We start from the raw sequence: 71,207 nt of genomic DNA, 5'->3' as shown, positions 1-71,207 counted from the left end.
GGGACAAGCGTGGCTTCGGCCGGTCACCCTTAGAAGGACTCTTTCCAAGGAGCTCCCAGCCCGACCACATGTGCCACTCGTTGGGGTCTCTGCGCTCACCCAGCGCGAATCTGAGTCTCCAGCAAAGCTGAGCCGCTCCCTCTAAAACAAAGGCCACGACACAGACAGCCAGAGCCTCATCTGCGTGGCCACCAGCAGCGCACGCAAGAGCGAGAGAGCGCTTCCCCCAGTTCAGAAGGCGCTCCACGCACTGCAGGCCCTTTTCCTCCAGAGCTGACAGTGACCCTAAGATGCCACCTGGCTCCTGCTCGGTGGCCTTCCAGGTCTCCCCAAGGCTGTGCTGTGAGGCACGTGGCCCTTCCACAGGAGAGAACGTGAAGCCACACTTGAGCGAGGCGATGCCAAAGGCCACGGAAGGCTGGGCCTGTATGGACTCAGGTCTGCGGGGTCCTAGCTCAGAGCTGCCCCCAGACAGTGCTGCTCACCACACGCACCGCCCCCCTGCCACTCCAGTGGAACAGGGGTGAGGGGAGGTGCGCTGGGCAGCTCTGCCCTGCACACGGCCACCCCTCTGCTTGGCCACGCGCTGATCCCAGGGGCCCTGGAGGAGAGGGGCCTTCCCAGCCCAAGCCCAGCTCCCTCGAACCCTTTTCAGATCTACCACCGCACGTCCTGACAAAAATGCTTGTCTCATCATTCTTATCGCAACACAAGATAAAAGCAAGATGCAGAAACTGCCTATACGTTATGGTCACAATTAGATTAAAAAGAATTCTTGAGAAGATTGGTCAGTAACAAAATGTTAAGTCTCCGAGGCCTGGATTCTAGGCACCTCTTTTTTCTCTCTACTTTTCTGTATTTTACAAACTTTCAACAAGGAGCAGATGTTTCACCTAAGGAAATATATTTTTAAAAATCAAATTTACTTTTAGGAGGATAAAAACCACACAGAGAAAGTAAGGGTTTGTCGGCTAGCACAGGGCCTGGGTCACGCCCTGGCAAGCACCCACTTCCCAGGCGCGGTCAGAGCCCAGAACTCTCACCCGCCTGGGTCCCTGCTGAGTCACCAACAGGGTGACCTTGGGACAACTGTAAAATCAATGCACCTTCAATGTTTCCTCAAACTAGAAAACAACCTATAAACTGGAAGATGACCCAGCTGTGCTGATACAGCTTGGCGGGGGAAGCCTGCTGTCTCCTGGCCCGTGCTCTTTGATCTTTACGGGCTGTTCTGGGAACAGAAAGTCCCACTCTGCATCCCCAGGTGGAGCAGGTGAATCGGGCGCTAGATGTGGGCAGCGTACCTGACACGTTTTCTGGAAGGCTTCCAGGGCGTTCATCCAGCCGGCCACTGGCCCCTTATCATCGGTGGCTCCTCTCCCGTACAGTTTGCCTGGAACAGCAACCAGCAAGTTCATCAGGTGATGGTCGCAGCGCACAGAAAGGAGCACCTCTCAGTGAACATCTGACGACATTCCAGCGCGACCCCACGCAGCCGTCCTAAGCCTCTTCCTCGTGTCAGAAGCCCCGTTTCCATTCTATCAGAAGCCCCGAGTCTCCACCCAACACGACTGTTAGGATCTTCCAGAGAACTCGCCGGATCTAAGAGCAGCGCGGGAGTGCAGCCAAGGTCCCCGCCGCCTCAGGGCGCGGGCTGCAAACCCAGCTCCGCGGGACCACTGCCACTTGGCTAGGGTGTTAAAATCCAGTCCACAGCCAGCCGGCAGCAGCGGGTGAGGGAAACCTGGCTGGATGCAGGTGCACCGACCAAGGAGAACCACAGTCTCACCCACACCACAGCCCAGTTTGATGAAGAACAGAACTGACGTTCGTCACGTACCTCTCTAGGTTATCACTAAAGGACAGGATGTTGCCCCTCCCCAGTGTAACCAGTCACCTCCCCTCTGCACAGCCACCTCTGGGACCCCCGTACAAAGGCAGGTGTCTGGGCTAGGCGTTGGCCACCTTGAAGGACACGAGGGAAACAAGCCCAGACCCCCCTCCCAGACCAGACACAGCGTAAGGCCCGAGGGAGGCCAGAACCCCGGGCGCCGCGTGCTCAGGGGGCCCCTCCCGGCCTCAGTCTGTCCCGGTCGGTCGGTCCTCTGTTCTCCTCACCCTTAGCCTGTTTTCAACGTTCGGCAGGTCAACCTGACCTGCCCCAAAGCGGGCGTGTGGGGCTTAAAGCCATCACTGCCTTGGGGATTTCTTTTTTAAACTAAATCTGCTTTTCACAAAAGCTAAAGAGCTCTTCTAAGACGCATCCTCATCCCTGTGGCAAACACTGACCAAGCGACCCCAGGGAGCGGGGCTGTGAGGGCCGAGGCGGACAGAGGCCGAGAGCGCCCACCCCCGGCCCGGCACGCCAGCAGCCGTGTGGGGGCAGCTTCTCCGGGCTACGGGGCGCTCCAGGTTCTTCCATCCTGCGTGTCTGTATGTCTGTCTAGGGGTGGGCTGTCAGGGAGGGGCTGAGCAGTAGGAGACCAGGGCTGGCACAGGAGGAGGCGCAATGAGGGGAGAGAAGATGGGGCCCACTGGGTCCCCCAAGAGGCACCGCTGTGGGGCAGGGCGGGAGGTGGTGCAGGACCCGCCTCCACAGGCCAGGGGAGGGCCTTGCAAGGGGAAGAGAAGGGGCGGGACGAGGATGACCTCCGTGGGGGGGGGGGGTCCTGGTGCAGAGGGGAGGGGAGGAGGGGCGCCGCTGGGAGAGAGGAGAGGGGACGAGAGGAAGGGCGGGGGCCCAGGCCCTGGACTGAGGACACGTTAGCAAGCGCACCCTGAGGACCGCTGTGCACAGCAATGACGTGACTGTCCCTGAGCTGGGGAAGCTCCAACAGAAACTCAGCGTGTCCCGCAAGAAAGGCTTTTTTTCTTTTTAAAGACGGTCTGGACTCGGCCCAAGGGGACGAGGCACAAACGAAGGGGCTGCTCCATGTGGCGAAAGGCTGCATCCAGTGCGGAAACGTGAGGTTCAGTGACGAAGGCAGGAGGAGCCTTTACCCGGGGCAGGTTGGGGGGCAGCGAGAAGAGGGGCCAGTGCGGGGGGCCGTGAAGAGGTGCGCGAGGTGCCCCCGGGGCCCAGCCCAGGAGCCCTCGATGGCGTCGCTGAGCCGTCACTGCCATCCTCACCAGGGCAGCAGGCATTGGGGAAAGGCCGACGCTTCCCTAAAACCTGACGGAGCTGCTAAAATGTGCCACGGAAGCAGCTGCGAATCGGATCAGGTTTGGATCCCAGGTTTTGGGAGGCTGCACCGCCTCAATTCAGATCGGGCTTCCTGGGAAAGTGTCAGCAGCAGGAGAGGGAAGCCCAGCAGGCCCAAGGCCCCGGAGACCTGGTTCCACAAAGAAAGGAAGGCTTCTGGAGGTTTCAAGGATGGATGCACACGCATGAGGCTTCCAGAACCCAATTTCTAGATCGTGTACAAACAGCCAGCTCTGGAAAGACAACCCAGAGGCCACGGGTGTACCTCCTAAGCAAATGCCACAAGTCCTCTTCCTCGGGGAAGCGTCCCTACCGTCTCGCTCCACCAAGGTGAAGGGCTCGCTGTCCCAGCCGTCCTCCAGGGCTGCCGGCTGCACGTCCAGATGTCCATAAATGCACACCGTTTTCTTCTGCGGGTCGGAGCCCAGTGTGCCGAGTAAGATGGGCGGAAGTGGTATCTCCGAGCCATCAGGGAGCTGGGGGAGAAGAGGAGGCCGTGGAGGACAGGCTTTGTGTGAAGAGGGTGGTGTTGACAGCAGATGTTATCAACGTGCCCTGGACAATCTTATGTGTTCTCATCAACCACTTCTATTGCAGAGCTCAAGACCATACTGTTCAACCGAGTCATTAATTAACAAGAATACACTTTCCCATAATCCGGAGCACAGAGACTGGACTACGGCCACACCACCCCAAACGCGCCCCATCTCATCAGAGCACAGAGAGTGAATTACGTTTACCAACTGCAGGTGGCTTGGTCAATTTTTAAGGTTGATTTTCAAAAAAAACTTTTATGTAACAAAACATATTACAAAGGCTGAGTTTGGGATGCAGCTTAGTTCATTATTTTCTAAAATAATGTATAAAAACTACTGTAATCTTAAAGCAGAAGATACACTTTGAAGTTTTTTATGTAAATTACAATCACGCACAGAAAGGGCCATAGACCAGGGTATGAGGAACTGCAATTTGCAGGAGGCCACACTGCATCAAGCCGCAGTAGCTGGGACTCCTTCTGAGCCTTCTCCCAAAGGCCGCAGCCTCCCAGTCCCCTAGGAACGGGGTACAGATATTAATCACAGGATTCCCTCCTCATCTAGGGTAGAAATGCAGGTGTACGAAGGCAAGTCAGCGCCAAGCCCCACATCAAACTCCAGTCCCTTCCAACATTCACATCAGCTGGGCGTCTGCACCTTTCCTGGTAAACCACGGCCCACTAAAGGCCCTGCAAAATATCCGGCACCCCATCCTCCCCACCCTTCCTGCAGTCCAAGAGGACAACCCGAGGTCCTTACGAAGTGCCCCAACGGCAGGGAGGGTGAAAGGAGCACGTCCTGAGTTTCAACTGCAAGAGCGAGGATGAGTCACAGAGGAGCCATCACACACCTGGGTGTCAGGCTAGTTATTAGAAAACGCTCTGAAAACATACGTAACTAAACAGAACACACAAACCTAACTGGTAATGAAACTATGGTAACGACTTACAATTAAGAGGTAAAATGAGCAGCAGCTAAAACCGACAAGCAAATCAGTACAAAGCTGGTGATGGGCCAGTATAAGTGTCCTTCTCCAAACTCCCAGGGGCAGTAAGCACCTCTACGTGTCCGCGCACGCATCAGGGAACGTTCCAGGCCGCCGAGTGCTCTCAGGATATAGGATCTGTCTTTCCAGTACACTCGACTCATAAATGCCAACTTAAGTAACTGCTGCTGACCCTGCAGCTGCCCATGCGCAATCCTGGACTCCACCTCGCCACGCACGCACGCGAGCTGCCCTGGGGCTGTGTCCTCGCGAGGACGGCCTGTAGCTGCCAGGGCAAAGAACCGTGCTCGAAACCAAATGCCCTGACCTGGTCACACAAGACACGGAGCGCTGCGGTCCCAGCTGGCCCTTAGCTCGCCTCATAGGAAAGTGATTTTTAAACAACAGGCTTTCTCTAAATAAATCTCTGCTCCAGGCAGCTCCTCCGAAACACTTCAGCATTTTCTAAGAAGCCACTTGGGCCCATAGATATTCATGCCGCAAATTGCAAATCTCCCTCTGGGCTTCCCCACTTACTCAGATGTCACAGGACAAGGCCTGGGCGAGGGACACAGTGATGTGTTTACAGGGAGAACGTGCTGTCCTCTCCCAGCACCTGTCTGGGCACAAGTCTGTGACACGGGGTCCTCGTGTCTCCCTCCTTTCCACCCATTCTAACAGCCACCACACGAGTCCAGCTCCCGACCCCTGACCCACTGCACCGGCGCCGGGGGCTCTTCCGTCACTGCTCTGCTCACGAGCCATGACTGTCCCATTTGCTGAGCTCCTCTGTCTGGCGCTTGGGCCCTCAGGGACGGGGCCCGCCACCGCCCGGGGCAGCGCTGGGCTGCAGGCAGGCCGGACGTGACGGCTCCTGCTCCCAAGAGCTCCAAATCAGCCCTCCCACCATCACACCGGCCCCTGAGCCTTGCCCAACAGGGACCGGGCTCCCAACATCATCTCTCCTCCGTGAGCCTGAAGGTACCCCAGCTTCTGCGCGTACAAGTGCTGACAGCCACCCCACACCTGCCCCAAGTCACCACCACCTCCAGAAAAGGGCAACACCGCTGCCAGATGAACTGATGGGCAGAGGGGACCACATGCGCTATGGCTGCACCCCACGAGGACTCGGCAGAGCTTCTCTAACAGTGATGAAAGCTGCCAGCTCCTTCCCTGATAAAAGTAGGCATCATGGAACTCAAATAGTGTGGCAGTCATTTAGTCTTTCATGGAAGGTCCTTTCTGAAGAACCGCACTGTTACATCCGTGTTAAACAGAATAGATCCATACATTTTAACAAAACAACTCTTAAAAATTATTTGCCACCTAGATTTTTTTTAATGTATTAGGAAAAAAGGAAGAGGAAGCAAGTCAAGTATGCTCCTAACAGAAACTAACTCAAAGAAACCTGGTTTAGCCTCTCATGAGTGGGCAAAGTGCCATGAAGCTCTAAGGTGTCTTACGTAATCTTCAGTTAACTATTAAGTCTGTGGTCAGAAGAAATCTCACACAAACAACACTGGACTGGGAAGCGGAAGGCCCAGATTTTAACCTCCTTTGCCATGGGCCTTTTATTGGTTCCCAGGGCGACAGAGCCCACCTGGGCCTCTGGGTCCTTCCATTTATGAAAAGAGCTGAGTGTCCATATCTGAAATCCTAGGATATGGTTTCAACGGACACATAAATCATCAGGCAAGAGAACCAAGATAAACCAAACCCAGTTATCACTGCAACACAAAAGAGCGTTGCGAACTTTGAAAATGCATGCCATGAAACATGTAATTAACACGGGACTGAAATCATCTGAAAGGAAAATAGTGGAATAATGTACCATAAAATGAGACTGTTCATTCAAGTTAGAATCTGTCAGAATCCTGCATTAAAATGCAACTGAGCCCCAAGTCCCACACATAAAGTAGCCCTTTTCCAGGAACCAAGTCATGAAAAGTGCTGTTTCTACCAACTGGGGACACAGTGGGTGTGAGTGGGAGTCTCCATTAGTTTTGCATCTGATTGGCAAAGCGCAACTTCCTGGTCTGAAGGCTGACTGACCTCTCAGAATGGCCATTATGTTAACTTCTGCTTAGATAACACTCAACAGTTCTCCTCCCTGGAGAACAGTGATGAGTATCACCAATCTCTCTCTAATCCAGCTCAAGAAATCACAGTTTAGCATCCAAATCAGGCCTTCTTTGTTTGTTTGAAAGACCAGCAGGTTATCTGAAGCAAAGACATGTAAGAACTAGCCTAGTCCTATCAACTCCTCAGTAAACCTGCTCACTGTGGCTCTGCAGCGCGGAGATTGCCGGCCGCCTACCTTCTGGTTTCCAATGTCCACCAGCTCCACGGAGCCCCCCAGCTTCTTGATGTCGGCAGCGGCGACCTCCATCATCCTCCTGATCTCACCTCTCTTCTCCGGCCACGCAGACACGCTCTGGATGGCCACCCATTCTGCAAGTTTCTGTTTGTGGATAATAAGCAGATGGGATTCTGAAAAGCTGCTCCTTGAGGAAGGAAAGTACTCACAAGTGTGCCACTGTCAGGCCCACAGAGGTCACTTGCTACCTACGGCCACTCCATTTGGAACATGCTGCCCAGACACAGAAGAAGAGCTCCATGGCATCTGCTTTTTGCTTAAGATGTAAAGGGACTGTCTGTACTGACCCTACACCAAGAGCTATACAGCATGACAGGAAAATCGTTAACCATTAGGAGTGACGTGAGTGTAACATGTACAAAGTTCCACAAACACGTTTATATCTGCATCTGACAAAATTACAACTGAAAGATACAGAAAATACCCAATATTTTCAGAGTCCAAGTTGGCTTATTTATCATCCTGACGATGGCCAAGTTCTCTAAAATATAAGTTTTGGAATGACAACTCTAAAGATTTCACCTGAAATATGTCTACCAAGGGCGATTTTAACGTATGATTCTTTAAGTTAACATCAAGAAACAGATTAATGCATAACATTACCAAATCATTTAAAACATGCTAAATGTAAAATAGTGCTTTATATCTATCACAAGAATAAACAAAAATCTTCAATTAGCTTTGCCATTTCTAGAAACATGTATTAAGAGTTTCTGTCAAAAGCCAACTTATATACTGTAATGAGAAAGCAGAGGAAAAGACCTCTAGGCAATACACATTTTTCAGTTACTTTTTATTTTTTTTTTTTAGTTACTTTTTTTTGTGGTGAGAACACTTAACATCTACTCAAGTACACGATACAGTATTGCTGACTATAACCACCATGCAGTACGCTGGATCCCCAGAACTTACCCATCTTGTAACTGAGGTTTGTACCCTTTGGCCAACACCTCCCCAGTTCCCCACCCCCCGACAACCACCGTTCGACTCTCCACTTCTCTGAGCGCAACTTTTTCAGATTCCACATGTGAGATCACACTAGCGTTGGTCTTTCTCCATCTAGACAGTATTTTTAACACTTGATTAGAACAGCATAATTCATGTTAGCTTCTTGAAAGTTTCTCTGGGTGCCATGGAATTAAACTGAACCTGAATGCTCACTAGAATAAACATTCCCTTACCTTAATGTAGCGATCCTGATTCTCATCAACGTACTTAAACAGGGCAGTGAGGGCCGACATCTTTCAACCAGACCGCAGACCTTGGAGATTCTTGGAAGGAAGAAGAATCTGTCAGTGCTGCCTCGAGACAGGGTCCAATTGATCAACAGGCCTGGAGGCACTTGTGCAGGATCATAAATTGTACTCCACCCCCCGACCAGCACTGGATGCAGTTGTCACGAGGACTCCAGCAAGTGACCTCGGCAGATACAGTGGTTCTGGAAAGCAGTCAGAGGCTCAGGCTGATCTCCATTCTTTTTTCAGAAGGAAAAGGTACACAGAATTGTGTGTCCAAATGGAAGGTAATCGAAGGAAGGGCCTCAGTTGAAGACAATCTGATATAAATTAAAAGCAGGTACTCCCCAGGAGCACTGACATACCGGCATTTTAAAATGTTTCTTAAAATTTAATTTTACTCTCTTAAAGTCCACAACTTCCCCTTACTATTACCACAGAGGAAATAATCACTCCAAGGCTCCCAGCAAAAATGTCACATCTTGTCTCTCTGCCACAAACCAACAACACAGCAAACAAAGCCCGAGGAGAGGATCGTAATTCAGTTTAAGGAAACTGACAACCTGGGCCCAGAAACAGCCAAGACAACGTATGAAACTCCACTAGGGCCCGATTAAGATTAAAGAAACTTCCAGCCTCCCAGGTGCATTTTCTAACATCCAGTTTCTGCTCTGTGCGACCCAACACGTCCTGCTCCACCTTACAAATACAGGGGAAAAGAAATCATGTGACCCATCATCTGTTTCGGTTGTTTGGCCGTGTCTCGAGGCATGCAGGATCCTATTGATAGTTCCTCAACTAGGGACTGAACCCGTGCCCACTGCAGTGGAAGCTCGGAGTCCCAACCACTGGACCGCCAGGGAAGTCCTGACTCATCTTTAAAACCTGGAATCAACATGAAGCACGGAAAATCCCGGAATGGGCGCCTTCAAAATTGGTTCTCCCCCCTTCCTCCACTGACAACTCAGGTTCCATCACGTGGCAAGACTCAAACCTCAGCAGTGACAGGAGGAAAGTGCTCAGGGACAGGGAGCAAACTCAGCACCGCAGTGACAGGAAGTATTTCAGAACTGCAGCTGCAGAGTCACAAGACCCTACTACATCTCTGTAGTTACGGAGCAGGACGCCAGAAAAGCGCCTGCGTGTGGATACACTGGAGTTAAAGAGCATCTTTTTCTTGGTATAGGATTCTGAAGTGACTTCTAAAGACAGGAGAGACTTTATCCACTGAGACATGAAGCCTGGCAACAGATCGAGGAAGTGCAGTGTGAGTTCAGTAAGGTCAATCCTCTTCCCACACCCATAAAAGAGCATACCAACCTTCCAGCCAACTCAGAGGGTTTCAGCTGAGGCTCTTACCTCAAAGACAGGGATCCCTGAAGGCAGAGGCACAGCATACAAGTCAAAGTTTTCAATCACAAAAGAAACCCTATTTAGCAGGACAATATGCTACATCAGGTACTTTTCATTTGAGTTTCTGGTCATTAAATGCCACAAATCCCACACTCACTGTGATATATTCTCATTAATATTATGTTCTTTGAGGCCCAATTAACCAATGGCCTTCCAGCAAAAGTCAAAGATTCAACTATCTAAGCTGCACCTTTTATCAAAGGAGAGTAAACAGAGACCGAGACCAACTGTTCAGCTCCGCAGGCCACCTCACCAAGGCCGGAGAAAAAGCACCTGCTCCTCTGAACTGCTAACCCAGTAAGAGAGGTCAGGCCAGGTCCATTTCTCCTTCCCACTCACAGTTCTGGTTATTCCCGTTTCACCACCACTTCTTCTTTTTTTTTTTTTTTTTTGCTGTACACGTGCCTCTCACTGCTGTGGCCTCTCCCGTTGCGGAGCACAGGCTCCGGACGCGCAGGCTCAGCGGCCATGGCTCACGGGCCCAGCCACTCCGCGGCATGTGGGATCCTCCCGGACCGGGGCACAAACCCGCGTCCCCTGCATCGGCAGGCGGACTCTCAACCACTGCGTCACCAGGGAAGCCCACCACCACTTCTTTTATATGCCCTGGTGAACTCCATTTATTAGGGTGAAAGCACTGAGCTGGAGTGAGCAAAAGCAAACATTTACCCTCTCGAAAGAAATGCCAGCCTCACTCTCCTCTTGGAATCTAAGGTTCTGGGGAGTAACATAACTTCAACAGTGAAACTAGTGTGAGAGGAAGAAGTGATACGGTAGCACCTGGAACCACCCAGCAATGCCTATGAATGATTCTCCCAGTTCTGAGTGCCCCCATCCTGTCCCGCCCTGATTCAAGGCACATGGTACCCTAAACAAACGCCTGAATCATGGCTTCAAATCTGTGTAAAACCACTGAAACAGCTGTGGAGACGTCTGGTTTGCCCAATCTAGACCTTCAATCCAAACGTACAGTTCTACAGAATTACTTCTCGCCACCTCTCCCTGCAAACTCCAGGGACGACAAAGGCATGAATAAAACCTGCACCAGATCCCTGAGCCAGCACGAGGATCCCGTGTCGGCGGCGCGGGCGGCTCGCAGGCCCTGCCCGCGAGGCCCAGGGTCTCAAGGGCTCGGTGCAGGCCGAACCGGGACCAGGCATCACTCCACTTGACAGGTGAGAAAACGGAGGCTGCCTGAGAGCTGCCAGCTGCAAACTCCCAGCCTTAAATGTGGGCGGGGTCTAGAGACCCCTGACCCCGGGCCTCTGACCCCCCGGGCGCTGGCCGTCCCGCGACACCAAACTCAGGCTTCCGCCAAGGGCTCTGCTGAAAAAGACAGGCTTTAGTTTTCTGCGGTCCTCGCCGAGGGAGGGTCGAAAGACCGGCACGCGCGCGTCCTCCCCGCCGCCCCAGAGCCCGGACCCCCGAGCGGGCCTTTTGACCCGACACCCTCTTCTCCCGTCAGGCCGGCCACACGCGGAGCGGGCCTGTGTCCTCGGCCCCACAGCTGCGCCCAGCCTCCCCTGCTCCCCCGGAGGCGGCCCGGGGCCCCACGCTCCCGGCCTCCGCCCCGCAGCCGCCGCCCTCAGGAGCCTCCCCGCCTAGCGGTCCATAACAGCACCTCACAAGCCCGCCGCTGCCGCCTCGCCGCTTCCGTACCACGTGCCCCGGTCACGCCCCCGGCGCGGGCCCGCCCCGCCCACCAATCCCCGCCCACCAATCCCCGCCCTTGTCCGGAGAGCTGGCGTCGCCCCGCCCCCGCCGCCGTGCCGTCCACCAATCGCGGGCCTTTCTGGAGACGGCACCGCCCCGCCCCCACGGTCGCCCCGCCCCTCCACTGAGAGGTACGCGCGCGGGGGCGCGCGGGGGCGCGCGGACTGAGACCCAGGGAGGCGGGGTCCGAAGCACCTGCCTGGGCGGCGACATCCTTCCGTCCATCGCCTAGTGCTTTCACAGTGAGGTCCGAGAAGAGGTCTAGTGCAAGGTGGTCCGAAGTGGGGGCGCCCACACACACCCCGAACCCTCCCGCCGAAAGCTCCCGTCCCCGCAGGCTCCTGAGGGGCGCGCGTTGCAATCTCACATACCTTTGGCACTTCGCTCGCCAAGCCTTCACCAGTACCATTGCTGAGAGGGGGAAATATTTTAGTATTTCGTCTTCCAATAATCCTAGGAATTAATGAAGAAAGTAGACCCACCATTTACTTATTCAGCATCTACTACTTCTCTTTTTAACCCTTACAAGGATCCTTGGGGGTACGATTATCTCCGTTAGAGTATTCCCCCAAAATTTGGCAAAACTTTTACCCCTCCCACATTCTTTGTTGTTTTAATAACAAGTTTAATAGTTGCAAGGGATGTAGTTTCCCACACCCTGTAAATATTTTGAAAGAAACTATTTTGAAATAAATTTTTACATGGTTTGTTTTTCCTTTGAAATTCTATTTCCATCCATATCCCTCACAGAATTTTGTCAAATTATAACACGTTTATACTTGAGAGTCTTTTATTGATGATACTATCATACTTCTCTGCAACAGAATATGTATAAAAATTTAAATTAGTATTTACTATAGCTAGAAAGTTCTAAGTGTTAAATCTTTCCTCTGGGCTAAATTCTCATTACAATTATTAGTAGTACATGATTGATTTAAAAAACCACCTACATATATTATACGCTTTGGTAAAGAATTTTTAGCTATTTAAAGTAATTTATTGGAAATATATCCTTTACTCATATCTATTAGGCTTTAAAAAAATTAGTTCAGTTATCTATAAATGAGATTATTGCTCGAATGAGACAGGATTCGGTGAAAAACACAGCCAAAAACAGTGATTTAGAATAAAATCCATAATACATTACTCATATATTAAAATTTTATGGGCATGTGGTAGAAATAAATAAGAGCAAAGAGGAAGCTTGGGTCCAAGTAAAAAGTGAATGTGCATTTACAGTAGCTAATAATCATTTGACAAAAGTTAATGAAAATGTTTCTCCTGCAAATCTGAATAAAAGTTAAGAAAATGCACAATTTAATCTTGATACAAAACTCTTTTACTTGGAAATATAACGTTAATTGTCAGAAGGTGGAACTTTCTATCTCCTACCCCCTGAAATAAAGCAAAACATGCAACAGACAGGTGGTCTTGAGTGAGGAGGCGTTCTCCCATAACATACTTTCAAACTGTATTTCAAATTGTCCCTTTGTTTGGAGCATTTTGGCTTTTAAAGAGGTAATAAATGTACAGCACTTAGAACGATGCCCGGGGTTGAGTGTCTGGGTCTGCTCAGGCTGCTATAACAGAATATCAAAGACTGGATAGCTTATAGATAACAGAAATATATTTCGAACAGTTCTGGAGGCTGGAAGTCTAAGATCAAAGCGCTACCAGGTTCAGTGTCTGGTGAGAGCCCGCTTCCTGGTTCATGGACACTGTCTTTTCCATGCAAGCTCACATGGCAGAAAGCTCTCTGGGGTCTCTTTTCTAAGGACGCTAATCCCATTAATGAAGGTTCTGCCCTCATGACCTTATCACCTCCCGAAAGGTCTAATACCAAATACCTCCAAATACCATCCCCTTGGGGATTAGGTCTCAACATATGAATTTCGGGAGGACACAAACCTGCAGTCTGTGTAGCTCTGTCTTGTAAAGGAATGCAGGAAGGCAATAAGGACAGCAGGTGGCTCCACTGCCAGCAGGTTCTCAGGTTTATCTGCTGTAGGAGAGAGAAAACATGGAATTGGGGCAGCTGGAAATTGGTGCCCTTAAAACTTTCTGAACCCTTCTTCAAAAGTCTTCTTGTGCCCATGGGTATTTCAGTCTGAAGATCACTGCCTTACCCAGCGATTAAGTAAATGAGCTAATATTTAAACCTAAGGGTACACAGCTGGAAATCTCCAGCAGGTGGCGATGCAATCCAGTCCTTGGGTAAAGGATGCTTTGCAGATTGCTCGGTATTGACAAATCCGATCTTAGTTTAAAGAGCTAAGTAAATAGGTTTCACTTCTTTGCTGGATTTTTTTGGGGAACAAGGACACTATGAGAGAAGACAAAGAAAGAGTTATGTGGTCGGGTGACCAGAGGTTGGGTGCTTCAGAAAGAGAAATGACATGACTTATTCTGAGAACGTAGGGAATACCACCATCACGGAAGTTACTATTGATTACAGATCCATTGATACATTAGATCGTCCTTCCAATCACCACGATTTTCAGTTCCCAGCACGGTCACAGAGCTTAGTCTCCAGACTCCCAGGCAGCTCTGTTTAACCAAGCTTAACTAAGCACACAGACCATGGGAGCACCCATCACCCTGGAAGTTTGAGAATTTTCCTGAGCACAGGGGCCACTTTGGAAAGCCTAATTGTTCTCAGAAACCCAGATGCAGAGTAGTGGTAGGTCACCACGTTAGATGCCTGCGACGTTGGATGGCACAAACAGAGAACAGCGGGGGAGGAGGCTAGGAGGGGACAGCAGACGCCAGCCTTGCTTCACACGCCTCAGCCCCAAAGGGGCTGCTGAACTCCAGTCCCCCCACAGTGGTCTCTGTGGGTCTCCCTCAGTGTGTCTGTCATACACTGCCCCCCATTCTTTTTTTTTATATATAAATAACTTTATTTTATTTATTTATTTTTGGCTGTGTTGGGTCTTCGTTGCTGCGTGTGGGCTTTCTTTAGTTGCAGCGAGCGGGGGCTACTCTCCGTTGCGGTGCGCAGGCTTCTCATCATCGTGGCTTCTTGTTGCAGAGCACGGGCTCTAGGCACGTGGGCTTCAGTAGTCGTGGCTCGCGGGCTCTGGAGCGCAGGCTCAGTAGCTGTGGCGCACAGGCTCAGTTGCTCCACAGCATGTAGGATCTTCCCGGCCCTGGGCTCGAACCCGTGTCCCCTGCATTGGTAGGCAGATTCTTAACCACTGCGCTAGCAGGGAAGCCCACCGCTCCTCATTCTTTATGACAGGGACCAGGCAGCCCTTGGAAACTCAAAGGCTGAGACTGAACCGTCTAGTGGTCTCACCGTCCCCATCCCAGGGAGATGGAAGGTCTGATCCAGAGCGGAAGCAGCAGCATAGATGTAGCGGCCGCAGGCTCCACGTAACCAGGATTCACGTTTCATACTTCACCCGCCTTACGCACCCCCCCACATCCCCAAGTAGAGCATCCAGGAGCCACGGTTGGTGTCCTCTATCCTCCCTATGAGCTGGGGATTAGGTCTCCGCCCAGAACCCCTCTCTCCAGAGCAAAGGCTCTCACAGGCAGGGCATGCAGCAGTCTTTGTGGGCAATAGTTTTTTACTTAACAAATACCTTCATGTCTTCCTATTCCTGACCCAGGAGGATATTTCAAAAATAAGATAGAAAATGAGTTGGGAAAGGTAGGGCAGCTTCTACTGAGGACACTCTTCCTTTGTTCTGATTCCTCACCGGTTACACATCACTCCAGGGTAAGGCCCATGCCCAGCGTGTCTTCTGAGGCCCGGGTTTAGGCCCTTAGTTCCCAGGGGAGAGAGAAGCACACAGGTGCTAAGACGGAAGGGGCTTCCTAGAGAGAGATGCCCACAGACCGTTGGGTGCCACGCACGGCCACGGCCACTGGATGGCCAACGTCCACCCTGATGACCCAGCAGTCACCCAAGGGGTCCACGGCACCCTTGCCTTTGGTTCCTGCTCCCCATGAGTCTGCTTCCACTTTCTACTCGGACACTGAGAATTCATTTCCTTTGCTTCAAGTTGACATTTCTCAAAAGAGAGCATATGACTGGTTTAGCAAGTCACCATTAGGAGTCAATTCCCCTGCCAGAAGGTCTGGCCAGGTTCTAACCAGGCCAGCAGCCTGCATGATGACAGCTGCCTCTGGGTCGGTCTCCCCAGCTGGTGCAACCCCAATCTGGCCGAGGGGGCAACGTCCCAGCTCAGCGCGGCGCTCTGTGCTGCAGGAGACCAAGACAGACGCGGTCTGCAGTTGACGGTGGACAGGGTGGCATGACTGAGGCCCCTGCCTGGCCTGGCCCGTTCCCCAGCGTACAGGACACGGAACAGGAGAGTCTTCTAGCAGGTGGGACTCTGGGGGCAGTTGGCCCTGGCTCTCTGGGGATTCGGGCAGAAGTGACAGAAGCTTCCATTCCAATTTGGGGTCAGGTCAGGACGCCATCCCAGCACTTGAAGAAACAGGACTGCTTTTATCCTCAAGACAAAAGCTACCGCCGACTCAGTACCGACTTCTTGACTTAATGGTTTCCAGGACAGCACTTTCATCCAAGAGCCTGGAGGTGCCACCCTGGGCAGAGAAATGTGAGTAGGCAGGTAAGAGACGGAAACGAGAGCTTTTAAGTCACTACTTTGAAGAAAACTCCAATTATTCTGACGACTCCCCCCTCCCCACCCCCCAAACTAAAAAACAACTACAACAGCAGCAGCTGCAGCGGAGCCTGGTCTTCACCTTTGAAATCAGCGTTTCCTGCTCTCTGGCCTGGAACAATTATGTGACACCTTAACTCTGAGTATATTTAAGAACGTCAGTTGAGTGAATTCATAAACCCCCCTGCAATTTTCTCTAATTCAGTGAAGTCTATGTTGACTATGCCAAAGATTTTCAAGTTCAAAGAGCCTGAAAGAGCTTCAAGATATAAGACTTTGCTGTTTCCCCTAATATTTATGAGCTTTTTACAAAGGTCAATGAAAGCACCGTGAAACTGGAATAAGTATCCACGTGCCACGGTTAACATTTAGACTCCATAGTTCTGGCTCTATGCCTTGTGCTGTCACGTCCAGGCATCCAGGACAGTCTGCTCTCTGTTTTACGGCAAGTGTTCTTAGTCATGTATTTTTTACTAGAGATAGAGTTCGGCTGTTGTGTATCTGAAAAGGGGCTTTGTTGTCAGGTTAGCGCTGAATTTTCTTTTTTCATGTTTGCCTTTTCAGAGATATGTTTTTGTTGATGATCTCAATTGCCACACAGATCTTCACAATGTAACACTTTTGGAAAGAGTGTTCTGAAAATCACGGTTGTGTCATATCAACAAGAAGCTGTAGGAATTGAGAACGTTGAATGTGGGTCGCAAGTCCTGAATTAGTCTAGTGCCTGACACACAGTAGGTGCTCACTAAATGTGGAGAGTGAGTGGACAAATGAATGGACGGATAAAGCTGTTCTTTCTATCATTCTTTCCTCCCCTGCCTGGGATGGTCCTCTTCAACAGGTGTATCTTATAGGTGTAGTGACCGGGAAGGAAAGTTACAATGCTTTCCCTTCCCCCAGTCTTCCTGTGTTGGATGTCTTCCGTCTACAGGCGTGACAGCATCACCTTGATTCTTACAAAAACCCTAAAATTCATGGATTCATGGAATCCATGAATTGACCTTAAAAAAAAAAGTTATGACTCTCAATATACAAAAAAGTTAACTTTGGCAGAATTTCCAAAAAGTTTCTTTTTTACTGTAGTAAGAACAATAACATGAAATCTAACCTCTGGACAGATTTGTAAGTGCACAAATAGGTACCATGTTGATCTCTTGGGCTTATTCACCTTGCATAACTGAAACCTTATACCCATTGAATTACATCTCCCCATTTCTCCCTCCCCAGCCCCTGGCAAGCACCAATCTACTCTCTGTTTGTGAGCGTGACTATTTTATCGATAGATGCCTCATAAGTGGAATCATGCAGTATTTGTCCTTCTGTGTCTGGCTTCTTTCCCTTAGTACAATGTCCTCAAGGTTCATCCTTTTGTTGTATATGATAGAACTGCCTTCTTTATTATGGCTGAATAATATTCTGCTATACGTACATACCACATTTTCTTTATCCATTCATCTGTCAATGAACATTTAGCTTATTTCAAAAATTTAAAAGTAGAACTACCATACGATCCAGCAATCCCACTTCTGGGTATTTATCCAAAAGAACTGAAATCAGGATCTTGAAGAGATATTTGCACTCACATGTTCACTGCAGCCTTATTCCAATAGCCAAGACATGGAAACAATTCAAAAAGTATTTTAATTACCATTTGGCATTTTTAAGTACAGACTTCACAAAGTCTTTCATTTTTTTAGACTTCAGAGAAGAACATTAGCTTCTTGTCCCATAAAGGGAAACAGTGGCACAGCATCTATAAGTAGGTATCTGACCAAGGAAAAAGAGAACCGAAGTCATGGTGGCCCATGATCTGAAAGGAACGCAGGGCCAGCCCACCCCACGTGCCAGCACAGGGAGTTAGTTTTGAGACCCCATGTCTCCCGGTCACAGCATACCAGGGTGCAAAGGTCTGGAAGCAGGGATGAAGAGGACTGCTTAGCAAGTTTACCTGTTAGGCTTCTGTTTACACGTCTACCTTTATTATGACACTAACTTCAATAAAAATGATTTTTCATTTTAGTCTTTTGCATCTATTCCACCCTAATAATGTGTGCCAATTTCCACACCATCATGAGAATTTCAGACTGATCTTGGAGCTTTGCCATTAATAATATTAATTGAGATTTGTCATCTTTTATAACGTGACAAATTTTCAGGACTCACCTGTGAGCTGGTGATAACTCTTCTGGGTTTATATCCTCTCTCTTGGCTGCAAGAATACTATTATTCATTTCTCAATTATATTTTTAAAATTTCCAAATAGTTAAGGGTTATATTTACTAATTAATCAAGAAGAAACTTTTTAACGTTTCAGTCTATTCCCACACTCCCCATCTTGCACTGATTATTTAGAAAGGGTCCAAATGCTGAGTCTAATTAAAAGCATACACCACTTGTTGCAACTTACTTCAGATTTAAACTAAAAATTATGAAACATAATGGAAACATGTTTGCTCACCAGAAATTATACCCATTTAGCAATAACTCACAGTAGATTTCTGCCAAAACAGTTCTCGAAATACATGTTCTATTTTGTGCTCCATGATTTGTTCCATCTTCACCTATTTCTAAGCCAGTGCAATTAGGTGATAAGCGTTTCCATTTTCCTTTTTTTTTTGATTGACCGACTCTCCAGTTATCTTTCTATTTCTTATCTGAGAAGCAAAGCATGTACTTGAGGATTTTTAAAAATTCATGATTTGTTTACATTTCACTGCCAGTTGGAGGCTATTTCCCAGTTTGTTTTTTAAGTGAGAGGAAGAAAAATACCCAATAAAACCTATCCTGAATATAAACAGTTTAAAGACCCCCAGATAAGCAGAGGGAAATTGAAGTGCTCTACTGTTCCAGCAAACATCAGGAATTCCGTGTGTTCTGAGTGATAACAATCTGTCCAAAGCTGGAGGAATAGGTGGATGGGGGGTAGGTGAGGCCTGCTAAACAATTCTCTTTATTTACTGCCCCCAAATCTGCAAACCCAGACTGAAATTTTCATTTTCTTCTTTGGGAAAAGCAACATAACCAAACGTACAGAGAAATGTCCAGTTATGCGACAAAAACGTCTGCTCACATTCAGATATTTGCCACCTTTGGTGTCCACAGGAAGGTTTCAGAAGGCTGCTTGGCCCAGAGCATCGTTTTCAGTCTCAGTTACGTCAGTACATTGCCTCTCCCGGATGCATTTGCACTTAGGTCTTACCTCTGACTGTGAAACAAAGGCCGAGTCAAAAAGCTTCAGCCATCAACACAGGTAGGGCTTTCCTCTCCTACTACTGCACATGTACTCAGCCACCCTGGGACTGTTTCTCAAAGTGACTTATTACATGCATGTTAGGTTCCCGGGGCTCCTGCAGCAAACTGGGCGGCTGACAAACAGCAGAATTGTATTGTCTCCGGGTTCTGGAGGCTAGAAGTCGGAAATCAAGGCCCAAGGCTCTGGGGAGGCTCCTTCCCTGCCCCTTCCAGCTTCTGGTGGCCCCTGGTGTTCCCAGGCTTGCAGCTGCAGCCCTCCAGTCTCTGCCTCTGTCTTGCCATGGCCTCTTCCCTGAGTGTGCATGTGTGGCCTCTCCTCTTCTCAAAAGGACACCAGTCATTGCATTTAGGGTGCCCCCCCCAATTCAGTCAGACCTCATCTTAATTAATTACACCTGCAAAAGACAGATTTCCAAATAAGGCCCTGCTCTGAGGTTCCGGGCGGACAAGAACTCGGGGGCACACTACTCAAGCCAGTGAACGTGTATTTCACAATCACGTGCGCACAGTACACACCCCGCTCCGCGGGTCCCCGTCCTCGGGGAAGCCGCAGCTGCCCTCATGCCACTCTGCTGGGTCTCTATCCACTGAGTGAGCCCAAGAGACACCCTGATAGTCAGTGTCCAGAGCAGCTTCTGACTCCTATTCGAACTCCAGAAGGAAGAAGAGAAACAGAAAGAGGAAGAAAAATAGGCGGAAAATGGGGAAAAGGAATACCTAGTGGAGAGGAGGTCCCGAGGCAAGGAGGGGACAGAGCAAGCCGGGCGGTCAGGCTCACAGCGACCACACGTGTCCCGGTGGTGAGACCTGCCCACCCCCGGGTCCTGAGCGTACCTTTGGGGCCTAGTAGTGCAGGTGGGATGATGGCAGAGGTGGAGTTGTTATTCAGCTGGGGTATTTGTTAGTAGGGCCCATGGTGCGTCACCACCCCACCCCACCCCCATGTGTGTCAGGCGCTCCTGGAAGATAACAAGGCTCTCGCCACCCGCTGTCCCTCCCCAGGGGGCTAAGGACACCACGCAGGTCATCACAACGAGGAGGCAGCCAAGGCTGGACATGTCGGCACGCGCTTGGCTGATCGGTACCAGTAGAGCCAGAACGTGATGGAATATTTGGACTAATCGGAGAAGTCATTTACCTTGAAATCAGTGACGTTCGAGATTCAGGGCTCCTCTCCCGCAGGCCCCTTCTAAATAAATAAGTATCCGGTTTTGTGTCTAATTTTTATTCACAGTTCTGTGTTCTTTTTCTTAAAGAGATCCCCTAAATTCTAAGACGTCAGGTCCCATGAACTTGAGTCCAGGCTGGGCTGACGAGGGAGGACAGAGCTGCCCAGACCTCCAGGCAAGATGTGCAAGGCCCCTCAGCCTGCATCCAGGCTGCTGCCTGGAATCCCCATTTGGACGACATGTGGGCTTCATCCCAGAGGTTTCTGCCATCTCCTCGTGATTTAAGTTGTGCTATTTTTAAAACACCCGTTTAGCTTTTCACTGTACTTAATCTTACAGAAAATAAAATGGAAGAAACCACGTGTACTGGCATTTCTGCTGTTACTGTTAGCTTGGCCTCTTCATTATCTTCGAGAACTATCTCAGCCTATGGAACATCCCCCGGGAAGATTTAGGAAACACGGTGTCTCCCTGTGGGCTCACGGCGGTTCTCGTGCAGCCGGCAGGGCTGGGAGCCAAGATTCCCAAAGCTTGCAGGCTCCCAGGTTGGGGGCTGCCCATAGGATCCAAGTTTGTTTGCCTGGCATGGTTGTGTCATCAGGAGAGGCCGTTAGGGGAGAAGTGGGGGGATTTCTCTCCACCTGGGGAGGGTGATGCGGGGGAAGATGAGCGTGGATGGTTTCTTCCCTCGGCTACACTTCCTTCAGGACCGGTTGCTGAGATTCCTAGGGAAGGCCCTCCTGCCTCAGGCGCTGTGGGTCCAGCGAGGATTCTGAGCATGTGGGGAGAGCAGGGGAGGGAGGATGCCGCGTGTGGACGGGTTCTGAGCACCTGTGGGGAGGGGCCCCAGGACCAGACCAGGTGGACCTGCTTTTCCATGGGCAGGAGCTGCTGCAGGGCTGCGGAAGGAGCCATTCTCAAGCCTGCACCCCAGGCCAGCAGATGCCTGGCTCCTGAGCCCCCCGACGGCAGCTCCCACAGGCCCCTTGTTGTCCTGGTGGTGGGGGAGGCTAGGCTGAGGGATTCGGCAGGCAGGGCCGCCCATGCGGCAACTGGTATTGGAGCTGAGGAAGAGCCAGGGTACGCGGGGACTGCCTGCAACCTGAGGACAGTGTGGGACCCTAGGTCACCCCACTGGGGACACTGAGAAGTAACGGGGGCGCCACGAGGTGGGTGTTTATGGCACCAAGCAGTCTGGGGAATTGTGCAGCTGTAACATATAGAGAGAGAGGAAGTGCATCCTTGGTCTGTCATCAGGGTCTGCTCAGACCCGGGACATAAGGCCAGCAGTAACAGGAACTTCTTTTTCAGTTTGGTGGGTTAAAGAATTTTGTCGATGCGATCCAAGATGACAAGTTTCCAACTGAAGCTTTTATTTGAATAGATGGGGTTCCATTGTTGAATGCTGCCGGGAACCCTGAACGAAGTTTTATTTCTTTTTAAAGCATTTGTTTCCCGTTGGGCAAACATGGGCAAGGTAAATGAAGTGCCGGGTTCAAAGCCATCATCTGCTCATGGATGATTTTGCAAGTTTTCAAACTGTAAACAGTTGCTGTCACTCACAATTCAAGTGCCACTATTCATTGTGGTTCAAAAAAAAAGGAATTGGAACTTGGTTTTATGGATGTGAGGAACTCATCCTTAAATTAATCCAAGATGGAATTTCTGCTAAATGTTGAAGTGCTCCAGTTTTCCCTCTACGTCTGTTGACAGTTTATAGGAGACAGTTCTCCAAGTAAAAGACGTGTGCATTAGTTTCCCGTGGCTATTGTAACCAACACAGACCTAGTGACTTAAACAACAGTAATTCATTCTCTCACAGGTCTTTAGGTCAGAAGTCTAAAATCAAGGCGTCAACAGGGCTGGCTCCTCTGGGGGCTTCAGGGGAGAATACCCATCCTTGCGTTTTCCGGCTTGCAGAGGCCACCCTTGACCTGTGGCCCCTTCCTCCTTATTCAAGTGCATCACGCCAGCACCTGGTCCATCACATCTCCTTTTCTGACTCCGACCGTCTTACCTCCTTTCACAAGGATTCTTGCGAGTGCATCGGGCCCCAGGGTAGTTCAGGATAATCTCCCCATCTTGAGATCCTTCCCTTAGTCACACCTGCAAAGTCCCCTTTTCCATGGAGAGAGTCACGTCACAGGGTCCAGAGATAAGAACGTGGACATCCTCATGTGTGTGTGGTGGGGGTTATTACTCAGCCTCCCACCACGTGTGAGGTATTAGTGGAAAAGTCTCCTGGGAGATGAACAAGCTCAGATCAAAGACCCAACTCGAGGGACCCTGGCGGTCCAGTAGTTAAGACTTTGCCTTCCGACACAGTAAGTGCAGGTTCCATTCCTGGTCGGGGAGCTAAGATCCCACATGCCTCACGGCCAAAAAAAAAACACAAAACATAAAACAGAAGCAATGTTGTAACAAATTCAATAAAGACTTAAAAATGGTCCACATCAAAAAAATCTTTAAAAAAAAAAAAAAAGACCCATCTTGAAAGTCCAACATTGCAGTGTCCAGACAACCACGCAGGGTCACGTTCCCGCCCAGGGAGTTCGGCTTAGCCACTAGCTGCTTCCTTTTTACTCTACTCACATCCGTGGAAAAACCAGAGGAAGTGGCTGGGGCAGGGGTGGTCTGTTTCCAGAGCTTCCTGTGGGCCAGATGTGGACCCTGCAGAAGGGAACCGTCTGGATTATGTGGAGAGAGAATCTACCCATGTGGAGAGAGATTGGGTAGAACATCTGGAGGAGGGGCTCCTAAAACAGGGCAGAACATGGAGTGTAAGCACCAGAGGGAGTCTTGGACCACCAAGGAAACTGTGGGTCACAGACTCCCAGCCCCAGCAGCATGTTATCTCTGAAGATAAAGCATCTCGAGGAAAGAAATCAGCATTTGAAATATGCCATCTCTCGAGGGCCCCAGTGTCAAATGACAGCCGTCCTCATCCTCTAGGGCCTCTTGCTCCCGAGGCTGCCATATACGTGTGAAAGTCGCCCTGTGGAGTTGCGTAGTGCACAGTCTGAGGCACAATTTCTCACCACAATGGAATGAAATAAGAAACCAATAAATGAAGACAATTTGGGAAAGTCACAAATATGTGGAAATGAAACAACACACTTCTTACAGGTCAAAGAAGAAATCATAAGGTGAGAGTTATAAAACACGCTGAGATGAATGAAAACAAAACTACAACATGCCAAAACTTAGGGGCTGCAACTAAAGCAGTGAAATAAAGCAGGTAAAGGAGAGAAATGTAATATAGCTGTAAACGCCTGTATTAAAGAGAACAAAGATCGCCATCAACAACCTAATCTTCTATCTTAAGAAGAAAAAGAAAAGTAAACAAAATCCACATCACGCCGAAGAAAGGAAATGATTAGAGATTCCAGCATAATAAATAAAATAAGGAACAGAATGACAACACAGAAAATCAACAGAACCCAAAGCTGGCTCTTGGGAAAGACCAGTACAATCGACAATCTCTAGCTAGACTGACCAAGATAAAAAGAGAGGTGATGTAAGCTACTAAAATCATGAATAAAAGAGGGGACACCACTACCAACTCTACAGAAATAAAAAGCACAGTAAGGGAATCCTATGAACAACTGAATAGCAACAAATTAGAAAACCTCAATTAAATGGATAAATTCCAAGATAGGCAGAAACGAGTAAAAATGACTCTAGAATAAATAGAAGATCTGGGACTTCCCTGGTGGTCCAGTGGTAAAGAATCCGCCTTACAGTGCAGGGGACTCGGGTTCGATCCCTGGTCAGGGAACTAAGATCCCACATGCAACGGGGCAACTAAGCCCACGCGCCACAACTACTGAGCTCACGTGCCTCAGCTAGAGCCTGCCACGCATCCTGGAGCCTGCGTGCCACAACTAGAGAAGAGAAAACCCGCACACCACAACTAGAGAGAAGCCCGCGTGCCGCAACGAAAGATCCCGTGTGCCTCAATGAAGATCCCGCATGTTGCAAATAAGACCTGACGCAGCCAAAAATAAATTTAAAAAAATAATAAATAATAAAAATAAATCTTAAAAAGAAAGAAATAGATCTGAATATGCCTATAACAAGTAAAGAGATTAACTTAGTAATTTTTAAACCTCCCACAAAGAAAAGCCCAAGTTGGCTTCACTGGTGATTTCAACCATATGTTAAAAGAAAAATGAAAACCAATCCTTCATAGCTCTTCCAAAAAAATAGAAGAGGGGGAAATACTTCCAATATCATTTTATGAAGCCAGTATTACCCTGACACCAAAACCAGACAAAGATCACACGAAACGAAAACTATATGCCATATACTTTATGGCATATTAACACAAGAACCCTGAAAATACTGGCCAGCCAAATCCAGCAATGTGTAAAAAGAATTATATAACATGACCAAGTGGGATTGATCCCAGCAAGGTTGTCAGTAGAGTGAACAAGATGTTTCAGAGCCTGTATGTGTATGCTGTATGTTTATATAAATATTTATATATTAATAGCCTTAAATACTTGTATCTTTTAAAGAGAAGAAAGTAAAAACTCAGTGAGCCAAGTTTCAAACTTAAGAACTTAGGAAAAGCAAACTATAGTTCAATTTTTAAAAAAGGACATTAGGAAAAGAACAAAAGAACTCCAAAAAAATCTAAGAAGGGAGATAATAAACAAAAGACCGTATATTGCCAGACAGAGAACAACGCTCTAAGAAGGCTGATCAAGCCAAATGTGGTCCTTTAAAACTTCTGGTAGATTCATTAAAGAAAAAGAAGAGTGGTTATAAATAAATAACGTTATAAATGAAAAAGAGGACGGGACCAGACAGAGGAGCTATTAGAAGGTATAATAATTTACTACATGCAGCAAGAAAAAATAGAAAGCCCCAATAATCCTGTAACTATTAAGAAAAATAGGAGTAATTAAAAATCTTCCCACAAAAGAACCATATCCAAAAACTTCTGCCAACTTTTCAAGGACCAGCTCATTCCAATCTTATGCAAACTCTCCCAGAAGAAATGCTCTCCAAATCATTCTATGAGGCCAGTATCATTCTGATACCAACGCCAGATAAAAACAGTATGTAAAAGGGAAATTAGAGCCTTATTTTACTCATGAATATAGATGAAGAGTTCTAATAAAATATTAACTGAATCTAACGGCACATTAAAAAAGATAACATGCTATGATCAAGTTGGATTCACAGGAATTCAGAGGTTCTTTAATATTTTCATGTCTATATATTTGATTTACTACATTAAGAGATCAGATGATCATATATGGTTATATATAACCATATATGAACATCTCAATAGATGCAGAGAAAAGCATATGATAAAATTCAACATCCATTCATGAAGGTACCTTAACTTGATAAAGAATATCTGTAAAACACTTGCAACATAAGTCGTCATAAATGGGAAACAGAATTATTTCTTTTAAAGCTAGAAACAACACTCTGGAAACAACAGGATCTGTGGGCTGAAAATACAGAATCTGTATGCTGCAAACTAAAAATGAGGAAAGAACTCCAAGAATGCCAAATCAATGGTGAAATATATTGTGTGCATGGATTGGAAGACTCATAATAGTAAAGGTGTCGAATCTTCTCAAAACAGTCTCCAGATTTAATGCAATTCAGAGCAAGAGCCCAGCAGGATTATTTTGCAGATAAAGACAACCTAATTTTAAAATTCACATGGAAAGGCAAAAGAATTAGAATAGTCAAGTCAACTTTGAAAAAGAGGCAGAAAGTTGGAGGAATCACACTTGTCCCTACTTTATGACTTACTATAGAGACAACAGTAATCACAACAGTGTATATTGGCAAAGGGATAAGCACATAGATCAGTGGAAGAGAACAGAGTCTAGACTTAGACCCACATAAATATGGCCAAGTGAATTTCTGACAATGGCAAAGAAGTAGTTCAGTGGAACCAGGACAGACTTTTTCAAAAATGGTGTTAGAACAATGGGACTCCCATACGCAGAAAAGGGACCCCGACATCCTTTGGCTTTATTCAAAAATTAACTCAAAGACTGCAATCAGCTGTTAGGAGAATGAAAAGACAAGCTCCTCACTGGGAGAATATACTTACACACCATGTAGCCATTAAAGGACATTTATCCAGAATACATAAAGAACCCTCAACTTCAACAGTCAGAAAACTCAGTTAAAAATTGGGAAAAGGCTTGAGCAGACACTTTACTAAGGAGGATCTACAGACAGCAAATAAGCCATAAAAAGATGTTCGACACCATTAGATGCTAGGAACATGCAGACTAACGCCACAGTGTGTTCTCTGCAAGCCTTACAGGCCCCTTCGCAACAATGGCGTCTCAGAGTGTAAATTCCAAGAGGCCAGGGGACTTGTTCCCTGTTACAGTGGCTGGAATAAAAGAATACTTACAATAGCAAGTCCTGGTGAGGATGCAGAGCCCCTGGAGCTCTCAGCACTGCTGGTAGCGATGTGAAGTGGCAGAGCTGCTCTGGAAGACAATTTGACAGCTTCTTGTAAAGTTAAGCAATCTCATTCCTAGGTATGAGATTCCTAGAGAAATAAAAATGTGTTCACACAAAAACCTGGACATGACTACTCATAGCAGGTCGATTCATATTCACCCCAAACCGGAAACAACTCAAGTGTTCTTCAACAGGTGGATGGGTAAACTGATAACATTCATACAATGGAATACGACCCAATAATGAAAAGGAATAAATTACTGATACATGCAACTACTTGCATGAATCTCAAAAGCATGATGCTGCGTGAAAGAAGCTAGTCTCAAAAATGTATGGCTCTGGGGCAGGAGACAGATGGGCCCCCAGGGCAAACAGTTTGAGTTCATTCCTTGTGGACCAATAGACGGGAATAACAGGACAATTGAGAGAGGAGGCTGGGCCCTGCCCAGGTAGAAGATAAGATACCACATATTCCTCATTCTTGAAGTCAGGAGACCTCCCCGACTGCATGCGCAGAAAGGCTCCTTGGTGGTCAAAAGGGGAGTGATGCCAACTGACACTCACTTACCCATAGGCCTCTTCCGTGGAATCCATCTTGGCTAAGAGATGCGCGCGCACACATGGGAAAATCCTGAGATACATCGAATATGGAGTCTGAACCAGGCAAAGCAAAATGACTGGACAAAGGAAACACGGAAGAAATGCCCCATGTAAGTGATTTAAACTGTTGCGACGGCACGACTCTCTCTCTGAGTCGGCCCGTGTGTCTATCCACATGTACTCTTTTTTTCTCCTAAATAAATACTTTACTTGTTTCACTATTTTCCATCTTTGTGGGAATTCTTTTTTCTGCAGAGCCGTAGAGGCAGGGCCTTGTCACTAACCACTGGTCTAGTGGCTAGGATTCGGTACTCTCACTGCTGCGACCCGACCTCAGTCACTGGCCGGGAACCGAAACCCTGCTTCAAGCCGCTGCAGGCCGAGGCCACCCGAGATCAGTTCCATTTCCATGACGGTCTCAAAAGGACAAAACTCAGTGATTACCAGGGGATGTGGTGGAGGGGCAGGGCAGCATGAGGGGGTTTTTTGGATGGTGGAATTGTTCTGTATATACGGTTACTTGATTCTATATATACACGTGTGAAAATTCATAGAATGGTACACACGTTCACACAGAAGTCAATTCCACTGTATGTTGGTTTACAAATCAAACAGTAGAAGCTAAGATCAGTTAGAACTTGCACAGGTTATTCCCATGTACTTTCAATGATCAGCATCAGAAAGGCCCTCATTATAGCAAAATTCCTTAAAGCGCCCAATACCAGTTGCCCATTTTCTTCAGTTATACAAATGAAATATGTGACTCAGTCACAGGGAAAAATAATGTAGTAGTAAGACACGGATGCTTATTACTACTACTTCTAAACAAGACTGACAGGAGGTTCAAAAAAATTAAAGACAGAAGGATTGGATGGGACGAAATCACACCATCATTACTTGCAAGTCGGGAAGAAGGGAGGCTAAGAAATACAAAGAAAAGAGATCACACACACCCCTCCTCAGCACAGATGTTCTGGTCCGAGGCTGACCTGAGCCAAGAAAGGACGGGATTTGTAAGTGAACTCTGGAGCACTCCTGTTCCACAGGATGAGACTCTTCACTACTTAGAAAATAGGCTATTGTTTATCACCGAAAGTGACGTCAGCAGCCAGGAGCATTGAAAACACTACATGTTATGGAAAAGAAACACCCAGAAATCTGCTTCCTGATTGCTCTGAACCAGATCAGCTCATTCATTGTGCTGGTGAGATGTTCAGTCTCTGATGTGAGGAGGGGACGGAACCCTGGGGCCAGGACCTGCTCTGAGACTTCCCCACCCTGGTTCCCTTCAATGCATCTACCATCCAGGGCTGCTGGAGAGGCGGGCAGCGCAGGCAACTTCCCGGCTCAAAGTACATGAAACCAGTACCTTGCCTGCCTTCTTGGAATTCACAGTCTAAGACGACTGGGATGTGAGGGGCAGGCAAGGCTCAGGGACGAGTCAGCAGAAATTCCCCATGAAAACGGCAATCTGTGGAAGCAAAAGGGTAAGTGCACTTGGCGGAAGGAGCAAGTGGGTAAGGGAAAAACTTACACGACAGAATGAGAAGACCTTGGCAGTGAGACTGGAAAGGGGGCCGGGACGCTGGCAGAAGCTGCTAGTGAGGGAATTAGGTGAGGTAATCGGGTCTGCACGATGAAAAGACAACTTCCCCCCACCCCTGAGGCTAGAGTTATTTAATTATTTGCATTGACTGGCATTGGTTGTAGGAGATTTTCTTCCTGAGTAATCCTGTACCTTGGCAAGCACGTAAAATATAGTTTTTGTAACTTAAAAAAAAAAACACATTGCTGGTATATGTTAGCTGCAATCAGAACGGCCATGATCTGTGCTTTATAGAGAATCCGTTTTCTGATTTCACAGAAGTGGCCGTGCCTTATCAGAAGGCGCACTTTCGTTATCGCTTGTTATTTTCCTTTATTAACAATCATGCATTCTAGCAGGGACTCATGCAGCCGTACGTACGCCCATGTTCATGGCAGCATTGTTCGCAATAGCCAAAAGGTGGAATCAATCCATGTGTCTATGGACAGAAGAATAGATAAGCAAAATGTGGTCTATCCATACAACAGAGTATGATTCAGCCATGAAAAGGGAGGAAATTCTGACACAGGCTACAACATGGATGAACCTTGAGGACATTATGCTCGGTGAAATAAGCCAGACACAAAAGGACAAATGCTGTAGGATTCCAGTGACAAATGCTGTAGGATTCCAGTTTATGGGGTACCTGGAGTAGTCAGACTCATAGAGACAGAATGTAGAATAGTGGTTGCCAGGGGCTGGGGAGACGGAGGAATGGGGGTTATTGTTTAATGGGACAGAGTTTCAGTTTAGGGAGATCAAAAGTTCTGGAGATGGTGGTATTATTTGCACAACAAAATGAATGTACTTAACGCCACTGAACTATACACTTAGAAATGGCTAAAATGGTAAATTTTATGTTATATATATTTTACCACAATAAAAAAATGCTTCCCAATGGGGAATTATATACCTTTCAGTTTATCCATTCACATACTGAAGGACATCTTTTTTTTTTTTTTTTTTTGCGGTACGTGGGCCTCTCACCGTTGTGGCCTCTCCCGTTGCGGAGCACAGGCTCCGGACGCGCAGGCTCAGCGGCCATGGCTCACGGGCCCAGCCGCTCCGCGGCATGTGGGATCCTCCCGGACCGGGGCACGAACGCGCGTCCCCTGCATCGGCAGGTGGACTCTCAACCACTAAGCCACCAGGGAAGCCCTGAAGGACATCCTGGTTGCTTCTAAGTGTCGGCAATCATGAATAAAGCTGCTATAAACATCTAGGTGCAGATTTTTGTGTGGACACAAACCCTTTGGGTAAATACCAAGGAGTGTAATTGCTGGATCATATGGTCAGAATATGTTCACTTTTGTAAGAAACTGCCACGCTGTCTTGCCGAGTGGACGGAGACCTTTTGCGTCCCCACCCGCAAAACACAAAGAGTTCCTATTGCCCCACGTCCTCACTAGAAGGACGGTTTTGTCGGTGCTTGGATTTGGGCCATTCTAATAGACGTGTAGTGATAGCTCACTGTTGTTTTACTTTGCAATCTGCTGAGCACATACGACGTTGAGTGCATTTTTCAGTGGGGATTGTGAGCACAGGCTTAGGACACATGGATGGCACGAAAACTCAAAATATGTGTGGAAAGTATTTCATTTTATTTTGGATTTTTCATGAGAAGCAATGGAATAATCATCACGGGGAAAGCTAAATTTGTTAGACTTCCAAGCAGTTAATTTATGCTGAGGGTTATTTTTATGCTGACTTAGTTGGGGGGTGGGGTGCCACCACCCTTTCAGTGCTTTGGGGGCCACTAAAGGTCTCAGCTGGTCCTCTGAGGCCTCACATCCAGGTTTCCATCCAGGATGAGGGCCTTTCCTCTCCCCAAAGGCAGCCTCCAGTCCCACCTCAATAGAGCTATGAGTTACCTTCTTGGACCAGGAAGCCGACTGCCACGTTCCAGACCCAGGGTCCTGATCGCTGTGTGATGCACTGCCTGCTGGGCTGTTCTGTCCCCCGCTGCATGGGCCCCGCCCCAGGCCCTCCGTCTGCAACTCCGTGTCTTCACTGTGGAGGCCTGGGTCCTCCTTCATTACTGGTGGCCCCTGCTCTACCCTCAAGAGTCAGCACCAGGGCCACCTCCTCAGGGTCTCACCTGACTCCCCTCCCCTCGCTCCACCCGCCACTGTCTGAACACCTGGGTGTGTGTGTGTGTGTGTGTGTGTGTGTGTGTTTGACAAACCTGGTTCTCCCACCAACTGGGAAAAGCAGTGTCTCTTCGTCTTGAATTCCTCGGCGTCTAGCCCGCTACCCTGAGGAGGTGAAAGCTGGGAGATGCTTTCTGGGGAGTGGGGCTCAGGCGGCACAACCTCTTGGATGTAATAGTGCGATCTTTTTCACTCACGAGGCCACCGCTGTCTCTCAACAGCACTTGGAGAGCCAAGGTTAATGGGAGGGGAGGGGAAATGGGAGTGACTTGACACTGTGTCTTCTCATAGGCTGACATCCAATAACCTGGTGAGAAGAATCTCATCCCAGAACTATCGGTATTTTCAGGACGCATATCTGGCAAAGGCATTAGGCTCTCCGGACTTCAGCAACCTGGACCCACCAGAGCTGAGGGCCTTCTGCTTTCAGCTGCTGGTGAAGGAGACCCCCTTAACGGGACCCAGCTCTGAGCTAGGTGAGCAGTTCCAGCTGCAGACTATTTCAGGCACACTTTAGGGTGGAGCACGCTCCCTGCAGAGCGGCATGTCATTCGCCAAAAGGGAAATAAGTTCTGGAATGTCACCCTTTCCTAAGAGCCCTTGTGTAGGAGTCTCGAGGCCAAATCGCAGGCTGCATGTTTTCCCCGCGAGGTGCTTTCACGGGAATGTGATGGGCGTGATACCGGTCTTTCTCGTGCGCTTGCTCGAAGACAGCACCGCACACACGATGTGGGCTGGAGCAGGCGCTCCGGGTGGGAGGGAGGAGTGTGATCAGTCCCATCGCTCCCCTCGTCCTGGAGGGAAATTCCAACCAGCAGCTGTGTCTTGAGTTGAAATGAAAATGCAAGAAAGGAGGCCAGAAGAAGGGCAGAGATTTCCTAAAGTTTGTCCCAAACAATGTAGTGCAACTGTGTGGGGGGTTAGGAAACTCCAAGGCTTATACGACCAAGGCAAACCCTGCAAGGAACACAGTGATTTGTTCTGTGCAAGGATTTCGGGCCAACCTTAACACACAGCAAAGGCACCAGCAAAACAGCACAGCAAAGACTGCAGTGGGTGGTTCCAGAGTCTCACGTTCAAGACAGCTCAGGAAACCATGCTGAGTGCCTGCCGGCCTTTAGCTCCCATCCCTTTAACCAGCATCACCGGACCGAATTGCAGGACAAGGAAAGAGTGATCACACAAATCGTGGGGTCACTTCTGGCCACGGAAAATAATACGATGACTCTTCGTGAGGAAAATGCACTTTAAGATCACAATGAAATGCCACTTTACAGCCACTAGAACCAATATAATGAGTGTTGGCAAGGACGTGGAGAAACTGGAATCCTTGTAATTTCTGAGGGGAATGTAAAACGGTACAACCACTTTGGAACAGTTTGACAGTTCCTTAAGCTAGAGGTCAATTTACATAAGACCCAGCAATTCCACCCCTACGAATTCAAGAAAAATAAAAACGTGTGTTCACATAAAGACGTGTACGTAAAAGTTCATAACGGCATTATTCACAACAGCCAAAAAGTGGGAACAACCCAAATGTCCAGCAACTGATGAATGGATAAACAACGTGACTTGTCCATACAATAGAACACCATGCAGTAATACAAAAGGAATGGAGGATTGATGCTCTTACCACACGGATGAACCTCAGAAACACGAAATTGAGCGAAAGAAGCCGGAAGCAAAAGACACCTGTTGTACGATTCTATTTAGATGACACGTCCAGAGAGAAGCAATCCTACAGAGACAGATCAGTGGCTGCCTGGGGCTGGGGGCGGGAACAGGCAGCAAATGCAAATGGGTGCCCGAGACAGATCTTTCTGGGGCGACAGCAATGTTCCCAAACCGGATGGTGTGAGTGGTTGCACAGCCCCTGTAAATTTACTGAAAATCACTGAACTGTATGTACACCTAAAACGGAGTAAATTTCAGGTGTGTAAAACGTGCCTCAATAAATTTGTGAAAAAATAATGACGACGGCTACAGCCCAGCAATCTGAAAACCTAAGGTGTGGAGGGTCTCTGATCTAGGAGGCTACCTGCCCTCAGGAAGGAGGAAATTGTGTCCCCTCATCTTCCAGGCAGGAGTTGGGAAGGGCAGGAGCTGTTCCTGAGTTTCGGGCAGATGGTGAGAGGCTTTCTCTGGCTCCTGGTAGATGACAAGGATGAAAGAGAAAAGAACCTCTATCATCCCGTGGCCTGGCCCACAGCCCCTCCCCCCCGGGGCTCCCACTCCAGTCCTGGCGGGATCCCCGTGTGCCCGTGCAGCGCAAGGCCTAGCAGGTGGTCCTGGGTCCAGCAGAGGTTTGGCAACATCAGCCCCAGACCTGTCCTTTGGCAGGGTCCCTCAGAGGGCCTGGGGGGTCAGTAAGGAACAGAGAGGAGCAGAGATGCAGCAGATCCTTCTGCAGAGAATTCCACGCTGTAGAGCATCTGCTCCCAGCAAAGGAGGACTGAGACCCTGTGTCATTCATCTTGACATCTTTAACACTAGAGTAGCGGCACTTACAGAGTGAATGAATGAATGAATGAATGAACTCCCACCACGGTAAGCATTATTACAGGAAAAGGAACAAGGCTGAGAGGTCACAGAAGACGAACCAGCCCTTACAAAGTGGTTCAGGATGGCCAAGGGCTGCACCTCTCAGACGTCCAGCATCACAGCAGCTCTTGAGACTAGAAGCTACTGATCCCAGAGCCCTGATGTCTGCTTCTCTTCCTGTAATTCATCTCCTTAAATAAAAACGCTTTTTCATTACACAAATAAGGCATGCCTGTCTTACTTAAAATTAGAAAATTAACAGAAGAAAAGAAAAATCACTTGTCATTCCTCCAGCTAGAGATAACATACATTGTGATGTCTCTTTCCAAGACTTTTTGTGTCTATAAATAAGTATATGGTATGCTTTTAAACACTAAGATGGAACATAATGTTTTGAAACCTGCCTTTTCACTCCATGACGTATCATGAATGTCTATTGACCAAGACTCTGTCCATTGTAAATGTCAGAAACCCAGCCCAAACTGGCTTCAGCCACAAAGGGAATCTATCCACTGGGTAACTGAAAAGTCAGGCGCTCACACGAAGTCCTGAGGAATCCTGCAACCCATGCCCTCCTTCCTCGAGGCTGGCCTCATCCTCCAGCAGATCCTCGTGTGATAGCCCTCTAGCCCCCGCATCCTCAGAGCCCGGCACTGGCATCCTCAGGGGGAAGAAGCCTCCTCTTTCCCTACGGTTCCAACAACGCTGAGAAGTGAGTCCCTTCCGTCCCACTGGCCTGCTGGGAGCCCCGGACCAGCCCTGTGGTTGGGAGCTTGTGTCTCTGTTCTCCTCAGTGGGCTTTCTCACAAGCCCTCACCGCTGCTGCATTTTGGAACAAACCACAGGACTGAGCGTGAGAGGTGTGGTTCCCTAAGAAGACGTGGGGTGTGCACTGAGAAGGGAAGGTGCAGGGCCAGGAAAAAGGACCATTTCTCCAGTAACACCTTTCCTATCAACACAGGCTTCAGGTCCAACCTCTGGTGACAGTACACATGGTTCCACCGGTGGATGACCACCGTTTATCAACCCAACCCCTAGGACACACGCTGAGGTAACTTCCAGCTGTTGCTGTTAGCAACCATGCGGGAAAGGAGATCCTAACACTACATCTGTGCCCGCATCCTTCACCTCTTCTTAATTCTCCCGAATCACGGTGAAACAGTTACTGATCTTTATGAACTAGATGATCTGGGGAGTCCAGGCAAAAGTGCGGGAGAAGCCCCACGTTTCTGCTAACCGTTCTAAGCTCTTCTCTCCTCGGCTCTTGGAACCCAGGCTTCTGGTTATAAAGGGCTCCCAGAGAGACCTACACCCAGATCTCCCATCCCCACCCCGAGGCTGGTCCCAGACAATGAAGTAACTTCTTCCTTTCCAAACAAAACTCTCACTTTAAAACAGGCTGGTCTCGCTTCGGAGGAAAGCAAGGCAAGCATCTGGAAAAAGTAAAACCCCAACCACGGAGCAGCTGCACTTGCTGAAGTGTGGGATGAGTTCGAGGGGAGATGTTCTTGAGTGGGGAGGCAAGTTTGTCTGGCTCTCATTTTCTTCAGGCTTATCCTCCCTCACCCTGCAACCCCGCAGGTGATCGGAAACTCGCCCCCTTCCGAAAGGTGGCCTCCCCTTTCCTGCACTTTGACCCTTGTGCAGATGTGGTCGCCACTGCTGGGAGAGGGCCACAGAGACCATGGCAAAGCTGGGCATGAGCTAGAATCCTATTCCAACTGTAATTTTGCAAATGACTGGTAAAGCTGATAAATGTTTGAAACTTTCTTGGCCTGAGGCAGGATACGTCAATAAATGATTGTGAGGTGCATAGAACACTTCACCCCCTCACTTCTAAGGTGGGCAATTCTGACATGGAAACAGGCGTTAGAATATAACACCTAGAAGAAGGTGAGTCAGCCTCTAACCCTGTCACTCCCACTAACAGATGATAGTAAAAAAAAAAAAAGGCCATTACCCTTTTCTATGAAATATTAGATAACAACATTCACTCAATCCACCCTACCAGGTTGCTAGGCCAATTGTATGAGCTAATGTCTGGGAATATACCAAGTACTATACAAACACAGAGATATTTGTTGTTGTCAAAGTCCTTTCAGGAAGAAAAATACTTTTATGAGCTCATAGAAATGTAGTAGAATTGAGCACTAATAAACCTATTTGTCTAATATAATCAGAGCCGAAACTATAGAATTTTACCTTTTCTTCCAAGAAAGGCCTATAATCAAAATATTCATATCCTGTTCTCAGTGACAAGTTCAACTGCCAATAGATGAGTTCAGAATCCAAAGCGTACGTTCAAACGTATTCCTAACCCTGTGACGTGTCTGGATTGCTCCATTTAGCCTCAGGAAATCAGAGAGAAATATTTATGTGTTAAAAGCACTTTCTCAAGAAAAATTCCAGGGTGCTCGAAGTTTTCTGACCTTTCAGAGGAAAAGCTAGGATACATATTCCACTCATTTCTTTAGCAGGTCTTTAAGGACCTCCTTTGACTCAGGTATCAGATTAGGTGCTGGGAGACGCAGTCCTTACCCTCAAGTAGCCTCTGGTCTGATGGAAGAAGTAAGTGAACAAATACAGTTTAGTCTAAGTGCTTAGTTAAAGCAGACGCACCCTGGTTAGTACACTCCCTCTGCTTGGCTGTGGTGGTGCCTGAGTGTGGGCACAGGGCCCTGGACCCCCGGGCCCCTATCACCGGCTCAGAGGACTTTTTGCCTCGTGTGGTTATAAAGAGACACGTCTCCATCTCCTTCAAGACAGAGGAAAACCACCTTGTGAATATCCGTGTGACCAGAGTATGATTGGCAGGGTCACTGCACTCAAGCCATTTCTAGTGTTATGACTTCAGTTTTCACAGTCTGGGTAAGGGAGTGGGGAAAAGTGGTTCTTGGATTTCATACAGTGTTTTGAAGGAGTCAAAGACTCTTCAGATCAACTCCATGTGAAACCTGCACTGAGCCAAGCCGCTCTCCCAGCTCTGCCTGTCCCCTCATCCTGACCTGCAGGCTCCCTGCCGGGCCCCGCCAAGGCTGCCTGGGAATTACAGCTGGTGCTACCAGCACGCTGGTTCCTGGGAGATGAGACCAGACTCGTTTTACCTTGCTTGTTAAGCCAGAGCTTCACGTTTTATTGCTAATGTAATTATTTGTTTAGTTGTTTGCTGCTCTAGGGGAATATCTAGTACCCAGGGTACAGCTGGCCTGTAAGGCACTGTCATGTGAATCCCCAAAAAAGCCCCCTTTGCACAGGTCATTTAAAAAGGCATCCCCTCTAGTCGGATGGGGCGCCCAGGAAAAGGGCCTGGTGGCGTGGGCTCTGGTGGACTTCAGCCCCATCCACCCCTCCGCGGCTTTGTGCAGCGTACAAACCGCACGAGAGGGTGGCAGCCGGTGTAAGTTCTGCATTCTAAGCGTTTTGTTTTGGCTCTAGAGAGTACGATACCTTCTGTTTTAAAACGATGCTCATGTATGTCAACTATATTTCAATTTAAAATATGCTGAATGCTTAAAGGATCTCTTTACTGTGGGATTATCATTTTCTTTGGTATACTTTTCTTTATAAAAATGCCAAAAGAAGTATTATTAATAATGTATTTTTAAAACTTATGAAAATAGAACTTACCTTGCAAATCCTAATATCAATTTTGCTTTCATGTTCTGCTTTTCCCCTGTGGTTTGCACACCTAGGTTTTAAAGGAGAAGTGTTAACACTCTTGTATTTTATTTTTCTTCCTATTCCTGCCCCCTCCCAATAAAATTCTTGGGACAGGGAATCAGCTTTACACCATCAAGCCAAGATTTTTTTTTTTTTTGCGGTACGCGGGCCTCTCACTGCTGTGGCCTCTCCCATTGCGGAGCACAGGCTCCGGATGCGCAGGCCCAGCAGCCATGGCTCACGGGCCCAGCCGCTCTGCGGCATGTGGGATCTTCCTGGACCAGGGCACGAACCCGTGTCCCCTGCATCAGCAGGCGGACTCTCAACCACTGCGCCACCAGGGAAGCCCCAAGCCAAGATTTTAAAGCAGCGTCCTAGGATGCCTCCTTTACTCCACAACTGCAATATTTTAAAAGAAGAGACCAAGTTTTCATAGAGCCAGCCTAGGGAAATATTCCCACGTGGTTCTTCTGGTGGGGTGTGCCCTGTGTGGGGGGGGCTGGTAGGGTGGAAGTGGGAGAAACGGTCACACAGAAGGAACTCGAACAGGCACTACTGTTACCAGCCAAGTGATCCCCAAATCCCAAGTGTCTGTTGCATTAGGGAATAGCTGCGGGGTACCCAAAGTGTTCCTGAGGGCTGAGCATTTGTTAATTGGATGCTTCATAATTCCTGGAGAACTTCACCAGTGGGCCACGAAACTGAAAGCTAAACCAGCAAGTTGCAGAATAGACAAGGTTAAGAAGCCAGTTCCTCAGGGGTGATTACAGGATGCTCCATCAGGGTGAGAGTAACTCCTGTTAGCCCCTCACTGCGGGTGGAGGGTGGGAATATGTGAAATTTAGGTGCAGGGCGGTCAGGTAGGGCCTGACCTCCCGGGACGGGCTGGCTGTACAACAGGCCTTGAATAAGCTTTTGTTGAGTGAATGCAGGAGCGGGGGCAGCATTCAGAGGCCTTGGCTGTGACAGTTCCCCCGCCCTGGCTCTCCGTTTAGGGGAGAAACGCTTTTAGGGAGCGGAGGGCAGCTGGGGTGGGGTCAGGGAGGGCTGGAAAGAACCAGGGGCAGCTCTGAAGGCCGGGGCTCCTGCCTACCTCATACGACGACTGCGATGGAACGTGGAAGCCTGCTCCCCAGAGGACGTTGCAGATACACAGAAACACAGGTTTAGATACATTCAGGGAACGACTCCTCCTCGCCAGGGGGAAGGGAAACGTTTAAAGAGTGCGGCGCTTTTTCACCCCTGGCAAGGACACCCTGGAGTTTTTGGCAGTCTGGGAGACGGCGGTGGGATTCAGGAGCTGCCTGGGAAGGGCGGGCGGGGGCCGCCACGACATTCCCAGACTGTCCCGGACCCCCGACTCAGGATCTCACCCCGGGAAGCGCTCGGAGGAGACCCAAGTGGGGGTATGGGGGGTCAGGGCTGCAGCCGAGGGCGCCCAGGGGTCCGAGGGGCGGGGGTCTGTAAAAGAGAGTGCAGGGCGCCGAGCAGCCGCCCGGAGAAGGGGCGAGAGCTTGTCTTCAGGGGAGCCAGGAGTCTAAACGGGGCGAGCCTGACTCTACGCAGAGTCGGTACCAGGAAGGAGCTGGTCTTCTTGGGGAAAAGGTGCAAAAAAAAGTGCAAACGGTGGCGGGGTGAGGCGGGCGGAGCAGGGCGTCCCGCGCGCGGACACCCGCTGAACCCCGGCTGCTCGGGCGGGCGCGGGTTGTTGCCGCGGGACACCCCCCTCATCCCCGCCCCCCAGGACGGGCCGGGCGCCCGCGCTGCCTCTCCCCCGCGCCCCCTCCCCTCCGCCCGCTCTGCCTCTCCCCCGCGCCCCTCCCCCGCCGGGCCGCCGAGCCCAGACGCGAGCGCGGGGCGCAGGGCGCGGGGCGCTGGGCGCTGGGCGCTGGGCGCGGGGCGGGCGGGCCATGGCGCGGGCGCGGGCGGCAGGCTCGCGGGGCCGGCCCGGGTGGTGCGGGCGGGGCGCGCTGCTGGTCTGCGTCGCGTGGACCGCGGGTTGGGTGCTGGCGGCCGCGCTGCTGCTCCGCGCGCACCCGGGCGTCCTCTCCGAGCGCTGCACCGACGAGAAGAGCCGGCGCATCCTGGCCGCGCTGGTAGGTGTCGCCGCCGCCGCATTGCCCCGCGCCGCGCGCCCCGGGGGCAGGGCTGGGACACCCTCCGCGGGCCCCGGGAGCCGGGGACTTGGGCACGGCCGTGGACCGAGGGGAGGGGACCCGGACACGGTGCGTGGGATGCGGTCTCCATCCCGGGAGTCCTCTGTGCGCGGGCGGGGATGTCTCCCCCCGTTTCGCCCAAATTGGTCCTTTGTCCCAAGAGAGTCTTCCTGCCCGACTGCTCTCCCGCCGCCCCCAGCCCGCGCTCCTAAAGCAAGTGTTCGGGTCTGTTCCCAGTCTCCCGACTCGGACAGCGGGGCTCGGGGCGCGGGCCGCTGAGGGCTCGGGTCGGGGAGCCCACGCCCCTGCCCCTGGACTCGCCGTTCGGTCGCTCAGCCGCTGTTCGGCGAGTCCAGCCTGGGCTGCACCTCGCCGAGCCCCATGCAGACGGCTCGCAGGGCCCGGCCCCCGCCTCGCTGCGCCCCAGAGCCGCTGCTCTCCCCGGCGCGGTCTGCGGGACCCAAGACAGAGCGCGTTCAGGCGAACGGAGCGCGAGGGAGGCGGTCGGACCCTGGGGTCCGAGCGGGGTCTCCGGACAGGGGAGGGCCTGGGGGCTCCATAGCTGAGCCCGGCAATTAGGGAGAGAAAGAAACACCTGGGTTTGCAGGCTGCTGCTGCGCGCTCTGGGCCCCAGAGGCGCATTAGTTGATTCCGAACGCCGGCTGCTCTTTGGTCTCTCTGTTTGGTTCGGAAGATGAAGCGCATTAGGAGACTTGGATAAAGGCAGGAATCCCTAAAAGGAAGGCCAAGGTGAAGGTAAAGGCAACTATTGTTACATTGATTGAGTGATTACTCACTTCCTAAAATACTGACCATCTCAGTATTTGGTGTGAAAAGTGATCTATTTTCTAAGAGATCTTCAAGAAACTCATGGGAAGTTTTCAGTCCAATTGCTTACATCTGGGTGAGCCTTCTGAGATTGTAGGTTTTCAAAACGTGGTAGCATAAAGGCTTTCAAGTAAATGATTTTTTTAAAAAGTGAGCTTGGAAAAACTAAAGGAATGAGGTGAAATGGACAAGCTAGACCAAATCATTTTCCCTAATTGAGTCTGACGTGTCCGCATGAATTGATCATAACGTTGGTGAGATACTCATCGATTCCCTCCATCCTATCTATCAATAATCTATCCATTTATCTGTTCATTGTTACACTGACGTTCTATCAAGTTTTCTTTAAGTTACAAGAGCTCATTGATTTTCCTCAATAACTCCTCTAAAAATTCCTTTCACTGATAAAGATTTTTTTCCCTCTGTTTTGGGGAGACTGATTGACTAATTATAGTATAAAATGAATAGCTTGGCCAGGATGACTACCCATGTACCAAAAATAATATAATAGTCTTTTAGATTAAAATAAAAAACAAACACTATTTTTTCATTTCTTTACCTTTGGTTAAGTGAGAGAAAGCCTAATGGAAATTAAATAGCCTAGTATAACTTAAGTCATTGCTCATCATAACTTTCCCAGCATTCCAGCTCATAAATTAAAACCAATTCTGTTTGGAGGCTGAACCAACATGTCTCCTGTGGCAGCCAATCTTTTCTGTTGCCAAAAGGACAATCTGAAATACCATGTCAGTCTGTCTGCCTGAAGTTCACCTGACCAGTTCTCAATGACCTGCTTTTGGGGGGAGCGTCATTTGGAGGCCCCCTTTGAGGCCGCCATTTCTCACGCTCTGCTCAGGACCTGACTTTCCCTTTCTACCCTCTCCATTCTGGATTTGCTGGCGGGAACCCCACCCAGCACCGTGGCTCCCTTTCACCCAGGACACTGTGAACTAGACTGAGGTTTGAATAGGACCCCAGTCTCCACATCCTAGACTCTGCCGGGCCCTGGCAGCCACGCAGAGGCTGGCATTGTGGCACTGTGGCCTCCCAGGACTGAATCGAGCCTCTGTCTCTCAGCTCCGCCGGTCCTTTCAATTCATTCTGCCTGGCTTTTATCCTTAATAATAAAACTGGCTGTTATTTTTCTGACTGGCCTCCAGACTCTCATTAGCTTTCACTCTGAATCCCAGAGCACCAAAGGAACAGCCGCAGCTGAGCCAGAGGGAACCCCTTTCCCTTGGGCAAAGCCAAGGGAGCTGTGAACCTCTGAGCACGTTCCCGGGCCCTCACGCCAGGCAGGTGGAGAATCTGAGGATGAAGCTGAGGGGCTGGTTAGGAGCGGGGAGTCATGGGCGCTGGGGCCCCCCCGAGCCTCACCCCACCTCTGGAGGGGGCCCCGCACACTCCAGTCTCAAGAGAGTGTTGGAAGAGCCAACTGGATTGGTTCCAGAGTCGAGCCCAGGTCTTCCAGCTTCAGAATTTTCTGGGCAGACGGCAGCCCCCCTTTTTCCTGCGGCTTTTCAGCTCATTCCGTAATCAAGACATCTCTGTGAGGTTTCCAGAGCCCCACTTCCCCAGGGAACCGTGTCAGCAGGCTGTGCCAGGCTGACTAGCGTTGGGTCTGACCGTTCACAGGCCCTGCTTCCGGTTCTGCAGGCAGAGCGCCTCCCAGGGCGGCGGGGACGTATGCTGCGGGTGCCCGCTGAGGCTCACTCGGGGCAGGCTCTGTGCTAAGTAGTTTTACACGTATTAATTCATTTAATCTCAGCCTCTGCGGGGTACGTACTTTTACTCCTCCCATTTCACAGATGGCGAAACTGAGCCCCAGAGAGGTGAAGTAACTTGTCCCGATTCACACGGTTACTGTGTCGTGGAGCCAGGATGTGCCTCTGATAGTAGAGACCCCGTGACAGAACTGGCTCCTCCAATACTGAAAACCATAAGTAACTAACAACTGGGCATACTTAACCCTTCTATAGCACATCACTTTCAAAGCATCTCAAAAAGATTCCCACAGACTCTCTGTTATTCAGAAGGTTTAAGTCCCTTCCGGCTGGTTAGGTCTTGATGTGACTTAACTTGGCTGCCTACATCTGGGATTTCTTTTTAACAGGGCAGGCTTATCTTTCTTTGCTCTGATAGAAACCCAAGGTCCCAGTGGGACTACAGCATCCAGGGCACATACCCAGAGAGATTTTATAGCAGGGAATGAGTGCTTTGGCCACGTATGTGATGTCTATCTTCTAAGCTGTCCAGGGGTCAAGAAGGCTTGCAGAGTGGCCTGGCTAATTGCTCTGAGGTTCTGCAACGCACAGCGTGACTGCTCCATGAAGGAATTCCACCGTGAGATATAAGGGCTGCTAACCGCATAGGAACTTAATTCTCCTTAAAAACAAAAACAAACACACAAAAGAAAACCCAGCCCTTGGGCATGACCTCTGAGACCCTGTCACCGGTTTCCCAGACTAGAGAGGACAGGTTTTGTTTTTGCCTGAGAACCGAGATACAAGCCAGAGAGGGAGGTTCTAAGTAACCACCACTGAGAACGCTTTCTGCAAGAACTGGGGCTGCTGGGAGTGTGCGTTTGCACACAACCTATAAGAAATATGAATTCGCTGTGAGTTTCATTAATTTTTTAAAAATGCCAGTTAACTATAATGAGACTTTATTAACTTGGTTTTTTTCCCAGCTTATCTTAAAATCTGATACCTGTGGATTTTGTATGCACACACATTTGGGTACAGAAATGTACCTGTTCAAGATGGCAGTCAGGGCCTCCTCATATCCAGAGGAAAGTGATTTTTTTTAAAATGGAGTTAAAAGTACATTACTTCTATTGAGTTTAAAAAAATTAGCTACCTCAATAGGACATGCTGCTAATAAGATAATTTCACTCTTGTCTCTAACACGATGACACTGCTTAACTAGCTTGTAAACTTGTAATCTGTAAATTTACTGGTTTTTAAAAGCCGAGCTAAGTCTTTCTCTGAGTTTAGCAAGCACAGGCATGCAAAAAGATCCTACAGAACTCACTGGAACTCTGGTAACCAGAAGAGCCACAGTGGATGAATTTTACATTCTGTATCAGAAGAGCAGGGACTGATGTGCCAAAAAGGCTTCATCACAAAGGGTGACGACAAAGAGCAGCTCTGCACTAACTACCCCTGCGATCTCCCGTGACAAACGAGGTAGCCGGGGCACGGAAAGTTAGGTCAGAAACCTAGGACAACACCTCCAGTAGCTGGTGGCCCGGCAGGGCTCTGGGCGCCCAGCGCCACTGCCCACCCTTCCTGATCGGCAGCTTCCCTGCAAGCTGCCAGTCATCTGGAGGTATGCCTATACCTCAACATGCTGACCTTCAGGAAAAAACAGCCAAAGGTAACGTTCCCCTCCAAAATCAGCAGACTATATGCCAAATGTCCTTGCAACCCGTTTGGAACTGCCTTCTAAATTTGCAGGGGCAAATCTCGTATGGGTTCAATTTGAATTCGACTTCATCGACGCGGTACAGTTTCGTAGAAAACACCATGCTGTGGGGAGCCAGCGGGGGCCGGGGATGGTATGGAGGCTCACGGGGGTTATTTAATGGAACCTGGGGCCGAGGAGACAAGAATTCCCACTGGCAGGTGGGGCGGCCTCCCAGGGAAGGTGGGTCCGACCCTTGCAGGGGGCAGCATTCTGTCAGGTGGAGACAGAGCAAGTGGCGTTTCTGGCAGGACGCCCAGTCCCTGACGCACGGCACTTGCTCTAACCCTGCCCTGTGCTCCCCTGAACTGTCCGGTTCTCTGAACACTCGAGCGACTTCGCATCTGTGGGTTCCTCGGCAGGTCATTCCCTGCTCTCTCCCTCCTGGTCCGCTAGGCAGACTCGCAATTCACCTTTCAAAACTGAGCTCGAGTGTATCTCTCCAGAAAGAAGCCTCCCCAGCCCCCTGCCTTCTAATGACCAGGGCTGGAGGGAACTAGAATTCAGAGACCACCAGGTCCTCCGCACCCATGACCTTGGTTGACCTTTACAGGTCTCCCACGACACAGTGTCATCATCCCATGTTACAGACTTGGAAACAAGCCACAGGCCAGCAAGAGGCTGAGCCCAGAGGCAAACCCAGCTGGCCCCAAAGCCAAGCCTGGCCATGTGCCTTTCTTGCTTACACTCCACTGTCACTTGAGGAGTCTGAAAGGCAGCCACCTCGTTCTGTGATGCCTGAGCCTGAGCCCGGCACCTGTAGCTGGATCGTGGCTCAGCTCACACACAGCACTGTTAGCTGGAAGGTGGCTGGGTGCGCCCGAGGCAGCTTGCCCACGGCCCCTCCCCACCCCCGGGGTGTGGAGCGGGCTTCTGGGCCCACAGGTGTCTCTCATGGCCAGTGACAATTTCAGCCGCAGTTCTAGATGAGGAGAGTGAAGGCCCTGGGCAGTCACAGCTGACACCCTCGGCACTCCCCGCTCTCCGGCAGTGGCCCAGCCAGGGCCCACACCCCTATCTCGCCCTCCCCATGCCTCTCCCCTCGGCCCAGCACAGCAGGATTCTGAAGCTCGCAGCTCAGGATCCATCTCCTCCTACCAAACTCGATTGTATCGTCTGCTTTTCTTTCTTTCCCAGTTCTGTTCTGTCCTTCATACAAAAACACCTTTGATTAAACTACAAATTTGATGACACTCTAAAAAGGATTATGGAATTGAATTAAACCATTTTGGATATACTCAAAGGGCTTAGGGGCTTCATAAGGCAATCAAGAAATAAATGTTGGGCTTCCCTGGTGGCGCAGTGGTTAAGAATCCGCCTGCTAGTGCAGGGGACACGGGTTCGAGCCCTGGTCCGGGAAGATCCCACATGCTGCGGAGCAACTAAGCCCGTGCGCCACAACTACTGAGCCTGCGCTCTAAAGCCCGCGAGCCACAGCTACTGAGCCCGCGCGGCCACAGCCAGTGCTGCAACAAGAGAAGCCACCGCAATGAGAAGCCCATGCACTGCCACGAGGAGTAGCCCCCATTCGCCGCAACTAGAGAAAGCCCACGTGCAGCAACAAAGACCCAACACAGCCAAAAATAAATTTATAAAAAAAAAGAAAAAGAAATGTTGCCTTTTCTTGTCAGGCTTGTTACAGAGATGTGAAACTCTGTAAATACCAGATAAAATAGAACAGAGCTGCAGCAGGTAAAATGAACAGCCCACATTACTTCCGTCACTCACACCTTTTTTACTCTTGGGAGTCTCAATCATTTAAACCTTGCATTCCCACCTTACCTCTAAGATTACCCTGAAAGGTCTCAGAGGAACCAGAATCAGCTGATGCTTTCTTCCGAGGCACCGTGATGTGGAAGCAATTCCAAGCAGAGAGAGTCACTCAGAGGGTCCTGATCCTTTGATGCTCCTCTTATGACCCCACGCCTTGGAAAGAGGTACCAGGATGAAAAGTAAAAGGATGGCATTTGACCAAAATGGTGTTAAGTTAAATTGCAAGATGTACACAGCATCAAGTGTATTTAAAACAGTTTCATGGGTGTTTATTAATACAGCTGCATTATGGTTGTCTGTTTTCCAAAGACAAAAAGCGAGCCCCAGGCAAACAGGGTGCACTCCCAGACTCCAGGATCGGGACCATCACGTGCATCTTTGGGTTTGGCAAGCGTGACATCCCCACCGCCCAACACGGTGCGGCGCCGAGATCTAACGCAGCAAAGGAGAAGCAGCTTGTGGGAGCCCCTCAGCAGGAAGCTGGGGGGGTCAGGTCTGATGGCTTGTCTTGGTCGTTTGGGGCTGTTGTCCAGTTACTGCCTGAAACGGTCCCTGAAATCCAGATACTTGTTTTAAGAACAGGGAGTATATATATATATATTTTTTTTTTTTTTTTTTTTTTTTTGCGGTACACCGGCCTCTCACTGTTGTGGCCTCTCCTGTTGCGGAGCACAGGCTCCGCACGCGCAGGCTCAGCGGCCATGGCTTACGGGCCCAGCCGCTCCACGGCACGTGGGATCTTCCCGGACCGGGGCACGAACCCGTGTCCCCTGCATCGGCAGGTGGACTCCCAACCACTGCGCCACCAGGGAAGCCCAGTATATCTTTTTAATGAGCGTTTTGGTTATGTGCTTTCAACAAGTCACTGGGAGTATTTATAAAGATCCACCATCCCTTATCCAGTGCTCTGCGGCCAGGCCTGTGTTAGAATTCACACTGTTTGGGGTGTTAGATAATATGCCGCATATATATACCTTCTATTTTGCACATGAGGCAGCACCCGTAATCAGACAAATCCAGCTGATGAATACCTCTGCAGCGAAGTATATGCAAAGTCACAGGTCAAATACACTCAGACCATAAATAGGCTCTCATCTTTTCAGTCGGATGTGCCACTCCATGAGGGCGAACGAGTCATGGAAAAACTTGTAGTTTTCCGAGCTTTTTGGATTTGGGGATTATTCACATATCCAAGCATTGGAGGTGTATTTTCCGACTTGAAGGAGCTGTATACAACCTCCTTGGGGTTACTAAAGCCGAGCAGCACAGAACCACCAGAGAGTCTGGCCAGCATATAAGTACATACCTGACCTGCCTCTGCCCACGTGGGAGGAAGAGGCATCTGGGGGGAAACAGGTGGAGTCAGGAAATAGGCTCAACCGCTAATAAACGTGGGTCCAGAGGTTTAGGTTTCCTGAAAGAGATAAAAAAGAAAGAGAACAGAATAATAATCCTCCCTTTCAATCGGTTTCACACTGGCATCTCCTGCTCCCCCTCTAGCAGGTCTGAAGGGCAGGGCCTGGCTGGACTGTATTCTTAGCACGGATGCTTGCAGTGTCGTGGTGGGGTCACCAGGTCCCCCATGTGGCAGGAGGGCCTAAGAGCCTGACATTTAGGAGAAGTTCCCCATTTCAGGGTCCCTGAGTGCCTTCCTCACCACCCCCAGGAACCGAACACCCCCCGCTTCTGGAATTTACCCTGCAGGGCTCCTCTTCTGCAGGCGCCCAGTGCCTGCCCCGCCAGCCACGAGGCCTCTCCTGCCTCCTGTTTCCTGCAGTGGGCTCTCCAGACCCCGCAGTCCCCCAGAGCCTGCTGGCCTTATAGCCATACCACTTCCCGGCGACCACAGTGGGTGCAAGGAGAGGTTCTAGAGGAAGGGCCATTCCTGGGGTCGCCGGGGACCCACCTCCCGAGGTCTGGCTGACCTGTACTTGACCGGGAGTTGAAAGCTCTCTGGGTGACCCTGACGTGAGGCCAAGAGTTGGGAACCATGGGCCTGGCCCAGCCCTTTTGCTGACAGTCAAGGAAACTGAACGCAGCTGCCAAAGGCCTTTGCCAGCATCACCCACCTCAGCTGGAAGTGGGGGAGGGCAGAGACCTGCTTCCTAAGACCTGGGCCTGGGCCTGATGGAGAACAAACTTGAGGCACTCTTTCAAGTCTTTTTTTTTTTTTTAACTTAAATGTATTTATTTATTTTGGCTGCGTTGGGTCTTCACTGCTGCGCATGGGCTTTCTCTAGTTGCAGCAAGTGGGCTCAGTAGTTGTGGCACACGGGCTTCAGTAGTTGTGGCTCAGGGGCTTCAGTACTTGTGGCTCGCAGACTCTAGAGTGCAGGCTTGGTAGTTGTGGCGCACGGGCTTAGTTGCTCCGCGGCATGTGGGATCTTCCCGGACCAGGGCTCGAACCCGTGTCCCCTGCGTTGGCAGGCGGACGCTTAAGCACTGTGCCAGCAGGGAAGCTCTCAAACCTTTGACTTCATAATTCCTCTCTGACCCGAGTAGCCTCGTGGTTCACTCTGGTGAAGATGGTCTGCACAGCTGTTAGGAGCGTGCTGGGTGCGGGGACCAGCCTTGTGTCTATTCGCTGCCCCTCTGCGGTGTAACCGACTGTCCCCTTCCTTCCAGTGCCAGGACTACCGGGGCGGCGCGCTCGGCGGAGACCTGTGCGAGGACCTGTGCGTGGCGGGGCAGCTACGGTACCGGCGCTGCCTGTACTACGAGCGGGGCAAGAAGGTGCTGCAGGCTGACTGGCGCGGCCGGCCTGTGGTCCTCAAGTCCAAGGAGGAAGCCTTCTCCAGCTTCCCGCCGCTCGGCCTCCTGGAAGGCCAGCCCGAGGCCGGCGGCCAGGGCTTCCCGGAGGCAGAGCTCCTCCTGCTGGCGGCCGGGGAGGTCAAGAGCGCGCTGGGCCTGGAGCTGGCCGAGGGCGGCCTGGGGCGGCTGGGCCTGGGGCGGCGGGGGCCCCGGCTGCGGGGTCAGCTGGCCAGCCTGTGGGCGCTGCTGCAGCAGGAGGAGTTCGTCCTGCTCAGCCTGCTGCGGGGCCGCAGCCCGCACGCGCCGCCCGTGCTGGGCTCCTGCGGCCACTTCTACGCCGTGGAGCACCTGGCCGCGGGCAGCCCCCGCCTCCGGGCCCTCTTCCCCCTGGACGGCGCGGCCCGCGGCGGCCGGGCCCAGGCGCGCGCGCTCAGCGGCGTGGCGCTCAGCTTCCTGGACATGGTCCGCCACTTCGAGCACGACTTCTCGCACCGCCTGCACCTCTGCGACGTCAAGCCCGAGAACTTTGCCATCAGGAGCGACTTCACGGTGAGTGGCTGCGGCGTGTGTTTCGCCCGTGGAGGGCAGACTTGGGTCTGGGTGGTCCTAAACGAGGGGGTTTCTGAAATCAGGGGAGACCCTGCAGCGTTATGCAACCTTCTAGCCAGGACAACTCCGACCTGCCAAACCTTCCGAGTGGGAATGACAGAATTTAAAGAACAGAGGCGCCTGCCCGGTGCCGAACTGGGAGGACGGCCGCTCGCAGCGGGAGGCGTGGTCTGTCGTCCTTAAGGGCTGCTCTGTTTTCTCCAAAGCGACTTCGCGTCTTCTTAGGGCTATTTTGAAAGCAAGCAAATTGTGCAGAAAACAGTCTTCAGGAGACAAGGAGCCTCGGAGGATGAGGAGAGAGGACGGCCTTTGGGGGCCTTTGTACAAAGGCTCCGTAGGGGGACACTGTTTTCAAGGTGTCCATGCTCTAGGATGATGGGCAACTTTTTCTAATACTTTCCTCTGGAGACGTTCTAGTTTCCCTTCTGTGGGTGAGACTTCTAGAGGGACAACTGGCGTTTTGGTGCCTCACACAAGGGAGAATCCTTCCCGGGTGGACACGTCAGCCTCTGCAGGCTCTGCAGAAGGCAGGTGCATTTTATGTCCCATTCCAGGCAGTGCAGGCCTACAAAGAAGGGACCGAGGTGGAGAAGCAGCAGCAGGAGGCCCGGGGCTCCGGGGTGGGATGCGGCCCTCTGTGTTTTAAAAGCAAGCCCTCCAGGTGATTCTGATGCACACTCAGTGTGAGAACTAGCAACCGACGGACCAGCAGGAGGGTTCCCCCTTTGGTCCGTGTTGCAGTGGGGAAGGAGCGCTGTCCTTCAGGTAACGTGTTAAGAATGGATGACTCGCAGTCATTCACTTTCTCGGGTCCCCCCTTGCAGGTCTTGAGAATCTGTCCGGCGGTTGCAAAAGAACTAGGAAAACATCTTTACTTCTTGCTCCCAAACTATTGCCAGAAAGTGCTCTTTTCAAACAGATGATGTTTCCTGCTCTAGAGGCACACTTTTCAGTGGAGAACAAAATAATCCTCGTCAATCCGTTCTAGTCTGATGCTAGGACGATGTCTGAAGATGATGCAAGTTAGGTAATTTTGTGCAGGAAAAATTTTAGGATTCTCCCGATGTTATCTAAGAAACCTCAGGCAGGTTTTTCTGTTCATTTTGTTACTGTTCTTATTTTAGGTGCATAGAGTTATGCTTCCAGGAGCTGTAATCCATTCTACAGCACACACTAAAATTAAAAAATAAACTTGGCTCTTCCTGGGAGATGAACAGGGAACAATCAGAGCCAGAAGACAGAAGTAACAGGGAGCTGAAATTCCACCGGGGCCCAGGGGAAGCTGGGGAGATGGCCAGGAACTATCAAAAGAAGTGTCTTGTAGCCCCCCAAATAAATTATGAAAGACAACAGACTCATTAGCACAGCCTCATATATTTCTAGTGTATTAACCAGTATAAATAATGAAATGAGCTATTTCTTTTGTCTGAATAATAAGATAGGAAAAATTGATTAAAATGGTAATTTCTGTTTGCAGAGCCTGGATTAGTAATTCGACAAGGCTGTTAAATAGGGGAAAGTTCCCTGTTCTTTGTTTTCATTATTCTCCACATATTTTGAAATAAAGTATTTTTCCCTCCTCTGTTTTACTGGATAATCCCCAAGAAGCTTTACTGCATTCTGGCATCAATCTTGAAGGAAAAAACAGAAACAACAACCTGGGAATGTGCCTCCTGACTTTGCAGAGAACTGAGATGTAAATGAACACTTTTTTGAGACGCTACCAAAGGGAGAAGGCCGATATTTTGAGGTTGATCTGTGAAGGCTTGTGAAATGCCACAGACTCCATTAACCTCATCGAGTCTTCTAATAGCTCTTTAATACCTTGAAGCTATACACGGCTTGATTTGGGCAGAGTCCAGGTTTTCTCAGGTTTGAGCTCATCTTTTTTTTTTTTTTAAATTCAGGTGGTGGAGGAACAGCTGCATAATTTAGACATTATTCTTTTTCTGGTTTTGAAGTCTATTTGGGTTGACGCTAGGAAGATAAATCTGAAATTCCAGGGGCTCATCACATTTTCACGCTGATAGTGGGACTTAGTTTTTGATGCTGCTGGACCAGGGTCCATATGTATCGACCCTAATTTACGAACTTTGGCTTTGCCACTCCCTGCACTCCCCCAGCTCCCCACAGCTGGAAACCAGTCACCTCAGGTAACAGACAGCATAAATAGACGACCTACGTACTGCCCACCCCACTCTCACCATCACACCCTCCACCTGTCCCTTGAATGTAGTTTTCTTTTGTTGCTTATATTCATAGGGATAGATTACCTGTGTCTCACAGCTTTTGTGTTCCTGAGCCTTGAATGTCAGAAACCAAAGTGACAAAGCAACAGAAGGGGAAACCAATTCATTTTAAAGATATTTCAGAGATTCAACTTTTAAATCTGAGAAAACTTTTAAAGATGGAAAGTGATACTAGTTCCACATGCTAGGCTTTCACTGGTGACCACAAAGGTCCTTTCTGCAGTTAAAGCCTTGCCATGCCATCTATGCCGGTGGCTTGTATGTCCCCAGCACAACCTGGCCCCTCTTCCCTGCTGGTAGATTTCTGTGACCCCTGAAGTCTGTGACACTTGCACCTGCAAAGGGGAACGGGGTGGGGTGATACTGCAGGGCTCCCTCTGTGCTGCGGCCTTGGGGGTCCTCTTGAGAGGCGTGTGCTGTTTCAATTACAGGTGGTGGCGATTGACGTGGACATGGCCTTTTTTGAACCTAAAATGAGGGAAATTCTTGAGCAGAACTGCACGGGAGATGAAGACTGCAATTTCTTTGACTGTTTTTCAAAGTGTGATTTGCGAGTGCACAGGTGTGGAGCCCAGAGAACCAACAGCAACCTGCAGGTGAGCAATGCTGCTGTCCTCTCTGGGTGGGGGGGAACCTGTCCTCTCCGGAGGGGGGGACCCTGTCCTCTCTGCGGGGGGGACCCTGTCCTCTCTCAGGGGGGACCCTGTTCTCTCTGGGTGCCTCTGCCTGCCACACTGTGACATCCCGGTGATGTAGCTGAAGGTCATCACCCTTGCCATGTCACCTGGGCTCGATGTGTCCAGTAAGGGCAGGGATGGTGGGAGACGGGGATCATTTGTTCTTAGTCGTCTACCCCGGAGGTTGTCGGCCAAGTGACCCCATGGGGTTAATGGATGGTGCTCCCAGCACAGCCTTTACTGGGTCCCCCAGAGCCATGGGGACTTGGGTAGCCCTCCTCTCTAGGTCTAATTTCTGCATCTACACACACACACACACACACACACACACACACACACACACCCAGAATGAGCACCCAGAGACTGATTCACCAAGGATAAATCTAGAAAAAGGGCAAAGCAGTCCTGAAAACTGGCCAAACCGGAGAGGGTGGGCGACACCACAGATCCGACAGGCAAGGGGTTAGGCCAGCAGGTGGTTAATAGAAGGAGAAAGTGCATGGGTCCCACATCCAGGAGACCAGTGACAAGTAGGAACCCATCCTGGCTTCCAGCTCTAGGATCCAGGCTAGAGTGAGGGAGACCCAGATGTGGGGCTGGAGAACCCTGCACTGGGAAGACATCTCCCCTCTTCCGGCAGAAGCTGTCTGCTCCCGGCCCTCACTCCAGGCCCTCAGGTGGGTGTGGATGAGCTGGGCTCACAGGTGTTGACCACAACCAGGAAGAGGTCATAGCAGGGAAGCTGGGCGCACCTCCACCACCGCTGATCTGTGCTCTAGCCTCAGCCCTCCTAGTGTTCCATTCTCCTAGCCAGTCCACTCCGCAGTCTCACCTCCACCGCAGTCTGTGTACAATCCTCCAGCCCATAAGGCCAATATAACCCCGGTGCACACCTGGTGATGGGGCCAGAGCCTGAGGCTGAGTCACGCCGGCACAGAGGACTGACCTGGGGAGACCTGGACAGCTGTGTAGTTAACCTGGCGGTCCTGGACCAGGCCGAACAAGGCCCTGACTCGGCAGCCTCTACAACGTAACGTGGACTCACACCCTCGGTGGGTCTGCAGCGCAATCGTTCTTCTCCAGATGTGGGAACAATATGCTTTCACTAGAGCATCAACCACCCTGTGCCCTCAAACCACAAAGTGGAAACACTAACACCTGCCCTCTGCAGCATAACTGGAGACTAGGGTTGTATCCTTAATATATAAACGGCTCTTACAGAGCCGTTAAGCGGGGAGAGGTACACACACACAAAACTGGCAAGAGGAGAACATATGACAGATACACGGGAGCTGAAGTGCAGACAGACAGAGAACCTGGAAAATATTTAATCTTACTATTCAAAGACATGCAAGTTAAAACCCAGCGATAATAATTTTTTACCTTTAACTATTGGGAATAGTTGTTAAAATGCTATTAATTAACAGGTGAGGCTTCAGAGAAATCGAGGTAAGAGTCTGTATTGTTAACGTGATTGTGAAATTCTACATCCCTCTGGAGGGTGCATGACTGTTGGAAATACTCTCTTTAGCTGAGCAATTTCATTTGTGCACCTTTTCTGATTCATGCCTTTGAATAAAGACCTAGAAACGAAATTTCGCTTCCTTTAAGGATGTGAGAAAATATGAAGCATTCATTAAGCGAAAACATGCAGGTTACAGATCAGTATTCACCCATGATCTCATTTTCGTTAAGTAGTACGTGATTGGGAAAGAAGATATGAAAACGTCAAAAGCAATTACTTACGGATGATAGGATTACAGATAATTTTTACTTTCTTCCTTTTGCCCTATATTTTATAAATTTTCTACGGTGGTATGTATTACTTTTCTAACTTACACTTTTACTCAAAAAAAAAAAAAAAATCCCTGCCCTGCATCAGTTGATTGACAGATCAAAGGAATAGAATTTTTAAAAATTGCATAAGTATACCTAATGACATATGGGTATTCAGTATGTTATAAAGGCAGCCTCTCAGGCCAGTGAGAGGGAAGCTGGGTTATACAGTGAGTGGTGCTGGTAAAGTGGGTATTCAGGAACAACAAATGATCACATTAACTTCTGGTCCACTCCTTATATCAAACTAAACTTCAGACGGCTCAAATACTTACACCTAAAAAATGGAATCCTGAATGTTCCAGAAAAAACTGGGAGAATTTAAAGTACTACCCTAGAGTTCGGAAGGCCTTTCTGAGTACAGAACAAAGTTCAGAGGCTATAAGAGGAACAACTGACACATTTAACCATTTTAAAAAAATCCACATGGCAAAAACAAAACAAAGTTACAAAAAATATGAGCAAATTTAAAGGTTAAATGAGAAAATTGGCAAAATATTTGCAACTCCTCTTACAGACGAGGAGCATAGAGGACAGAGACAGCCCTTATCTGTCTGAGACTCAGAGCTGCTGAGACTCACGGCATCCCCCAGCATCGTCCTTGGCTCACGGTAACCCCACATCCCAGGGGCAGCATCTAGTGATTGGTCAGTGGGGAGGCGGGAAATGCAAAGCCCAGCCCCCTGGCCTCTATAAGGAAAACTCTGTAGGCCATTCCAGTACCAGAAGTTTTCCTCCTCCCTTAGTTCCATGGAAAGATGGTTCCTGAGAACGACCCTCAATAAATCCCTGCATGCAAACCTCCACCTTACAGTCTGCTCCCCAGGAAACCAATCTAAGCAGGGGGTTAATGTCCTTAATATATAAAGAGCATTTACATATCAATATGAAAAAAGTTAACAATCTGATGGAAATGTGGGCAAAGAACATCACCTTGACCACTCACTGGAAAGGAAGCACAGATACTTTCAACCTGACCGATAAGAAGAGCAATACAAATTAAACCATTTTCATTCATCAGTTAACAAAAAAGAAAGACGACACGTGTTGTTGAGGGCATTCTTGTCATACACTGCTATGACAGTGTAACTCGGTACAACTTTTATGGGGTCAATCTGGCAATATCTATCAAAACAAAAAATATGCATACCCCTTGGCCCAGAAATTTCATTTCCAGAAATTTAGTCATATGCAAAATGAAAAAGATATCTGCAAGATATGTACTGAAGCATTTTTCATAATAGCAAAAGTTAGTGAACAACCTAAATTTCCACCAATAGGGAACTAGCTAAATAATTTATGATATGCATTTGAGGTACAGCCATTAAAACAAATGGAATATCCTTATAAGGACTGATTTGGAAGGCTCTCCCTTATATTTCGTTAAATGGGAACGGAAGCTACAGAACAGTGTGTGCAATATACTCCCATCCATGTAAAGTAAAAGAAAAAGGAAATGCATGTATATTTATAGACTCTCCAGAAGGACATTCAAGGGAGTGGTTGCCTCTCAGAGCCAGGAGCCGAGTGTCTGGTTATGAGGAGTGGGATGGAGACTTACAGCCTATCTTTTGGGACATTTTCCATGTTTGCCCCTGAAAATGTATTATCAACTCAAAAGAGAAATAAGATAATTTGTTTTTAAACAGAATCCTCAGTCTTGCAGAGCTTGGGAAACACAAGTCAAAATTATAGAAACAGTAGCTCTATAAAATTGAGGCATTTGTTAACTGAGTCTAATATAAAGTGTGACATAGAAAAATGGAGCAGAATATTAATTAGGCAGCGCTCCATCCAACAGGGAGGAAACCATGATGGCTGTAAAACAGACAGTGTGTTTAAATGGAGAATTTAAAGAGATCTTCAGCCTCAGTGAATTTCATACCCAAGGAGAACTAAAGGCTGTGAGATAGTGGCTTAATTTTTACTTCTCCTAAAATAAAACTCTCAAAGGCTCCTCAGAAAGAGTCTGCAGCCTTTCCCTTCCAATATACCTTTTTTTCAGTGAGCCTCAAAGTACTATCACGTTTGCATACCCCTCGTCACCAGCGTGTCCTGGGGCCCTCAGGACAACCCTGCCAGGTGGCGATGACTGTCACCGTGACCAACCTATGGATAAGAAAGCGCGCCCTCAGGGGTGCGGTGATGGCGGGGCTGGCAGCCTTGGGCCTGCCCAGGGCCCACTCCTTATGCAGCAGCTCCCGCCTGTGACTTTCTGCTGCAGTGTCCTCAGTCCTTTCTGAGTGTCACCCGGAGCTTCCCCCTCGGCATTTCCACCACAGCCGGGGTGGCCTTTTCCCCGCTGGGCGGGTTAGGGTCCAGGAAGGGCCCTTCCAGGAGGCCCCCGGGCCTGAGCTGACCGCCCCCTCCCGCCCTCCCCCAGGTCGTCTGCGACAAGATCCTCCGCCACTGGTTCTCCTCGCCCCGCGGCAGCCCCGCCGTGTCGGCCCCGCTGCGGCGGCAGCTGCGGGCGGCGGTGCTCGAGTGCGCGGCCCCGGGGGCCCAGGGCGCGGCGCCCCGCGTGCTCGCGAAGCTGCGGCACCTCCTCCAGGCCGCGCTGCGGGAGCTGCGAGAGGACGAGTAGCCGCGGCCCCCGCGCGGTGAGGGAGCGCGTCTGCGGCGCGGATAAGGGCCTCGGGGACGCTTACTGTGTGCGGAGGGGGCTGCCCGGCGCTGTTCGTCCCTCAGCCGCCTCCTCCCTCTGCTCTGCTTTGAGGACCCCTCTGGGCCTCGCCCGTCACCCCTTCGAAGTGACACAAAGCAGGGGGGTCCCGGCGCCGGGTTCTCGGAAGGTGGCTCCGCTGTGCTGGAGCAAGAGCCCCGCCGCCGCCCTGCAGACGTCACCACGTCACAGAGCGCACCTGCGTGCGCGCACACGCGCATGCGCGAGGGTGAGTGCGCACGTGGCAGTGAAAGTTGCGCAGGTGTGTGGACGTGTGTGCACGCGTGTGTGAGCGGGTGAGGGTGTGGGCCCTGTGCGCCTCTGGGCGGGGAAGGTGCCTTCTCTGGCGTAGCCACTGGCACCGCGGGCCTCGCTAGCAGAGAAGAGTCATCTTGCTTTTGGAATTGAAAACAATAAAAAACCCAAGTTTTATCTCTGGGAGCTGTAGTTTGTACTGGCAAGGGTGTGAAAGCACAGTTTACAGTGTTTTTCATTTTGAGGAATGAACGGATTTTACGGATTGTAACATCGCTTTTAGGGAGCACTTCATCTCGTATCACAGTACATCCTCCCTGGGAGCAGGGGTTGCAGGCTTGGTGAATTCAAGGCAGAGCCAGGGCCAGGTGGCCTGTGCTCAGTGCCTGTCTGTGACCCGGCGCCTCTCTGCCGCTCCAGTGAAGACCAGGCCGCAGGCCCTGTGTCACCTGTTGGCAGAATTGGTTCCAAGGCGTTCCCGATGCTGTGGCTCTGCTGCAAGAGAGCAAACGGGAGGAAACCGCATGCTGGTCACTCCCCGGGTCGGGCACGTGGAGCCGGCCAGAGGTCTGTCCACCTTGGGGGGGACACAGCCCTAGTCCACATCTGGGGAGGGTGAGAGCTCAGCAAACCACCACAGGCCACCCTCAAGGTAAACCCAGAAAGACGCCAAGAGAGGATTAGGGATTCTGTTGATGGTTTACAAACAGGAGAAGACAAATTAATCTGAAGTTTTAAAATATCACAAATTGACAAATTCCAAGTATTTCTTTTTTCCTTGCCCAAACCCCTTCTGATGCAGACAAAGAGCAATTGTCTGTGTATGCTGGTTCAGCTGCATCTCCACTCGCCCAGAGGAAGGACGTGTTGGGGGGTGTAGTCTAAGGCCCCCCAGTTCTAACTCTGTGACTCCCCACACTCTGGTTGGAAGGACCCCTCCCCTCCCCCATCACCACTGGCATTTTCCACATGACTGAATTTCATCAACGGCCTCCTCTAATCAAATATATGAACGACCCACTCTGCCTAGCAGGTAGTAAAAATCCACGTCTGTCACTTTTGTGGCAGAAGTAAACTAAAACTAAAGTTTGAGCACAGGCCCTGGATTAGTAGATTCTAAAAGAAAAAGAGAATTGGCTGCGGTGTTCCCAGCAGAGGCTTGTTGCACCTGAGCTGTGCTATTCGAAGTTGTGTCTGCAGTGGTGAGGGTCTTAACGAACCTCCGGGCCCTCAGGGCAGGTTCTCTGTCTGAGCCAAAGGTTCCCACGAAGACAGTGAGAAATAGACGGCCAGGGAGGGAGGCGCAGGGGCTTTGCGTTCTGTGCCCTCAAAACAGTCGTCTTTTGCATAGTGAGGGCACATGGGTCTCCTGTGGTTGCCCTGGGGTTACAGCCCTTCCTTGGCCTTTGAGCTAACCGCCCAGGCAGCAGAGGGAAAAGGTTCCTTTTCACTTCAACCAGAATGGAAACAAATGTTTCTGTTTGTCATGGAGGCTGTGCAACATGTAATTACCCAACACAATAGTGTTTTTATTGTTGAAAATTGCAGTTTATTCCTTCCCCTGCGTCTGACCACCCATCTCACACACACACACAGACACACACCACGCCCCTTTCCCATCCTGCCTGGAGAATTCCCTCTATGGCAGTATCTCTTAGACTGTGGTGAAGTTCAGTTTTTTTTTTTTCAATTTTCAAACGCTTGCAAAATAATACTTTTATATAATACAATAAACAAACACTGTATCTGTATTTAATATTTTCAATGTGACAAGTGAGATTCTTTCTTGCTTATCTGATTAAACAACCACCGTATTTGTAGGGGAAAATGTCTCCCTAAATATTTCTATGTTTTGTTTTAATAACATGCATAGTAGACAAAACACGCTCAGTACTGTGTGGACGGGACTCGAAGAGATTATAAAGTGAGCTCAGCAAGCACGGTTTATTCCTTTTAAAGTTTTATCCAAATTAAAGCAAGTAAGTGCTTTATTCATTTATAAACCCTCATCAGAAGTCAATTTTCACAACTTACCTTAATAAATTACAGTTAAAATGATCTTTTGATGAAATGATTCCAGATTTTATGCCCTGTTGGATTACAGGTGACAAACCTTAACTGCACAGAAATTGTAGGCAGCTCAGGCCACATGCTATGACCGCATGATGCCTGAACTGTTCCACGAGGCATGGACGATGTCAAGTGGCCACAAATGTTTCTAACCCTCCTCTCAGTTCTTATCTCCTCACAGGAAGTGAGTAGCAAGCAGTTCACAGATGTGCCACCTCCAAGAAGTCCTCTAGGCTTGCCTCCCATGGGTCTGCCCCCATGTTCGGCACCAGCCATCTGGGAACACCCAGGACAAACGCCTAGCATTTTAACTTAAATTATTGGAAGAGCAGCTATTTTAAAAACTTGATTTGGAAGCTGTTTTTTGAGCAGCTGGGGTGGGAGAGTTAGGCTGGAAATTTCTGAAACCAAGGAACATAAAGAAACTGTAACATTTACTGTGCTAGTAATTGCAGTGTAGGGGAAAAACGCCACTCTGGCTCTGTAACATACGTGATTTCTCCCACCTTTTGGGTCCTGAAATCTGTGTTGAAGACGTTGATTCTTGACTTTGGCCTCAATCTTACTCCCTGTGTTTTTCCAGTGGACTGTATTTCATTCCTCTTAAGGATCGCTGAAGTGAAGCTTCATGAGAAATCCCATGGGCAAATGTTAAGAGCAGATACATTTGCTGGGCCCACTTTGAGTCCCTTGGTGGGGCACCTGATGGGTGAGGAGTTCCGGTTTTTCTTCCTGTCTTTGGGAGAAGTCTCCATGAGCCCCCTTCTCTCTGCTTCTTCCTCGTGGTGCTCTGGGTTCAGCCTTTCTCCCTTTCCTCTTCTAAAACTGCCAGCATCCCCTGTATTTCCCACGAGTCTATGGTATTTTGTTATAGCAGCCTGGGCTGACTAAGAGGACTGCCCTGCCCTGCACGCTGCCCTGGACGCTGTCCTTGACCCTCCCTGAGAGCGGTGGGCTCAGCAGTGCCGGGGTGCGTGGCAGAGAGCCTGCTAGGGTGTGAGCGGAGCAATGCCGGAGCTGCCAGGGTCTCCAACTCCCACTTACCTGTGAGTGCCCAAGGTGCCTCCTGGGCAGAGCTGCTGATAATGGCATTGGCCGTGAAGAAGGGAGCCAGCTGCTCCCCAGTAAGTCTGAGCCGGTGGGAGGGGTGCCTGCGGGAACGGTCTCTCCCTCACCTCCTAGGGCCCGCTTCCCAGTGCAGACAGCGCGGACGCCCAGCTAGCATCTGTGCCTCCGCGTGTTGGGAGGCTCTGACCCTGCGAAGGCCTCCGTGCGCAGCTGCTTTCCTGCAGTGTCCGTTTGCTCTCAGTGCCCTGAGCTTAATGCTTCAGAAAGACACTGTAGCCAGCGCTGTGCGCAGGGATCAGGGAGGTGCTTGTGGCACCTCGTGGTTAAGAAACTAAACTGGGGTATTTGGGCTCACTTGGTTGCTTTGTCCTTTATTTTCCCCAATAGAAACCTGAGAGGAGGAATGGAATGCATTGTAGTTATGAAGCAAGAGTCAGGACAGATGGTCAGTTCTGATGTTCAAGATGTACTAACTTGAAAAGTACACAATTAAAGCATTTACCGAGTCGTTTTATGGAAAGGGATATGCTTAATGGAAATCACAACTGCCTTGGCAACTGCAAGGTGATTGGTCAGCACATTTCTGGAGAACAAGGAAACAAAGCACATTTAGAGAACTTTCTGGAGAAAAGCACTGTGAGAAACACGCCACTCTTCATTTTTATGTTGTTCCAAAGCAGCTTGTCATCTGGATAGGTTTTCACAGGAGGAGTGAATTCTCTCTTAGCCGCTTTAAATTATTTTCTCTCTTTAGGCCCAGCTTTATTTTATTGCTGTGTGTCAGGATATACAAATTGACCTGGCATTTGAATGAAAGTAAGTACGTGCTTATTGGAAGGCTCCCGAACTTGGAGCCAGAAGCCTGGGGTTAAGGTTCTGGTTCTCATGCTAACTAGTTGTGTAACTTTAGGTGAGGCGATTACCTTCTGCCTCAATTTTCTCACCTGCAAAATGTGACATAAATGTTCTTCAGGGAACTGAATGAGATAAAGTAGGTGAAAGAGTCTGTGAACTTGGCAGGGTAGATTCATGCACAGATGCAAACGTTTCCCTGTAAAAAATACCTGCATTTTCATCCATTTTCTGGCCCATGCTGCTGAAGAGGGCTCCCCAAAGAGCAGGACACAGCAGAAGGGGGTGGAGGCCGGTGGGGTCTGCTGGATGTGGCCCTTTGTGGGGCTGGCTGGAGCAGAGCTGGGAAAAGGCATTCATTCCTTGATAGGCATAGAAAGCATCTCTACTTACCGCTAGTTTTTAAACTCCCCAAAGTCAGTTTTTCTCTCATCTTTTCAGTTTGCAACTGAAAGAACTCTTTCTCTCCTGTCAAAAGTAAGGCCTGGCTCATAGAAGTCACGCTGAAAGTGTAGCTGGTTACGAGTATGATTCGATCACTATTACAACTTCTACAAAAGCCACTCGTACTGCAACTACGAAGGAGAACTGGCCCCAGACAATCCTGGAGGGAAGAATTCTACTTTGGACCCAGTCTGGCGCAAAGCAGGGTCTCAGTCACAAAATTCTGCTGACAGAGACATTGGAACCTCTGCCACCATGGCAGCTCCACCTGAACGAGATGGGTTGACAGAAAACTGTGGAGTAGTGATTCTCTGGGAGTCGTCCCAGAATCATCTGGAGGCTTCTTCAAAGTGAAAATTCCTGGGTCTGGAATCAGGGTCTCTGGGGCTGAGGCTGCCCCCAGCCCCCATGATTTCCGATGCACCCCAAAAGCTTGAGGATAGCTTCTAAGTCTATCGTTGCAGAGGCCGTTACCAGTTGGCTCCCAGGGGCCTTGGCTGGAGTGTGACGCCTACAGAAGGTCTTTCCTCCAGCAAGCTCCTCTGAGCTGCAGGGCGTTGAGTCCGTTTTTCTACAAAGGGTCATCTTTACATAAAATAATGGCCTGCCGACCAATCACTTTTGCATAATAGACACGGAGGTACGACTTCTGTCCTTCCAGCTTCGATTCCTTAACACCAACTGCCACCAGCCCGTTTACCAAACTCACGACTGGTGGTCCAGAAGCACCGCGCCCTGGCCCTTCAGCTGCCTGCCCTGGCCCTTCAGCTGCCTGCCCTGGCCCTTCAGCTGCCTGTCCTGGCCGAGGAGGTGCCGCTTTGTCCCCGTTTCTTCGGGAAGCGCCCCCTCTGACCGCTCCTTGCTCCCTCCCTCTCACAGCCCTAAGAGAATGCCCCTTGCTCAGGGCCAGGACAGAAAATGTGCAGCCACCCACGCGCTGTGTGATTGCTAGCTGAGAAAGGTCCCCCCCAACTCCACTGAGATCGTGCTAACTCACTTACTCTCTCTCACTCCACCTTTGTTGCCGAAGCTTGACGTGCCCTGAAAGAAATCTCTGGCCTGGGACGAGCAGAGTCTAGGACACTTACCAGCTGTCACATTTAAAAACACATCTCAAGAAACTGCATGACTGTTTTCAATGGCTGTGGAAGGGTTCTCCCTGGTTGCTTTGGCTCCCCTTCTTCTTAGCAGGACCACGTTTCCTCCCTCACATTTCTGAAGACTGTGGGCGTTTTGATTTGGTTTTCCAGTGGTGATGATGAGAAACTCGGGGCCATTCATCCCTTCTCACCTGTTCCTGTGGGTGTTCTAGAACACAGGGTACCTGTGGGTGTTCTAGAAATATCTGCCTATCTGGAGAGGACCTGGCTGACCTGGATCCTCGCCTTCCTTCAAACCACGTCTTGCAGGCAGCGCAGGGTTTCAGAGCCGGAAAGCGTGGGCTGGGCCCTGCTCGTTAGCAGTGCTGCGTATGTGGCATCACACCGCTTCCCCGAACGGAAGGCAGCGCATCGCCCCCAAACCTCCCTTCTCCAGACTCTTCGGCACTTTCAAAACTTCATTCTTCGCTACTGTTTTCCTTCTCTCTAAGCACTTTTCCTTTTATCCTCTCCAGCCTCCTGACAGGTCTTTGAAGGCAGGGAGAAGAAGCTGGAGACGTCTAACAAGGAGGCATGTCGTTCTGAGAAAGCTACAAAAGTCTCCAAATTAGTGCTTTTTGAATCAATACTTTGACTCACTATAAAAAATTCCTGCTTACCTTCTGCTCCCGCCACATCTTTAATCTTGCTGTTTCCTCTGAAAATACTCGGCTGAACCCCCTGCAAGCCGGGCTTCCCCAGAGCCCCCCGGGACCCTGGGCCCTGTGCAGAGACCAGGGGACTCGGGGGCTGCCCTGTGAGGGGCAGCCTCTCTGTGGGCGGTGGGGCTGGGTCCCCGGGAGGGGAGGGGAGACCGCATCCCACGAGCACAGCTTCTCGGGGTCAGGGCGCTTGCAGCAGCAGAGGGGCCGAGGGGCCCTCTAGTCCCTCGTCCTTGCAGAGAGTCCTGTTCCACGGGTGTTAAGGCTGTAGGTTTTCAGTTCTAGGAGGGCAAAGTACAAAGCGTTTACAGGCAATTCTGATTTATTGCGTTTCTTTCCCACATGTTCTGTGCAGTTCTGTGCACCTGGGACCTCGCCTCATACCCACACGTTTTCCTAAAGGAGGCCAATGTCTACAGCAACGCTTGAGAAAGAGGCAAAGAGCAGGCAGGAACGTGTAGCTCGGACTTGACAAGTGAAATCGATGCACTCCATAGGTTTTCTTGTGGTAAACATACATAACATAAAATTTACCATTTTCAGGTGTACAGTTCAGTGGCATTATGCACACTGGCGATGCTGTATGACCGTTTCTGTCTGCAAATTGAGACTCGTGCCTGCTCTGGGGCTGCTGGGCCGAGGCAGTGTGGACCCTGGCTTGGTGGGGACTCTGCACACAGCGGTGGCTCCTGTGACCCTCCCTGACACCCACTGTAGAGCAGGGTCCCGCGCCATGTGGGTGCTCTGCGAACATGGGCTTATTTAATTCTCATCTCAACACTGAGGCTGGAACGAGCTCGTGTTAGAGATGAGATAACAATATGTGAGGTCAAATCCGAATTCTGTCCAAGGCAGACAACCCTCAGTCTTTTGACCTTGGCCATCACTGGACAGAGATCAAACGCTTCATCAAACTCCACCTATGCGTCATGCGTGGGGCTTTCAGTACTTCAGGGAGCTCCAGGGGCCTCTGAGCTGACTGCGAGTAAACGCTTCGCTCAGGGGCCGCTCTTGCAGGGGGACCAGCAGAATCTCTCTGCATCTCCAGGACGTTTAGGGCGCTCAGGGCGCTAGGAGCACCGTTGCTGAGCCCAAACTCCTGGCAGGTCTAGGATGCAGGCTTGGACCGACCACCAGGCTTGGAAGGACGGGGCTGGCAAAGAGTGAAGACCCCAGAGTGGCCCTGCACGGACGACCCAGTGGCATGCACGGAGGAGGTCTGTGTCTGCAGGACGCAGGCTCCCTCGGGCTGGCATGCTTAGCAGGACCAGGCGGGACCTTGCAAAATCATGCCCCTTTTATCCCGTTTGCATCCACCAAGTTCTCTGCACTCACTCACAGCACCATAGCTTCTTACATGGGAAGAAAATGTCACAGCAGCAACAGCGCCTGACGTTGTTTCAGCACTAACTATGGGTCAGGCACTAAGTAAACACCTCACATGTGTTATGTCATCTAATCATCTCGATTCTCACAGGGATGGATGACTAACATGCACATAGCCCAGAGTTGCAGCCTAGGGTGTAGAAAGGCCAATAATTTGCCTGAATTCACGCAGCTTGTACACGATTGGGGTTGATGCCTGGGCCCTAGGCTGTCTGGCTCCAGGGCTTTCAGACTGAGCAGCAATCATTGCCAGATGCTGCTCCTGAGTTGATGGGGTTCGACCTTCTCATCAGAAAACAAAGGAATGACAGGCCCAAGTGTGACTGGCCCATGATCAAGGACTGAGAGCTCTACCGTGTGCGATGCTTGCCTTCCCAGGCTCAGTTGGCAGGAAGAAAACCAGGTGGTATGGATAACTGTAGCGATCGTACCATGTGATTTTGGTTCTGAGTCCTCTCCCATGGAATCTGGGCTTCTAGGGGCCTCCCCGTTCTCTTTGAAGGCTGGGACGTTCTCTTGCTGCTTCTGCCCATCACGGCCCCTCTCACCACTGCGTCTTCAGTTGCCTCCGGCCCTGCCCCTCTGTCCGGGATGGAGAGCACCGAGGACAGGACACAATTAGGCGTCGTGATCCAGGTACCAGGTCATTAAGATGGGACTGTGGTCACGGGAGCTCAGAGTGTAGGACAAAGCACATAGCCTGGAGCTGCAGCATACGGTTCCAGGGTTAAGAGCGGATCTCCCCAAGTGGTGTATTGAGGTGGGTGTGCCAGTTTGTCCTGCTGGGGTGGAGAAGCATCATCACTCCAAGCGGGTTTTGAAAGATACTGACAGATGGACAGTGGGAGTAGGACCACGGCCAGGGGCAGCTGTGCTGTGGTGAACACAGGGTACACGATGAGGCCCCTCTCCCAACATGACGGGCCCCCCACTCCCGGGCTCTGTTTGGAAGAGTCTGAGAGAAACGGGGGAGGGGATGCCCAGTGCAGGTGGAGTTCTGTCTAATTCTAGAGGAGATGCCTTCTTTGAAAGAACAATCGATTCCCTCCTACTTATTAGTGAGGGCATCCCAATCATTTAGAACAGGAGGCTTTAGCTACCACAGACAGCGGTGAAAGGGCAAGGAGGCAAAGCTATCTGTAAAGACCTGAAGCGTGGCTGGCCTGAGTGATGAGAGCTGCGGACACTCCAGAAGACAGGGGCGTGAAGCTAATGCAAGCAACTCCACCAAGAAAGGCTGTAGCCTGGAAAACAAATTACAGTGCTCTGCTTTCCATAATAAAGTAACTTATGCAGCCTCTTGGAGGGAAAAGGGCCACATTCTCTTCTTTAATAGCATAAGAATGCGCAACTTTAAAAGTAGAGTCATCTGGGTCATCGGGGGTATTCACAACCCAGTTTGCTGAGGGCAGGGGTGTGCCCCTTGTTTGCTTGGTTCCGCTGGCATCTGGGAGCAGGCGGTGGGGACAGCAGGGCTCAGGCCGGACTGGGGCATGAGCACTTCCAGCAGCCTCTGTAAAGCGCATCCTCAGGCCAGCGTCTGTAGCACACCTGGTGACCCCACTGCTCTGCTCCCTCTGGGGTGGAGCCTGCGGGGCTCACTGCCCCCGCCCTGCCTGCCCTCCAGCACCCAGGAGAGATGGCCTTGATAAATCCTGACGTGACAACAGCCAGCTGCAGAACAGTTGGTATATTACAATCCAATTTTTTTTTTAAAGTTGAAATATAATTGGCATATAACATTGTGTAAGTTTAAGGTATACAACATGTTGATAATATAATATATATGATTCAACATATAATATATATTATATTATGATTACCACCATCATGTTAGCTAACAATTCTATTATGTTACATAATTACCATTTCTTTTTTGTGGCAGGAACAATTAAGATCTAATCTCTTAGCATACATTTCAATTTTTGTTAAAGAATAAAAAGCACCTCTGTGTGCATGTGTGTATATACGAATATTTGAGAATATATGTATATACAAATATATGTATTTAGAACTCTAAAAGTATACACACAAAACTACTAATTGTGATTATCTCTTAGAGAGGGTGGGAAGGATAGATATTCACTTCTTAAATTATATCCTTCTGCATTATTTCTGATTTTTTGGTAATAATCATGTTTGGTAATTAAAAATTCATAACAAATACATATTTTAAAAGTCAAGGCTTTCAAAGTTTTCCAAGAGTCAGTTTTCAAAGTTTCCCAGGGAAACTTATTTTAAACTGTTAAATTTAATAAGATTATGGGCCAAGGCCTTAGAAAAAAATACAAGTCTATAAAAATCAAGGTTATTTTTGTTCGGATCCTTAGTACGGAACTGTTCTGTGAGTTGGGAAGCAAAGCAACTCTGCTCTTACACTCAAAATACGTGCTACCTATCGAATAACATAAGGGGTACATGGATATTTCTTTTCATGGAAGGGGCTTGGTTTCATATTTTCTGAAACTTAGAATTTATATTTATGAATACGATCCTACATAAACACAGCGTCTATGATAGGCTATGCTCGTAGTTTGAGAGAAAACTGCATTATTTGAATGGACTGTTCATTCTTGAAATGCTTTCAAATTCAAGGCACTATTTACTCAACTATGTTGACCGGATGGAATTTGACTTTACTTCTGATATTGCCTTCTTTTGTTTTGCAGTTTTCTGAAGTAATTAACCTATTCTATTTTGGGGGGACAAGTAGACTATATACCTAAATATAAGTAGGGATAAAAGACGTGCCTTTCAAATCCCTCTCTCTCCACAAGGATGTGGCAAGTTTCTGATTGCTGCTACAACATAATTGATCAAGGACATTGGCGTTGTGAAGCCTTTTCTTAAAATCTTCAAGATACGGGGAGAATAAAACAGACATGGCAGACAAAGAAAGCAGGTTTGTAAAACTCTGAAGGTAATTCACCAAAAGTATATTTGGGGCCTTTGATACCTTATTTTGCTTTGGTTTGGTTTTTGATTTTTCTGCTTAAGGATTCTTGAGAAAATGTATTTCCTTTCAAACCCAAAGGCTGTACCATAGTGATCTCTGAAACACTTTTTGGACAGAGGAGAGAGATGACTAAGCATATCTGTTTGGGTCCAGCATTAGCTGGTGTGCAGGAGTCTGCTGGAAATGAACACCAGCACATCTGCGTCTTGGCCATACCTTTGTCCTTGGATCCATCTTTGTGACTCTGTTTTCCAAAGCTTCCAGGGACTGGAACCTCCCCACAGGGGGACCATTATGGGAGGGGCTCACGGGAGGACAGGAAGCGCCACATGGTGACTTGGAAAGTTCACGGCAGGGTGGGTGAAGAGGCCAGCGGTGCAACTAATTTTCAGGCCCATCGGCAAGGGCCTCAGAAGACAGCTGCTCCTGCTGCCAATTCCCAGGGTCCACGTGGGCTCAGGATAAGTTCTAACGTGGGTTTTCCTGGGAACACGCAGGCCTGAGATCCCTGATGAAGTTGTCAACGCAGCCGTCTCCTCTCCAGCTTCGCTGAAGCTCCTCTTCAGCTGAGTCTGAAGATTAAAATGGGAGGCCCAGTTTCAGCTAATAAACAGCCAGAAGGTTTAGGCGCCTGTTCTAGGGAAATGGCTGGAATGTGTTAGATTAGGAGACAGAAGTTATTACCTTAGCTATCCATCGATCCATGGATCCATCCGTCATGTATCTATACCTATCATCTATCTATCTATCTATCTATCTATCTATCTATCTATCTATCTATCTATCTATGTACTGTATTTAAGATAGATAGTCTTTCCTTAAAAAATAGCTTGTACAGAAAGTAGAAATGACAGATCAGCACGGGAATTGGAAACCTTTCACAGTTGGGTGCCAAGTCCTCATAAACACACTGGTGGAGCCTTTCAGCCAACATGCTTGCAGAGCACTCATTGTTCCTGAGAGGAGAGATGAGAAGAGTCAGGGGAACAGGAGTGAGGTCCTCCCTGACCCTTCTCCCCATCTTGAAAGTTTCCTTTTAAAATGCAAACCCTCCGTGTATAAGTGAAAGAACAAATCACACTCCCTTTCAATTTCCCACTTCCCTCCCCTCTTCCCCAGCTGGAGAGGATGGCCCAGCCCCCTATGCCTTTGTAAGAAATGGGCTCATTTCTCCAGCCCGAGGAAGCATAATCTGAAAAGGTGCTGGGGGGATAGGGGGGTGAGCAAACACACTAAGACAAGATGCAGTAACGCACCCACCCCTCTGACGGCATCACGACCTTGAAAACTGTGGGGTTCTTAGGAGAATGTTTGCATTCCTCTGTTTGGATGTGATTCCGTTACTCCTCACTGAGGTTGAATTTGGGAGCGGGTGTGCACATGTTTGTGTGCGTGTGCATAGGTGTACATGTGTGTGTGTCCGTATGTTGTACCAGTTGGTACCAGCTTGATGTTTGGAAGGAAAGGATGAAGAGACCTGAGGGGGCCACTGCGGGAGCCCATGCCAGCTTAGCCTGTTCTTCCATCGATAACACCCTCAGGGCATATTCTGAAGGCAAACTCTAGCAAGGGGACAGGCAGCCCTGGGTTGAGGACGGGTTCTGTGCCCGGGGCAGCTTTGTGGCCTAGAGAAGGGGTGAGCCTGTGAAGGTCTTAGCCTGTTTTGGGTGCTCTTCCCCTTGGACCTATGGAGGTGATGCCATCTCATACTGTTAAAAATCTCCTTCTTTGGGACTTCCCTGGTGGCGCAGTGGTTAAGAATCCGCCTGCCAGTGCAGGGTACAGCGGTTTGAGCCCTGGTCCGGGAAGATCCCACATGCTGCGGAGCAACTAAGCCCGTGAGCCACAGCTACTGAGCCTGCGCTCTAGCACCCGCGAGCCACAACTACTGAAGCCCGCGCACCTAGAACCCGTGCTCTGCAACAAGAGAAGCCACCGCAATGAGAAGCCTGCACACCGCAACCAAGAGTAGCCCCCGCTCGCCACAACTAGAGAAAGTGTAGCAATGAAGACCCAAAGCAGCAAAAAACCCACAAACCCCCCCAAAAACTCCTTTTTCCACCGTGTAATTCCCTTTAGTTGTTGTTCTAAACCCTTCAGGAGAATCTTCCTCAACTTCACAGGAGGTGGTATGCAGAATGGGGGCTGGGCAGAGAGGCAGGGGAGCAGGCCAGCATCTCCCTCTGCTTTGCCTGGGAGAGGAGCATGTGATGTCCCCAAGTCTAGGAAGGGAGTCCTGGGGAGAAAGCTGAGGGGGGAGGGGTGCTCACAGAGGAGCAGCTGCAGAAGGACCTGGGGGCGCCCCTAGAGGAATAACTGAACTTCACACCTAGAGTGGAAACAATCGAAACCTTTTTGGTCCAATAAGAAAGGACCCCCACAAGTCAATTAGCGACTGTAAATAACTTATAATTGCTGAGTAAATTGCTGACATGGCCGGCAAAGTCGTCCATTTGACATCACAGGGAGGAAAAGAGATGTCCACACACAGCTGGCAGAACAAGTCATGAAGGGACTCTTGCCAAACGGACCTAATTTCTGGATGTGATAACAAGCTTAGTGGATAATGGGAGTGCAGTGAACTAGACTATCTTTCTGCTTCTTTTGAGCATTTGTGGCCTCTCCATAAACCTATCTCAGGGAAAACCAGCTAGTTTTATATCCATTGATTGCATGGATTTATTGGCTCTTATTTTTTTCCCAGTGAAATCATACACCAAGTAATCATTAATAGCTCAATGCCAAGTCAGGAGGAAGTATTGATCTGAAGAAAGCACTTTTCTCAATTGCTCCCAGGTTTCGAAATTGAAATTGACGTTAAGCTTTCTGATTCCTTGGAAGAAATAAATGGGAATCAATAAAAGAAGACTCAGTGAGACCTAAACAAAGAAATTGGTTGGGAAAAGAAAAACTAAAAAAGTAAATGAAAAATGGTGGAGACAGACATTTGAGCAGGAAAAGAGAAGCATGCCATAGAGAAAGACCAACACTCGTATGAGACCCTTTCTGGATGCCTAATGTAAAATGATTGGAGTTTATCCCTCATTCCTAAGGGGGATGGCCAAGTATCTACCAGTCATACATGGGTGCTTTGCCATGCATGCCAGCTCTACCCTGAAGGCTTCCTGACCAAGTTCACTAACTCATGGGTGGAACTCATCTCTGTTAATAACCCAGCACGGGTAAGGTGCTTCCTCCTCTCTCAAAAGGAGGATGCCTAGAATCTATTATGGCAAAATTCAGGGATAAGAGAAAGTAGATTGGAGTTTTCCTTGGGCCTGTGAAGGAATTCTGCTGGTCCCGCATGTTTCTAAGGTAAATGATTTGGGAGCACTGAGGCAGGAGGAGGCCTGCCACACAGTCCTGATGGGTCCCCGGACTCCTTGCTAGCTCAACTAATCCCCATTCAACCATCTTCCTAAAACCCACTAATCTCATCATTTTTCGGCTTTAAAATCTGCATTGCCTCTAGAAAAAGTCCAGGTGCCAGCTGGGATAACATGGGTTAGTATGAGCTGCGGGAGCTAGTCTGCATTGAACTGAGTCATGCTAGCTCTACACCAAGCCATGACATCCAAAAAAAAAAAGACTTTATTTCTTGGAGCAGTTTTAGGTTCACAGTAAAACTGAGCAGAAAGTACAGAGAGTTCCCATATACCCCCTGTCCCACAAAAGCACAGACTCTGCCACTATCAACCCCCCCACCACCAGAGTGGTGCTTTTGTTATAACTGATGAACCAGCATCCACTTATCATTATAACCAAAGTCCACGGTTTATATTAGGGTTCACTTTATGGGTGTTGCCAAATGTACAAGGACACGTATCCACTATCACAGAATCATACAGAGTAGTTTCACTGCCC

General features: G+C 49.5%; 2 protein-coding genes across 4 annotated transcripts in view; one reads left to right on the top strand and one right to left on the bottom strand.

Moving 5' to 3' along the window:
* The window catches only part of CNDP2 (carnosine dipeptidase 2), a 17,493-nt gene extending 6,056 nt beyond the window's left edge, over window positions 1-11,437 (bottom strand). The window contains exons 1-5 of one of the 3 annotated variants that reach the window (XM_082668250.1): window positions 11,370-11,437; window positions 8,282-8,371; window positions 7,041-7,184; window positions 3,516-3,678; window positions 1,305-1,393 (exon numbers count right to left, since the gene is read on the bottom strand). In XM_082668250.1, the coding sequence (XP_082524376.1) occupies window positions 1,305-1,393; window positions 3,516-3,678; window positions 7,041-7,184; window positions 8,282-8,341 (456 nt within the window). In that variant the 5' untranslated portion in view covers window positions 8,342-8,371; window positions 11,370-11,437. Of the gene's footprint in view, window positions 1-1,304; window positions 1,394-3,515; window positions 3,679-7,040; window positions 7,185-8,281; window positions 10,976-11,369 lie in introns of those variants that run through there. The other 2 variants (XM_082668251.1, XM_082668249.1) reach the window with 2 other exon arrangements.
* A 27,978-nt stretch (window positions 11,438-39,415) lies between these two features.
* Window positions 39,416-62,052, top strand: DIPK1C (divergent protein kinase domain 1C; the record flags this gene model as incomplete). Its single annotated transcript, XM_082667134.1, has 7 exons — window positions 39,416-39,601; window positions 48,353-49,027; window positions 51,768-51,932; window positions 56,233-56,429; window positions 56,538-56,740; window positions 57,187-57,333; window positions 61,892-62,052. 7 exons carry the CDS (start codon window positions 39,416-39,418, stop codon window positions 62,050-62,052), a joined length of 1,734 nt encoding a protein of 577 aa, XP_082523260.1.
* Between the last annotated feature and the right edge of the window lie 9,155 nt (window positions 62,053-71,207).

Source organism: Grampus griseus (assembly GCF_964374135.1).
Source record: "Grampus griseus genome assembly, chromosome: 12".
Lineage (NCBI taxonomy): Eukaryota > Metazoa > Chordata > Mammalia > Artiodactyla > Delphinidae > Grampus > Grampus griseus.
This window is presented reverse-complemented; position numbering and strand designations above follow the sequence as displayed.